Below are 63,385 nucleotides of genomic sequence, written 5' to 3'. Positions count from 1 at the left end.
TGAGAGACCTTTAATGTACGAACGGAAGGATCAAAGCTTGTGAAAGCATTTAGAACCATTCCACGTGTTGAAATTACAAACGTCGAGCAATTAAATCTGTTAAATATACAACGGGAGGACAAGTAGGTCGGTTTATTATCCAGAACAGTGTTGTAAAACTCGTTAGACATTAGTCGGACGGCAGGGTATCGGCTAGCGATTAATCAGGAGTAATTGGAATGTGATATTATATGTAATTTTTCAAAAATGTATACGTAATTTTATATTATATGTAGTTTTTTAATATAAGTATGCTATGCTTAAAAAAATTTGACAGATTTTGGTTGAACTTAATCACTTTTGACCGATTTATAAAGACTTTAAACGATTTGGGCCAATTTGGAGTCCAATTAGGTGAAATCGAATTGGTAGCATGCCGATTAGTGATTAATCGCTTATTAATTGGTGACTAATCATAATTTTACAACACTGATCCGGACAAAATCTGCATTTGAGAAATTGAGTTCGATTTACGTGTCGTCTGAGAAGACGAGTGAGAAGAAGAAGCGATTAATCACTTATCGGCAAATAAACTGGTCCGAGTCGAAAATCCTACTTTGCAATTACATGAGCTTTAACAGGCCGAGCCCGTTTAACTCTACACGGGTTTGTGAATCAAGCACACTATGGTTTAGTTCACTTGAACTTTCTCGATGATCAGTAAAGTATATCTCTCATTACGCATTACTGTTAGTTTTTTCTTTTTTAAATTAAATCCTATTTTCAGGGTTGGTACAATAAAGTATCATGCCATTTTGAATAATTACCAAAAGAAATCCAGTATTATGATGCGCTCGCTATACCTACCGTTCAATATAACAATACAACTGAAATAATGCGACCAATCATGCTCTCCTATGAGGTTATCCTAAGCTCACTTCTTTTGCCAAAGATTCCATGACCATATGTTGAAGAAATGAGGTCTACAAGTAATGGTAACTGCAATGTCACAAATGAAGCAATTGGAAGACATGTTAATGCAACAATTGGTATTAGGATCCATGACTTCTGTTGTCCAAACGTGATATATAGTGTTGCGCTAAAAGCAATCATCATGGATGTTACAGACATGAATAACATCACACGGCCGAGTATTAATCTGTTAGGTAACTTGTAGAGAAAATCCTCCTCAGCATAACGTGCTGTGAGAATTGATAGGAACAACAACAAGGCGGTGGTGGATGTGAACAATGAGATAGCATCCGAGGCAGCAAATATTATGAAGCTCGGTCTAGTTTCGTAAAGTGCTTTCCCAGTATCCCCGTTGTTTCCGCCTGGTACAGTAATGGCTGCTGCAAAAACGATTGTGATAATGAGTGCAGCCGTGATTGTGTATGAATCGGCTGTTTTTTTCATCCATTCTTCACCTTCTTGTCGTAAAGCCTTGTGCTCTTTTCTAAAGATCATAAATGGTGTTTCATCTTTTAAGTTCATAGCCTCTCTCTCACTCGGACGCACTAATTTGCTCACTTCCTATAAGTCAAAAGATGTTAATTAAAGCAAATAAGATAAACCAGTTTACTTAACAAAGAAAATAAGTAACATTTTCACCTTAAACCACTGTAACTCCCTCTGCATTTGTAATGTTGCACCAGTAACCATATTGAGTTTGTGTGTAGGTGCCAATTGTCCAGCCAAGTGCAAAAGGTTATTCTCGTCTTTATCCTTTAGCGTAGTGAGTAGATTCTTGTCATGAGTCACCTCGTGCACCAAAAAGTTGTATACATTTTCACAGCGATTCATTATTGAAATTTGAGGAAATCTATAACCATGACGGTTATTGACCCAAATTGATTGTGGTATGCTTGTGGTGATTTGCTCTATTACCTCCGGAGTATTATTTTTCACCGCATCAATAAATGCATCAGCATAATGTTCAAACTGATTAGATTTTAATTCACCAACTTCCTGACATATAAACTTCAATATCAAGAGAGCTGTATTGTGTTTTACTTTGTCGTCGTGGAGGTGCTTGATATGTGGCACTACAATCAGTTGATAGAAACCGACAATTTAATAGTGAATTTATTTTCAAAAACTAATTGCCAACAAAACTTTCTTTACCATGTAGCAGTGCAACTGTCCAAAATTTGGCGTAGACCCTCTCGATAACTACGCACAAAATGAGATTCAGTTCTATGATATATTTATTAAAAAGTAATTATAATAGGAGCCAAATTCAGTTTTCAGATATATCATTTTGGTAAATCATATTTATTGTAGATTTAGTTAAAGTTTTTCAGTCACAAACCTGGGTAGATGTAACTCCTGGTGCACTGGTTGATAAGATTAGCTATACATGTCTCTTGGTTCTCAATATCATTAATCTTATTTGTTAGCTCTACCCCGTTATTCTCTACCAGCACATCTTTAAATAAAAAAGAAATGCTAATTAGATTTTTAGTTATGAAGCCTTTTAATGAATTAGAACAACTGACGATACCGACGACAATAAACAAATCTTTGGTAGAAGTTGTATCCTTTGGCACTCGGATATGCATCCCGCTTTTGTGCAATACACCATAACGGAGCCTTAATAAACTTTGTTGCGGCCAGTTTTGGGTAGGCTTGAAGCAAGTCATGAGCAACATCTGCAAGTAGGATTTACAATACGATAATATATTCAGTAAGGAGATACTTTTAAGATCCCCGACGCTTATTTATATATTATCATAAGATATATAGCAAATTTTAAGAAACATAACCTCACCGAAAAATCCTGACCAGATTGTACCATTGAGAAGGAAAACACCCATTTCGCCCTCAAAAGGACTATAATATCCATCTTTCTGGCTAAGCCCAATATGTTGTTTGCACACTTCAAACAAATAAAGAAATGTGATTTTATTAGACTTCATTACGGCTAACTGGATAGGCAAGCAATTCTCAGAGTCGATAGCGAATAACAAATTTGGATTTTTCTCAACCAATTTCTTTGCAGCTATGGTGTTGTCAAGTGCTGCGGCGTAGTGCAAAGCATTTTGCTGTTTATCATTAACCAGAGATGGAAGTAACTCCGCATCTATCTGCTCGAGGAGCTTCTCAAGAAACCAAATGTTTTCTGGATTACCAATTGCAACATGAAGGGTTCTGTTCCCGTTGAAGTTGAGTTTATCGATCAATGCATCGCTTTCCTTGTCGAAAAATTCTTGAGCTTTCTCCCAATCCCCCATTTGAATAGCTCTACATAGTGGAACATACTTTCCGTCGTCTGTTGCCATATGAAAATATTACAGTTGCGGAAAATTCATTCAATAACTAAGAGTAAGAAGAAAAAGAATAGAAAGAAAGATTGAAACATGAACAGTTAATAATAAGGCCATACTTCTATTACTGGTGTCGGTATCATCACTTAGAGCAGGTGACATGGCAGTAGCCTGAGCAAGATCAAACAAGGTAGTTTCATAATCTGTCTTAAGCGTATCCCAAACCTCCTTAGCCGTTTGGAGACCGAGCACAGTGTCCATCATATCTTCAGTAATCGAACCAAAGATCCATCCTTTGGCTAGGGTGTCTGACCTTTTCCATTCCCTAAACCTGGCCTCAAAATCAGGCATGCGTGCCTTCATTTTAGAATCATCATATTCCTGGGGTTTGTTTAAAGTGCCATCGATGAAACCGAGCATATCATGGCTCTCCAGGAGGCACAACATCTGTTCATGCCATCTCACATAATTTGTCCAACCAGACAGTTTTATAGACAGAAAGCTGCTTGCATTCACGTGAGAAGGGTACGGATATTGTAGTGACCCTGAGGATTGTATAAGTATATTGATTTGTGAATTGTGATTCATATATATATATGGAAGAAAGATGATTAGCAGTCGTGCGTACCTTCGTTACTGGCTCTGCTGTTGCTACTGCTGGAAGTGCTTGAGGTAGCCATTAGAGTGTAAAGTTAATAAGAGAATGGATGATTGATGAATATTACTATGTGACTTAAATAGATGTGTGCTAGCTAGTGACCAAGTCATTATAACAAATGACCAAGTCAAGCAGGCCGTGCATAAGTACAACCTTAAAGTTACTTGCATCAAATTCTGTGGAGTTTAAAATTTTCATCAAATACATATAGAAATGTGTCAGTCACGTCGTAACAAAAATATGGATTGTAAACAAACATATTGACTATCCTATAGTAATATATAGTCACTTGCTATTCTTTGCCCTTTATTAGTTATTATTATATATATAAGAACAAGTGGAAGCAAGTTTACAACAAAATACTTGTACAGATATGCTATAATTTGGACTAAATATCAACAATATTGAATTGAAAAAAATAAAGAATCAAAATACTTTAAATTTTCTGTTGTTTTATTGATTAACCGACAACTTTAAGCCTTTAAATAACCCATGCACACACACACACAACATTTAAAACAATGAACCTCTTAGGGATGCCGGACCCATACTAATATACTATGCATTATTATAAGATATTAGTTATTGCATATATAGTTTTCAAATAACTTGCTTCAGTATTAACATGTAATATATGCTGATCGTCTAGCTTAATCTTCCGAGTATAGAGGGGTAGCAAACGTTGTTGTAGAAGCCACACGGATTCGAAATCTTCTTCTTGAGCTAAAAACTCCAACAAACAAAGGCACAGTTGTATTTTGTGACAACATCTCAGTCGTTTACTTATTCGGGATCCCGTGCAACATCACGTTGAATGGACATCCACTTTGTTCATGAAAAAGTTCGAATAAGCCACATTAGAGTGCTCCATGTCCCATCGCAAGAACGTTACGCAGACATTTTCACCAAGGGCTTAACGAAATACTTATTCTACATACAGATCCTACTTGAACGTTACAGCATATCCACGCTCAAGCAGATGGGGAATATTGAAGGAAACTATTGTCATATTATTTACATTAGTGTAGCCGTTATATGTTTTGATTTGGTTGTTATGGTGAGCCACATATTTAGGAGCCAGTGGCTATTTAGTCTTTAGGGCGATCCATAATCTTAGGAGATAATTGTGGACTCCATATCTTTTTATTCCTTTGTTTCACATGAGATCAATAAAATATTCACCAAAGTCCAACGTCTATCATGATTTTACGTTAAAGTGTGCGCTAAATTGTTAGCAACGATCTTTAGTTATCAAAAGCCAAAACCGAACCGTTGAAATTTAAAACCAAACTAAAGTGGACCGGTTTGACTAAATTGGTTTATGTATACAGAGATGAATTAGAAAAATGGCGAAGTTTGATGGATTGCAATCATGATTCAATGTTTTTTTATTGTCTAATACAAACTTTCATTTTTTTTTTCAAGACTATGTATGCTAGCGCGTATATAAAGAGCTGGTTCATATATATCGTCAACTTCATCTACTGCACCACCTACAAAAATACCGTCTTATTTTTGTTGAGTTATCTTGTTTGGGCTACAATAGTGGTATCAAAACCAACCTCAGAATGGTGGCTTGGAATGACCCAACAATGATCAACATGGTCACGACAAATGAGGTCGACGTTGGCCCTTAAGGAGGGTCGGTTGCTACGGACACAAACTAGTTCAATGTATATATGACCTGCCTAACAATGGTTGTATCGCTAACATAAGTAGGGTTTATATACCAAATATGTTCCCTCACCCATCATGAGACTAGTCTGCTTTTAAATTGAATTCTCTAGTTTATTTATGTTATAACACGAACGCAACATATCACGTATTTCTTGTGTCCCCGGCGGCCCATCTTGGCCAAGGCTTCTTCGGCGACGTGTGCCTTAGCGGCTGCATATTCGAACCTACCAGGATCTGGCGTCGTTGGCATAGGAAAATCAAAGTCAACAACAAGGATACACCGTCGTTTACACCATCGTCACTTTCGCCGTACGTACTGTCTCAACTTGGCACGTGGACGACGCATGCATCGAATCAGTTTCTAAACTTCCGTTAGTTAACAATTTCGTTGAAAGTATTGAGAAATCTCTAACTGTGTGCGAACCGAAAGCCTCAAAGTTTGTGAAGCATATAGAAACACTCTAGCTGATGAAATTGCGCACGATACATAGGTCGGTTTATTATCTGAGTCAATGTTTATGAAATCCCTAGGCTGGTTCGACTGTGGAATACCGACTAAGTATGATTATTTCAAATATTTCGACTGGTTTTTACCAAATTTGGACAAATTTTGAGCGACCCCTTATAGATTCTGACTGATCTTAACGATTTGGGCCGATTTGGAGCGGCTTTGACGATTTTGTTAGTCCAGTTAGGTGAAATCCAATCAATAGCATACTTATTAGCGATATAAATTGGTGTCTAATCACGATATTGGCAACAATGATTATTGTCAAAATATGCATTTGAGAAATTGGATTCGATCTACATATAACTATATATTTCATAATGTCTTCTTCTTCATCGTGCATGAACAACATTTTATGGTCAACTATATAACATTTTCATCTTCTCTTGAGTTGATAATGATAAAATATAAAACGTTGGGATAAGACTCGACTTGCCACTTCAGTAGTTGTTTGTACTATAGTTAAGTGATTATTTTGTATATGTTACAAATAAACATTGTAGTCTACCATGTTGATCGTGAAATTTTATAGAATTACAACAGTTTTTATAAGCTGTCCACTTACGGAAAGATAGAAGTACAAAACCATAAAAATATACGTAACTAGCTTTTAGCCCGCGTGTTACACAGATTACTTTTATTTTTTTAATACTTGTTTATTTTAATTATTGTTTATGTATAATTTTCATGTCGGATATGTTTAGGTATTAAACTTAAAGGTTACATGAACTTATAAAATATGTTATATTTATTAGCTGTCGTTAAAGTATATTTTGTTTTGTTTTTTGTTTATATATCAAATGGGTCCCATTGGTCTAGTAGTTAACGTGACCCAACATTTTGTTATTTAAGATGCGAATTCCCGTCTTAATATACATGAATGCATAAAAAATTTATATGGTTTGTGTTATTTTCATTTGTATTGAGTTGTTAAGGTTCGTTGGTGATGTAGAACGTATATGTTGTTTAATGGATTACCAAAAATAGGCTCTCATGTATCTGTCAATTAATGTAACCCAACATTTTGTTTTTTGTTGTTCAAAATATGTATTTTGTGCTTGATAGTTAATTGAGCTTTTAGTAAATTGATGTATTTGAATTTCTATAGACCAATTATAGTTCCACGTATATCTGAAATGGGTACGTCATGTGTTATTATTTCATTTTTGGGTGAATTATTAATTTATTATATATTTTCTAGTATGATGTTTAGTTTGTGATTTTCGTATTATTTTGTATGTATTTGTTGTATTTATAGATTTTGTAGTTTAGTTATTGTTGTGTATTAAAAGAACATAAAATTTGTTAATTAATTTTTATTCTTATCAAATATAATAGAAGTTATATTAGTTTATGTATTATATTAACGAAAATTTTATGATCATATGTAATAACTAAGTTTTAAAATTTATTTTTTATTAATAATGTATATGTTTTTAATATTTTATACATAAATTTTTGTATTATGAAGTTTTGTAGATTTATTTTCGTTTTTATACTCTAAAAATGGGTAATAATAGGAAGCCGGCATTTGAAAGTGACGCTATAATGATGATAAACCGTCTTGAGAAACTCTTTTCTCGCCTTCTTTATCAAATCGTTCATTTCATCTAACAGTTAGAAACTCTAAGTTAATATTCCCCTTAATTAGGACGAATATTGTTGTTAAGTGAAAGTTTTGTATGTTGTTGAAGGGATTGGTGTTTGTTCTTAGTTTATTTAATCAAGCATTGTGTCAATAACAATTTACAACCACTTTTAAAATAATATATTGATTTTAAATAATCTCAACTATAACATTTGGCCACTGGTGATCATAACTAACGAAATGACTAATGGCAGTCCCACATTTTATCAATTTTTTCTACCAATGAGCCCTGACTAACGAAATCTTAACGTTGTTAGTTTTCATGATGTGACATTCTTATTTGGCATGCTTATGTGACATATTGCACTGCCACCACCACCACCACGACCCGCCACCACGACCACCAGTTTCCTAAAAATATTAAAATATTTTATATATGTTTTATTGGGTGAATTTTGACTTTTGAAGTCAAGCCAACAAGTTTAAAAAGAAGATAAACTATTATATGAACTTGTCACTTAAGTTCTAGAGTTCACATGGTACTTTAATGAAGCAAATGATAATACAAGCTTTAACTTTGATGGCTACTTCTGACAAATATGAAGTTGATATTATGACTCATTTATAAACAGTCTATTACAAAGCATGATCACAAAGAAATTATGTATTACATGTTGTATCTTCTTTATCAGAAGAATTATATTTTGAGGATACAATTGAGCTAAAACATCATTCATCTTCTGTCAAGGTATTCATAAAATTCTTTCAAGGTTAGGTTGGACTGCGCGATCCTGTTAGCATGATTACAAAAACACAATGCAATAAATTTCAGACGACTTTTAACCCATGTGACCCATATGACCCTTTTAGGATTATGTTTTATTCTTTCTTCTAGTAATGTTAATTAGAGTTTGTAAATGTAGAAAGTTTTCTAAAAGTGTTTATATAAGTATATCTATAGTTACTACTCGAAAAATATATGCTATTTATTATAACTTCTAGATGTATTTCCAATCAGCTTACATGCTAAGTTAAGCCTATATAACCGAATATTAACGAACTGTTCGGCTGGAAGTTCATCTTCGTTTGTTTAAAAAACGAACAAACATGAACATGCATTTTGTTTTTTCATTTAGGTTCGTTTATTTACGTTGATGTATTTTCGTTCCTTTATGTTTTATAAACATCTAAGTAGTTATATATATATATAAAGGGCTCGAGAAAATGAATGAGTTAAATTTAAGTCACTAATTTAGATGTATTTTCTGGATTAATTGTGATGTATTAGACTTGTTTATTTCCATTGCAAACTGTTCATTTAGATTTTAAATGAACGAACATGAATGCACATGGACATGCCCTTATTTTTTATGAACGGACATGAACAAAGTAATGATAAGGTACCTTGGAATACCAAGAATTCCATTATGCCAATGGCCCAATGTTTCCCATTTTCTGAAAGATGAAGCTAAATATTTTGGTCTAAATGTAAGCAAAATATGTAACCTCCATTATAACCGAATAATCAAATACGCTTCTTGTTAACACTGGACCATTTATGATTTATGACCTACATCAATTGAAAAAGAAACCAACACCTTAAACTTTAACTTTCTGAACTTGTTGTATTGATGCATGAAGATATTTATTTCAGAATTGACCTTGTTTACAACATGCTTGATATATGATGATAAAATATCAGTAAGTTGTTACCCGCTACCCAAATCAACATCAGCAATGTTCTTGAAATAATATTTTTTAATCATGTCAAATGCTTCAACATTTGAGATTCTTTTGCAATAGAAAGTTGGTATTACATACAAGTGATTATTTTCTTTTTAGTTTTTTAATAAACAAATTATGGTAGTGATCATACTATTGTTGTAATAAAAATAATTATCAAAGGTAAAACAAAGTTGCATACATTTTCTTTTTTATCTAATTATAGAGATTTCATTCCCGTCTCACAAATCATGTCTTGTCTCACAAAAATGTATTCTTTGCTCATTTTTTACGAATTTCACCGAAGATAAAACACACGTTTGACACTACAATTATTAAAAGATTAATGTAAAAAAAGGTTTTAAACTACAAATTACCAACATACAAAGGCACACACATACCTAAGAGCACATCACAAAAACATATTATATATAGAGTAGAAACAACTGACCTTGAGTGTAGTACCAAGACACTCTTATAAGATTGTTACTTCAAAGAAATAACATGCAACTCAAGTTGCAAGAACAATTCTTCGTTGTAATATACGAAATTATATTATTTCTTTATTTACATGTCAAACTGCAGATAACACATTCGTTCAATTTAGATACTTAAACTTACAAATAAGTAAAACATGTAGTAATATTGAGTTGAAAGTGAAGTTTCAAACACCAACAATATCATTATCTAAAAAATATAATATTAAACAAAACCATATAAATCCAAATGTCAAACAAACAGATGTGAATAAGAAAACCAAAACGTTGCAAATTAAATAAACATCTAAATTAAAGTGAGTTATGATATGCAAATAAATCAGGAGATAAAACAATTTACAAAACCTTAAAATAAGTTATATCCAATCTACATAAAATAAATTATTTGACCATGATACCCAAAGTTTACTGGAAAACTCCACTGAAGTACTTAAGTAAATTAAAACTAATCAACATGAAATTATATTTTAAAAATAATTGTTTGATGATTAAAGTCAAACTCCACCAGAATTCTCTACTGAGTTGTTTAGCCCAAAACATTAAAGCTATCATATTCAATAATCTGGTACTTAACTTTGAAAGTAAAAAAAACCTAATTCACTTCTGCTTGAAGCCTTTGATTAAAATTAAACATAAATTTGTAGATCACAATTTTGAAGTTTATCATTAAAGCATTTAAATAAAATCAAGACGAATCTGGATGTGATCAAACCTATAGAAACAAATATTAATAGTTGTAAAACATAGTACTTATAGCAATCAGATCTTTTAACATCGATTAATAGCAGCGATGGCTTTATTCTAGATCAATTAGTGTTCCATTGTAACAAACCGCTCCAATCATATAATAATAATAATAATAATAATAATAATAATAATAATAATAATAATAATAATAATAATAATAATAATAATAATAACAAATGTACATGATTTAGAAGGGTGTAAAGTTCCAGCAACTTATCCAATAATGATTTTGTTTTCGGGATCATAAACCTAAAATGATCCCCAATAACTAACAAAGGCATAACGAAAAATAACCCTAATCAGAACACTAACGGAAATAACCTTTTGAAATTGAATACAATAATAATAATAATAATAATAATAATAATAATATATCATAAAACCTTAAAAAAATTAACGAAAAAACCTAATTAATAAAAAAACTATGAATCTTTAATAGTTAACAAAGGCCGATCTTAAATATAGAACAAAAGCCAATCAATTTTAGGTATACATATAGATTAGGGGCAATGATACAACTTTCTTATTGAATTCGATTTGAAATTAGCATAATAAGAAAAAGACGGCTACAAAACCTTATTGGGCCTATTCTTTTACTTAATCATCCCCGGTGTTATATTGCAAAATGATCCGACTTAATAGGTTTCTATGTAATTGTTTTAGTATTTATCAGTTAGATATGTTAAGAATTATGTTTATTATGCTTACAAAAAAGAAAAAGTTTGTATTAGAGTTGCAATGTTTATGTATGCAATGTTCAAAGTATTATGTATTGAGTGAAAAAAAAGGAAAAAGAAAAAAAAAAGAGAAAAAAGAAAAGAAAAAGAGAAGTTAGTGATTGATGTAAATGTCGTGCTCTAATCAAAAACAAGTATTTATGATGCTTAAATACCTATAACTAGTGTGGGTAAGTAAGGTCGTCTCCACAGGGAATCAGTGGAAAGTGCAAGTAAAGTTCATGATTACTAATTAATTAACTAATGTGGACCGACGATGTCAATCGGTTTATAAAAATATGATTATTATAACACACGATTACTTTTAAAGTTGTAAACAATTATGAGAGAAAGATTCACTTTAGGTTTAGGTAAAGTGATAACCGACTAATCACAGATTCTTTAAGATTAATTGCGCAGTAATTACTAAACCTAATAGTTGGGTTGTGAGGACAAACGATACCCTAACCGAATTGTTGACACAACTGAACTCCGGTTTACCCAATTACCAGTTTAAAATATGAAAATCAGTTATAAGCAATGACTAACGATTATTGGTTCAGTGACATAAGAGCTAACCCTACATGTGATGAACACAACCAGAAAAGTGATGCAAAGTTTGACAATCAAAATCATAAACTGTTTAAACAATCAATTCTTAATGTAAAACAAGATTAGAAACAATCAATCAAGTTCATACTCATTCAAAACATAGAATCTGATCAAAGTTAGTTTACACAAAACCCTAGCCTAAAGTGAATACAATGGTTTAGCCTGACATTGGCATCACGAAGGATTCGCTTATCTGATGAGAGGATGAAAGCATGCGATGAATGGACGAACCGGAGGCTTCGGGATGGTAGAAAATCGTCCTAGGGCTTGTACTTGGTTGAAGGAATGAAGGATTGGTCGAATGGGGGCTGAAAACTCAATATAATAGAGTTAGGTTTTAATTTCCCGTATGGAGGACTTTAGCGCGACGCTAAAGTCCAGGGGGTGAGACTTTAGCACGTCTCTAAAGTCTACTTTCCTGATGTGCGTCTTTAGAGTATCTCTAAACTCCCTTAACGCCACGCTAAGGGTGTTTGACAGAATTTTCTTCATTTTCTTCATTTATTTTGTCTCGGAAAGCTTGCCAATCATTATGAGTCTTCTACATCTTCGTTCCAAGTAATTTATCCCGATAAGCGTCCTTAACGTCAAGTATCCTGAAACACATAAACACGCTTGAAGTACCAAAGTTCATATAATCTTTAAACTAAAAGTAAACAAATAATATAATAATATACACGACTTTTGCCCGACCATCACATCCCCACACTTATCTTTTTCTTTCCCTCAAGCAAACTCTGATGCAACACATACACCTCGATCGATGATTCATAAATTACCACGATTAATACTAGTGAGGTATAAGGTCATACCCAATTCTTAAGAACTGACACTGTCAAGGTTGATAACCCACCAAATAATTTAATATTACAATTTAAAACTATAGAACCGCCCAAACGAGTGTACTTTGTTTCCGGTTAAGGCACACATGGTCATACCCCTCATAATTTAATATCTCTCCTCTCGGTTTAATATCTGGACTAGAAAAAGATGTGCTAGTATCACTCTGCTCTCAGTATCACTCATACGCAAATCCATAAAGCTGCTTTGACACAAATGCAAATCAAGAGGTCTTAAAAGGTTGTAACGAGGCTAGGTGTAAGGGTATGGAAGGGAATTTTTGAAGTAGCTCAGACGATCCGATCCGGCTTATTACAAAACCACTAAATAAACAATGACTTAATTTATTCCAACGACTAAACAACTAAACAAACTCACTGACTTTCATTTACAACCAATACTGACCAGAACATTGACTCTTTTGAGCTTTTCTTTGACTTTTTATTTTATTATTATTTTTTTTCTCTCTTTTTTTTTACATAAACGAACTAGTGAATACATAACTGAATATACACAGACATATTTTTGGCTTTTTCCTCAATTTTCTCTATTTTTTTCTTTTTTTTTTGATGCATAATAACGTAATGCTTAATACTGGAACAAATACAAATACAAAATCAAAAACAAATACAATTACAAATAAACCTAGTAAGCCAGATCGTCTCGTAACATAATGTCGGGGTTAACCAAATGAAAAATAAGTCCAATAAAGGTTTTCTAAGGGACCAACCCCCCGCCCCTAACTTTAACCATCCTCATATGTATAATGTATGAGGCCCCAACCCCCCAGTACCCACACTCTCGCTCATCCAGACGAGGCTTAACCTAATTGCCTCTATCACTTTTGAATTTTGCCAACTACGATCCCGTAATCCATGAACATCAATGAAAGCACTCAAATGACATGTGTGTACTATATATTATATGTGTATTATATATATTGGGTAAATTCACACACGTACCGAAGGAATAGGGCTGACGATATAAACATGTGTACCTGTCCCCATGACTCGTTATCCCCGCCTAAACGATCCCATTTTCAAAATTTCATTTTGAAAAACATTTGCATGGGAAGACTTTCGAGAAGCTTAATAAGTGACCATAACCAAAGACCTCTACTTGGCATTAATAATAGCAATAAATTATCTACAATTCCGGCTTTTGCGCACAATCAAGGCACTATAAGGCAAAAATTTTAATTTTTACCCCCATCCCCACACTTGAGGTTGACATTGTCCTCAATGTTTAAAATTTAGTATTTAAAAGAACATTAACGAGGACGGGGTTAAAATTTATTTCTTATTTTATTAATTTTAAAACCGGGCTTAATGTGATGGTCCTAAAATTTATACAACTATACAATTATACTTTAACAATAAAACTAATAAAACAAAAAGAATTATGAAAACAAAATCACCTGATAAGAAAAATAAGCCACTCAAATATACTCTTGCTTGCGCTCAACGAACCCGGCTCCTCAATTCACTCAACAGTATCTGCAAACTCTCACACGTGTAGAAGCACGCTTCTCACAACCATTAGGATATGTCTTTTAAACTGTTTGCAAAACCGTTAATTTTAATTACCAAGCTAAGTTATATAAATTTCATAATTAAATTTGTTAAACTAGTAAATTGTTAAAAGACCTAACTCACTTTCGTAGGAATCATGATTGCATTTAGCGTATGCAACAAGCCCTTTAAACCCCCCGGTAGCCTGGTTGGACGAGTGAGGTCTCGTGAGGGCTTATAGTGAACTGCACCCACAAAGTTCAAATACAATACAAAAATACAAATATACAGCAGCAGTTATAAAAGTTATGCATCTATTACCCAGCCGATTACCCCTTTATACATTTTTCCCTTAAGTATATTAAATTTAGTACAGACCGTCATGATATAAAAACAAAAATAATGGGAAAATAAAAGATAAACCCAAAATTAACCGGCTGTTACTGCTACTGCATCCATCATCAACTACTCCTCGTCACCGGCCTCGCCAGTGCCCGAACCTCCTGCCTCAGAATCACACCCAGCATAACCTGATCCACCCATGTCAGAAGACGGCCTCAGACAGTCTGGCATCAGTACCTACAAATGATCAAATAAAGAGCGAAAACAAGTCCGACTCTCCTCATGCATCGCCAGCTGCCTCTCAAACACATACTCTAAGGTCAACGACTGTGGCTGTGGTGGTAGACGGGTCGGCTGTGGTGCTCGTATGCGGGGCTGAGCGAGTGGTCTCTCAATCTGATATCTCTACGAACTACTTCCTGCCCCAGCTGATACACGTGCATCCACCAGACGTGGAGGATCCTCATACGTACACATACCTGCCTTCTTTGCATCAGCTACATTCACAACCTCTGTGTCCAAACCTGGAGTCAAATAAGCAGCAGAATATTTCTCAAACACCCCCAATGCGGCTGCAATCTGTGAGATAATATGCCCTAAAGGCAACCTAGCCGACACACTCTCATCACGACGTCCACCCCGACCCATGGATGATAATAAAAGTGTAGCCAAGTTAACGTCATGTTGGCCAATAATGCTATATAAACACATCAAGTCCAGATTGCTACACTTATCGTGACCCGACTGACGACCAACGAAAGTGGAAGTAATAACTATATGAATATACCTGTGAACGGGATCCCGAATGGCAGATGAAACCGCATTACTAGCATGCGGGCCCTCAGCAATAGTAGACCGAAAAGCAGCCAGATCAGTGGATGTAATCCAATACCTTCGGGTCCCCAAAGTATAACCCCGAACACTCTCCGTGAATGCACTCGTCTGCACCTCCTCCTCGGTATACAACCCAGTAAGTACCGCAAATCTCGGCACTGACATCTCAAATAACTGCCTCCCCAACGAAAACAAGACTACATGTTCGCTAAATAAATCACCTGTCTTGTGTCTAAATGTAGCATAAAATTCGTGAACCAATTTGACATATTGTGTCCTATCAAACCTCAATATTGTGGCCCAACGTGGCCCCAACAACGTCCTAACCCTCTCAGCCTGACCCAATGTGCCCAACAACTCCCAATTAAACGTACGATGACGCAACAGTGGCGCCTCCCAAATCCTATCATATATTTCCTTTTCCGTGGTATTCAAACTGAACCTCAATATAATATGCGGTGTATCCTCGTCCCCCTTAATCTCGTCAACCGACGCCTCCTCAATCGGTATCTCTTCCACCTCATAACAAATACGACGACTATATCGTTGAGCTACCGGGTCAAACACGGGCTGCCTACGGGGTCGCTTTCGCCTCGCGGGTCTCGAACCACTTTGTTCTTGTGACATATCTGGGAAATAATAATTCCAATAATCAGTTCGAGTCACCCGAAATCGTATTGACAACCGTATAGTGTTTCGGTCGCGATTGTCAATACGATAAAATAAGAACTACTATATATATATACACAAATAATTATAAAACTAGAAAAATAAATAAAACAAGATTGTCGGGAATGCAAATATAAAGCTTAGAAAACTCGGTTTATTCACCCGAATGGAGTTTAAGTACGGGTGATTCACCTTTTACTCGTGTAAGGTTTCAAAAATCAAAATAATTCCCGACAATCCAACGACACGACAACTAACTAAAACAAAAGTTTACAAAACTTTGTCCCGACACCCAAATATTTTCATTCAAAAATTTACCATCCCGGGCAATTTCCGACCTCAAAAGTTCGTCCCGACACATTCAAAAAAAATCCCCACACTTCAAAATAATCATATGCATTTAAGACCCAACAAACACCATTTTCCGACTTCCAACATCATACGAAAAAAAATATAGCCGCTTTGTAAACCTCGTCACTGACCCGACACTCAAATCCATATAAATCGGTTCTCACTTATCAACAAATTTTTCATTCAATACAATTCATACCCGACACCCATTTGACCCGAACATTCAAAGGAAGTATAAAATCTAACATAATAACTCGAACTCGTACCTGGGTCGGTTGAACACGAAATTATAAAAAAAATACAGTGGTGGTGATGTCGGTGCGGTGAACGGCAGTGGTTGGTGGTGTGTGACGGGAGGGTGGGGTGTAGTGGTGACGAGGGGGGTAGTGGTTGTGCGAGGTGGTGACCGGACGGCAACGGGGAGAAGATGAAGGACGGAGGAGGACAGTGGTGGTGCGGCGGGAAGGTGGCAGGAGATGTGGTGGACGGGGTGTGAAGATGGTGACGGGAAGTGTGGTGGTAGGAGTTAGTGTTCGGCGGAGGTAGGGAGGGTGGAGATGGTGGAGGACGGAGAGGGTTTGTGAGTTTGTGACGGGGTGTGGTTATGTGGAGGATGGCGGAGGTTTGCAGTGATGGTGGTGGTGAGACAGGCGGTGGAAGGAGGTGTGGTCGGCCGGAATTACGGTGGGGAAGTGGTGGTGTGGTTTGAAAGAGGTAAGGGAAGAAGATAAGGGTATAGGTGTGTTTTGGTGGTGGGTCCCACTTGTACCAGCCATTATAATTATAATATTTTTAATTTTTGTTTTTTTTATTGATAGACCTTAGCGCGGCGCTAAGGACTCACCCTGGTGACTTTAGCGCCGCGCTAAACACACTTTTCACAGAATGTTTGGCCGAATTTTTTATGTTAAAAAATTTTTCTATCTTTCAAAAATTTTTTCATTGTCTTGAATTCTTAAGCCATTTTTCAACATTTTAACTTAAAGTACTTACCTGGCACTCTGTTTACTTAATATTTTTCTTACCAGCACACCGTAGAACACCCTGTTTTTCGTCTTCCCCACGCTCGATCTTTGCAATATACTGAACATTCGAGACAAACGATTAGAAAAACAAGACTCATAATACAAAAATATACACTTACAGAGATAGGTTGCCTCCCGTTAGCACTGAATTTAGTGTCTACAGCTAGACACCTCTTGGCTCTTATTTAACTGAATACGTCGGTTCGCTGCAATGAAGCAAACCTCCGACTCGTGCACTTCTTTATTCAAGTCTGCATCTTCTAAATATGGCTTCAATCGATGTCCATTAACAACTTGTCTCAGATGATCATCAAAATCCTCGATTTCCACTTCACCATTTTTACCCACTCGTTTGACTTGATATGGTCCCATCCATTTGCTCTTCAACTTACCCGGGAATAATTTCAAACGTGAGTTGTACAACCACACTCTTTGACCTTCCTCGAACGTCTTTCTCCTCAGCTTAGCATTATGCACTCTTTTCATCTTGTCTTTATAAGCTGATGCACATTCATATGCTTCGTCTCTCAACTCCTCTAACTCACACAAGTTCAACTTCCTTTGCTTATCTGCACACTCATAATCTAGATTATTATTCTTAATTGCCCATAACGCACGATGGGCAAGTTCAACAGGTAAATGGCATCCCTTCCCATAAACTAATGTTGGTACATGATGTCAGTAGTTCAGTGTCAAGTGTCTGTAATCGAGTTTGTTAGATTTGTGTTTTTGTATGTAAGCGAAGTTAGCTCACAAGTTCGCTGATACAGGCGAACTTGTGAACTAAGTGAAGTTAGGGACAACTTCGCCTGAACATGCCAGGCGAAGTTGTCGCCTTTATAATCAGCTAGGTTACGGCAGTATTAAAAACAAGTGTAGTTTACGTGTTTACGAGTTCTGTAATCAGTGATTGATATCACGTGTTTCCGGTTGCAATATAACGAGTCTTTGTTTATTGTAACGTGTGTTCGATTGTGTTAACTCGTATCGTCTTCTACGCTCGTAACGTCTTACGTAGGGATTCCGCACCTACGTAGAACGGGATATTCCGTGTAGATCCGGCTGGGAACCTACAATTGGTATCAGAGAATTTGCTCGTGATTGTGGTTCGGGATTATCACGCGGGTGTAGAAATCGTTCCGTTCGACTATTCGCGGGACGTGTTTATCGAGTTTTTGTGTTATACTCACCTCCTACCATCATAAACAACCCATAACACCTTCACAAACCTCGTAAAATCCAGAATTCAAACCTGCAAAACCATCGTGTTCATCAGGCGAAGTTGTCGTCACTGTTCGTAGGGTTTCGGCGAAGATATAAGGTTAAGCGAAGTTATCCACAACTTCGCCTACCTTCTCAAGTTCGCTTATCTCAAGCGAAGTTACCCACAACTTCGCCTACCTCACAAGTTCGCTTACCTTAAGCGAAGTTATACACAACTTCGCCGAATCAGGCGAATTTAACAAGGAGAGCGAAGTTCAGAATCAGCGAAGTTCAGACTTAAGCGAAGTTATCCACAACTTCGCCTACAGTACTGTTAAAAATAAAATTTTTATTTTTCGGGTTTCATTGTGTTTTGTGAAAGATGTCTTCAATAAACATTACGGAACTGGTAAAGATGGAAGTGGAAGCGGGTTCAGCTACAAAGGCACCGAAGATGCTTAAGGGAACCGATTTTGTAGCGTGGAAAGATCGTTTTGAGCAATATGTCAAGTACCAAGATGCTAAAATGTGGGTGTGCATACAAGATGGTTACATTCCACCAACTGCTGAGTATGAGGGTCGTGATCAGATAAAGAAATACAAAGAGATGGAAGAAGAAGAAAAGAAAATGTATGAGGCTGAAAGCAAAGCTCATGCAGCGATAACAATGGCTCTTCCACAAGAGATTCTACACACCTTCAGAAAGTATAAAACTGCTAGAGAGCTATGGGAAGCACTTGAAAACCGTTTTGAGGGTAATGTGGGAATTCGCGCATCAAAGATTAAACTACTTAAAACCCAATTCTCGGTGTTCAAGTATCTGAAGAATGAATCACTTGATGATATCATCACGAGATATTATCATCTGATGACCGAACTCAGCAACTATTCAATTACTTACAAAGAAGATGAGATTGTTGAAAAGCTTCTTGATGCTCTCCCACCGAAATGGGAGATGTACACTGTGTTGATGAGAGAAGACAAAGAGTTTGCCGACTATGACTTGGAAACAGCAGTCAACAAACTAAGAACTTTTGAACTTAACATGGTTCGTAAAGAGACACCAACTGATCAGGTTCAGGATCCAGGAATGTATGGTGCAAAAGTAAACTCAAGTTCAAGTTCGAAGTCTGAATCGTCTGCTTACTACTCAAAAGGAGACTCAGGCGCTAACTCAACACATGAAGGTCATGTATCTCTCAACATGAATGGTGATGTGTGTTTTGTAGCTGGTGGATCAAATGCTTCTAAACCTCAAGCAACCAAGAGTAGTTTTTTCCCAAGTGTTTCGAACAACAACTACTCAAAGATGCCCATGAGTGTTAAATCTGCTGGACAGCAATTTGCTCTCTATGCATCTTTCATTGCTTCGTATGAAAATTACATTCAGGGTAAGATTGTTGATCCTGCAACATTGGATGAAGACTATGATCAGATCGATGCTGATGATCTGGAAGAGATGGATCTGCAGTGGCAGATGGCGATGATTGTGAGAATGGTTAAAGGGTTTATGAAGAAGACAGGTAGAAAGTTTGTTGGTGAGAGACCGGGTTTTGATAAGTCAAAGGTGCGATGTTATAACTGTCAGCAGAATGGCCACTTTGCGAAGGAGTGCACAAATGAACATGTCGAACGCAGTCAAAGCAGGTCTACACAACAGAATGGGGGTGGTAATGAGAATAGAGCCATGATTTCCAGACAAGACGGGGAGTATAACTGGAATCTGCATGTTGAAGAAGTGTTCGAACAGGCCAATTTGGCGAACATCGAAACTGCAGATACTGAGAAAGTGACTGGCTAAAGTGAAGCTTACATGGCAGAAGCTCAAAATAAAGCTTATATGGCAGATGTGAAAGACCAGCTCTCTGAGGTAAGTACCAAACTCCCTTGTACTAAGTGTGAAAATCTGTCTGAACAATTGACAACTATAACTGATCAGTTTGTTAGTTTGGATGCTCAATTTAAAACATTAAAATAAGATCATCATTTCACTAAAGCTAGAGAAAACAGTTATAAAGTGAAAATAAAAGCTAGTGAGAAAGATATTAGGAGTCTTAAAGCAAATCTAGCTGAAAAAATTAAAGTAATTGATCTTAGCTATGAAGTATTAGAAGAGAAAACCAAACTAATAGCTGAAAGGGATAAACAGATAGCTGATCACCAGGTGAAAGTGGTGGAACTAAACAGGAAACTTGAGCAATTCAGAAATTCCTCCGCTATACTTGATCACCTCGTTAGTGATCAAGGTTCCCCAGTTAAAAGGGGAGGAATTGGATATCATGAAGTTCCACCACCTTACAATCATAATTACACTTATGATCCTAGCAAAAGAAGAGGCAGTGTTACCAAAAGGTGGAGAGAAACATAAAACAACTGAAAAGAAATCTCCACTAAACCCGTATGTCCCACCATATGTGAGACAAACGGGCAGTAATGCAGCCTCAACATCTAAAACAACTATTGAAAAGAAAGTTGAACACATGAGTTGTTTCAGATGTAATCAATTAGGACACCTAATTGCTGATTGCCCTCTGAAGCAGAGATTCAGAGGTGTGAGGCCTTCGAAAACTGAGAACAGAACTAACCGTAATCACTATAATGGTAAAAATGAAAACTCATCAAAGTTCAGAAATTGGACTAATCCTGGTTTTCAAAGAAATCAATCTCAGTTTTTCCCTGTTAACAACCAAAGAATGAGTAATAATTCATTTAATTCAAGAAGGTTTGGATGGCCTCATAGTCAATCTACAAGAAGGTATCCTTTTAGGACTTACAGAAATTATTCCGATACTAACTTTGGACAGCCAAAGTACGGGATGTATCGACCCAAGACCAATAGGTCTTGGGTCCCCAGATTTTAATCATCTGTTTTAATCGTGCAGGAACAGTTGAACAGGGCTGCAAACAATCTATGGGTTGTGGATAGCGGCTGTTCCCGGCACATGACGGGTAACAAGAGTTTGTTACACGAATGGAAACCTGTTCAGGGAGGAAGAGTGAGTTTCGCTGGAGAGAGCGGTGGAAGGATCACAGGAATTGGGACGGTGACTAACGGAAAGATGACGTTAGAGAAAGTAAATTTGTTGAAGAACTGAAGCATAATCTGCTGAGTGTATCGCAGATCTGTGACAAAGATTACACCGTACACTTTACCAAGAATGAAGCGATCGTGCTGTATTCTGGTTTCAAGATACCAGAGGATTGGATAGTTATGAAGGCTCCAAGAGAAAAGAATACGTATATTATGGACATGAGATCAACTGAGATGGCAACAGAAGAATCGTGGCTTCTGTCGAAAGCAACTGAATCGGAGTCCGAATTATGGCATAGAAGAATGGGGCATATTCATCTTCGGAAAATGAACTACATTGTCAAGAATGGGCTTGTGCTGGGTGTTCCCTTGAAGAATTTCAACTTTGAAGACCAATGCTTATCGTGCAAAAAGGGAAAGCAACACAAGAAATCCCATCACACCAAGAAGGTTAATTCAATAGTCAGTACCCTAGACTTACTTCACATGGATCTCTTTGGTCCCGTGAATGCAAAAAGCCTAGGAGGAACATCTTATTGCTTGGTGATTACTGATGATTTCTCTCGATACTCTTGGGTATATTTCCTGAAGTCAAAGGATGAAACTGTTCAGATGGTAATAAATTTGATTACCAAGGTTGAGAATATTATGGGAAAAAGAGTTAAATACATCAGGAGTGACAATGGGACAGAGTTCAAGAACTATCAGATGGAGCTCTTCTGCTTACAGAAAGGAAACGAACACCAGTACAGCGCTCCATATACTCCGCAACAAAATGGAGTGGCTGAGAGGAAGAACAGAACGTTAATTGAAGGAGCCAGAACCATGCTGGCTGATTCGAAACTTCCTGTGGTGTTCTGGGCTGAAGCTGTTGCAACAGCCTGTTATATCCTTAATCGAGTGTTAACCGTTAAAAGATTAAATAAAACATGTTATGAACTTATGCAAGGGAGAAAGCCCAACTTGAGTGGTCTTGAACCATTCGGGTCCCCGTGTTCGATATTAAAGACAAATTCTAAATTTGGTGAAGTAGCCGACGAAGGAATTTTAGTCGGATACGTTGTTGGGACTCCCAACAGACGAGTCTTTAATACATCGACCAGCAAGGTTGAGGTGGTGTGTAATACTGATATCACAAGTTACAAATCACCAAAACCAAGCACGGGACCCGCTGGGGTTTTCGACTATGATAGACTTTTCAAATCTTTTAACATACCTTACTTGGATTGTGCAGAAGTAGATGAAAGAATTGCTTCGAAGATGATTTATGATGAGGAAGACAATTATGTGCAACGACCGAAGTATGATGAATGTCAGCCTTCCTCGTCAAATGCTGTCGACACCCCTGCTGCCTCTACAGAAGAGGAATTCTTCAATCCGTTTCACTCTCAACAACAATCACCCACTGATGAGCTATCTTCGAATCTAGAAGACAATCTGCAAGTCAGTGCGGTTCCGACTACGAGAGTTCACAAAAATCACCCATTGGAGAATGTGATAGGTGATCTGTCCGACGGTGTACAAACAAGACAAAGCTTGAATGAGCACACCTGTGTTTATACAAGCATTAAAGATTCAGGCATAATCAGCGAATGCTTGTACACCTGCTTCATCAGCCAGATTGAACCAAAGAACTATCAAATGGCTCTCAAGGACAACTCGTGGGTCGAAGCCATGCAAGAAGAATTAGCCCAGTTTAAGAAGATGGAGGTATGGAACTTGGTTGCAAAACCAAAGAACGTGCATGCGATTGGCACAAAATGGGTCTTCAAATGCAAGAGAGATGAGAAAGGGATTATTATCAGGAACAAGGCGAGGCTGGTTGTAAAAGGTTTTAATCAGCAAGAGGGGATTGATTACAATGAGGTGTTTGCTCCTGTGGCGAGATTGGAAGCCATCCGATTGTTTTTGGCATTTGCTGCACATAAGGAGATGAAGGTATTTCAGTTAGACGTGAAGAGTGCGTTCCTTAACGGCAAAGTCGATGAGGTTGTGTACGTTGAGCAACCTCCGGGTTTTCCTGACCCAGACTTTCCTGATCACGTATACAAGCTAAGTAAAGCACTGTATGGGCTACATCAGGCCCCTCGTGCCTGGTACTCAACACTATCCGACTACTTGCTTGAGAATGAGTTTGAACCGGGAAAGATTGATAGCACATTGTTCTTCAAGAGAAAAGGGAGCGACTTTCTACTGGTGCAAGTCTACGTGGACGACATCATCTTTGCTGCATCAAAAGTCGCCATGTGTCAAGAGTTTGAGGCCGTCATGAAGAAGAGATTTGAAATGAGTGCTATGGGTGAACTAACTTTCATTTTAGGACTGCAGGTTGATCAGAAGAAAGATGGGATGTTCATGATTTCTCAAACGCTTCAAGATGGAGGACAGCACTCCATTTGATACTCCAGTCTGCGTCAACCATAAATTGGGTGCTGATTCAGACAACGATGCAGACGTGGACCCAACCCAATATCGGGCAATAATAGGTTCTTTAATGTACTTAACTGCTTCTAGACCTGATATTATGTTTGCAGTTTATCTTTGTGCACGCTTTCAGGCAAACCCAAAGGAATCTCACTTGAAGGGTGCGAAGAGGATATTGCGCTATCTCAAAGGCAAACCTAAGCTGGGGTTGTGGTACACGAGAGGAGGAGACTTGGAGTTGGTCGCCTACACAGATTCTGATTATGGAGGGTGCAATCAGAGTCGGAAGTCAACAACAGGTGGTTGTCAGTTTCTTGGAGGCAGATTAGTGTCATGGCAATGCAAGAAGCAGACCTCAGTCGCCATTTCAACCTGTGAAGCAGAATATATGGCAGCATCCAACTGCTGCTCCCAGGTTCTTTGGATTCAACAGCAACTGCCCGATTATGGTCTGAATTTGACTCATACTCCTATTTGCATTGATAACACTGCTGCTATCTCAGTAACTAACAATCCCGTAAAACACAGTAAAACTAAACATATTGACATCCGTCATCATTTTATACGGGATTGTGCTGAGAAGAAACTAATTGTGCTCGAAAAGGTTGATACGTTAGATAATTTCGCTGACTTGTTCACTAAAGCGTTTGACAAAAATCGTTTTCAAAACCTTGTTGAGCTGAATGGGATGATCAATCCCGAGTAACCGTGTTTTGTGACTTTGTTTAAAAAAAAACGTCACTATCGCTTAGAATTTTATCGGTTGCCTCAGTTTGAAGGACATATCTTCGGATATGTTTGGTCCTCATTTCTACTTGTAGAATATGAGGATAGCCATTAACCAGATGACTGAAAGTGACCGGGGCGGTTTATGATGGGTTTTTATTCTTTCGCTGAAAATTAGTCGATCATACTTAGTTAGAAGGACACATACTTGTATGTGGTCGGTCCAGCTGATCCATTGGATCTTCAGGATAGCCGTTTACCAGAAAACTTCAATTTGATCGGGGCGATTGAAGTTAAAATTTTTGTGGGAAATGAAATTATTTTTCAAGTCTACTACTTCGTAAGAAGTTCCTTTACTATGTTTAATAGAAAATTGATCCAACCTTGGAAAGTGATAGATATACTGATTCTGTGTGCTTAACTAGTGAAGTTATTAGGCCTAAAAGACTTTAGAACAGTCATTGTATGTCATGGTAGCTTTTTATGGTGCGTAAAAGTATAAGTGATACTAACTAAATCTACTCGATTTTACGTGGAAACTTCTTAAGAGTTGTGCATGTCTCCATAAATATCTTTCCGTATGATAGGCAGAAAAGCGATTACCTAGTTATACACGAGCCCGTGAGTGTTCTGATTCCCGTGAAGATAGCGTGTCAAGATACTGCAGTGATCCAGATTCGGGACTTGCAGTAGTTTATCTGAAGTTGTGTAAATACTTAAAAAAAAACAAATGTGTGAGTTATTGAGACATTCTAGAGTTCATAATGTTAAGACTTCTCAATCAAGATGCAAAATAGAGAACGGGAAGAAGAGTCTAAAGATCGAAGAGTACTTACTATTTAATCAGACACTACGGGTCGAGGTCAACTCGGGGTGACTAGGGGAAAGCCAAATACGCTTTGAGAATAGATAGGAGGCATCATAATCTCTGAGTTGTTGCCCACTTAAGTTTTGTGCTTAATTGAACCTAACCCGTATCACAGAAACGATGAAAACCATTCTAAGTCATTTACCTGCTTACAACCTGTTTCTTTATGTCATAATACAGCTGAACACGGATCTGTGTGACAGTCACGTAATTAGTATGATTCCTGTTCGGATCTCTTCTAAAACATGGTAGTCCCTGTCGAGACTGAAATTTGATCCCGTGTACTTTAATTGTTAAAAATTTTCCTACTTATGTAGTTGTATGATTTTTTACCTGGTTACTTAGTCTTGATCGTATCATTTAATGCTTTAAAGGATGTTTTCTAACTTAATTGCAAATTGTTCAAATTATGGGGTTTGTTTTGAAAAATTTTAATATCAGCGAAGTTGTGCATAACTTCGCCTGCTAGGCGAAGTTATCCATAACTTCGCCGGTATAACTATGACCCTATATAAAGGAAATCAATGGTCAAACTTTATCATTTTCTCAAACTCAGCGAACTTACTCACTATCAACCCTAAGCGAACTTATCGATCGATTCACTGTGTTAATCTTTCTCGGTTCTAATTCGATTAAAGGTGTGTAGGTTTATAGTATCGTATAATCAATGTTATTGAGGTTAATCATCGGTCGTTTCGACTTGATTCTCGACCTCGTGTTTCGAAACCTTAAACACCCGATTTCAAACTTGTTATTACGTGGTCGTAATCTACTTGAACGTCTAAAACTTCATACAATCATGTGTAACGGAGTCCTCAATCTTCAAATTCATCATCTACACGTCCAATTGAAACCTTAACTATTACCGATTCGTATTCGGCGAAGTTACAGTTTAGGCGAAGTTATCCGTAACTTCGCCTGAGGTTTAACTTCGCCTGATAATTAATTTTGAAGCAGTTTATGAGGCGATGTTGTGGTTAGGCGAAGTTATCATTAACTTCGACTGGACCTTTTTACTTAACAGTTAACAGACGAAGTTCAAGTTGAGGCGAAGTTGTTCCCAACTTCGCCCCTCCTCTAACTTCGCCTATACAGAATAAATCACAACTTCGCTCATGGTAACAGGAGAACTTGTGATTTGCTTTGACGTTTATCTAACTTAGTCTGTTTGATGCAGATATGGCTGCTGTAGGTGGTGCAGGCGGTGATGACGGTGGTGATAACCAAAGACAGTTCTTCCCGGGTCATAACATGTACATAACATTAGACCCGGAGGCGAGCGGAGTTGATGATTTCCGCGAAATCATCACATTCTTACTACGCTCGTGTATATTCCACGCGATTACGACAACACTGCCAATATCCTTGCCAAAAATTGAGGATTTTTGGCAGACCGTGGAATATGACTGTAGGGTCGAGCCCCAGGTGATGCGAGCAACAGTCAACAATCACATTGTTCAGTTTTCATCTGAACAGATCCGGGCGGCTTTACGATTTGGAGATGAGACGAGGGATGACCCGACAGATTTTGTGGCTCCTTTCCGTGATGGAGCGTTTATGAGGATGGGATACTCTGGTCCCTTGGGAGATACTCAGAGAAGGAAGGGGTTTTTGCTTGACCAGTGGCGCTTTCTCATGCATGTCATGATAGTATGCATGTCAGGGAGAAAGGCGGGCACTGATGGCATGGGCGCGACCATGCAGTCGGCGATGACTGCTCTGACTTATAATAAGCGTTACAGCTTTAGTCAGATGGTCTTCTACGAGATAGATCGACAGAGAAGAGCGGTGGCGCGTGAGAGATTTATCATGTATCCAAGATTCCTCCAATGATCTTGAATCATGTTGCTCCAACGCTACCGCCCAATCAGATACGTTGAAAGTGTGAGCAAACGGATCTTCGCCCAATGCAGATCCTCCAGTGCGAGGAGCAAACTTGAGCTCCGTCCTCGGTATACTCCACTATTTGGGTACTTGATCAACCCGGAGTATGTGCCTGCTCGTGGGGACGAGTTTCGGGACCCGGCACCACAACAGGCAGGAGCACCTCAAGCTATACCTGCTGCTCCTGTTGTGTCACCGGAGGAGAACGTAGATCTTGACGCAGAGTTTGGCGGTCAAGGATTCTTTGACATGGAGAGGGTGGACCCTGAAGAAAATGTGCAATTCTCAGTTGAAAGAGTTTCCAGTGTGCATGTGACTAGGGCAGCTACAACGGTGGCTGACTCTGATTCAGAAGATGATGTGGCTCTAGCGAGACGAATTCAAGTTAACCAAGAACGGGTTCAAGGGAAAAGAAAGAGAACTGATGATGACAGCGAGTCAGACTATGAAGAAGAGGTACATCAGTTGATTCGGAGATCAAGAAGGGAACGGGCAGGTGCAGGATCGGGAGCTGGTGAGAGCTCGAGGGTGGTACGTTTCACCCCACCCGCACTGTCCGGTATGACAATGGTCCCTTCATCATTACAGGTTACAAGGCCAAGCGCCACGGATGTTCCCGTGGTGGCTACCTCATCTGCCTTTGGCCTCCCACCCACTACATTCCAACTATTGGCTCCGGTGATTGTATCGTTGCCACCTCCAACTCTTACTCCAACGGAGGTCGTGGCACGATTTATTGAGTCGACGGTTGTGGCCACTGCAGGGTTATCGGTGACGATACCACCTGCGGTTACGTCTATGTCTACTTCTGAGGTCCCGATTACATCGGAAATCCCTCCTCAGTATACTCAAGATATATCACATCTGATGTTTGATTTCGATGCAACCTTATCAAACTCTGAACGAATAGCAGCACTTGAACGGGTCGTGGCAGAACAATCAAGGGTGAATCTTATCCAGACCCAGGCTATTCAGCGCCTAATTGCAGAGAATTAGTTGCAGTCGTCCCTGCTGGTAGAACATGGCAAAATCATAGATGCTTTGAAGGAGTTCTTGGCATCTCAGGGGGAGACGAGTTGTAAAGGCGATGAGTTGAGGACGAAGAAGCGCAATGATAGAGACGATGATCCCAATGCATCGAAAGGTGCAGGTGGAGAGTTGCCAAGAACTGAACAAGCTCTTGGGACTTCCACAACTCAGGGGGAGTCGACAAGTGCAGCTGGTGGTGATGATGTGGTGGTAGTTGACGTTGAGGAGATGAATGATGAATTTGTAGGTGATGATGATGTATTACCGGTGGATGAGATAGAGAAGATTGGTGCAGAGATAGTGATTGATAATGATATTGAAGAGGGAGAGATTGTAGAAGAGAATGTGGAGCATGAGATACCAGAATTTGATAAGCCAGATATGGGTAAAGAGATTGGAAATGATGAGACGGAATGGGAAGAGCAGCCAAGATGGAAAGAAGGTTATGCTCAATGGTTTGTAAAAACGAAGAAACCGGCGGTCCCTACTATGTTTAAGAAGAGTTACAACATTAGAGGCTATGCTGAATCGAGAAAGGGGATTATATGCTGGATATATGATGAGCAGTTGAGGCTCTTTGTGATTAAGAGATGTGATGGTGTTCAGTACTTCAAAAGGCTGCTGAGATCGTTGAATACATTGCCTGAGTGTGAAGTGAAAGACTTAGCCAGATTGGGATTGATAAACAGAAGCGATGATAATATGGCTAGAGTCATCGGGAAGATAGTATGGAAGGAGAGTATAAAGGAAAAGAAGTTCGAGCTGTTGAAAACACAAAAGGGAAAACTTATCGAAGACAAAGATAGAGGATTGAGAGCAGATGGCAAGCCTTGGATGATTATGAAGTATAAACCGATCCGGTGTTTGAAAGAAGTGCCGATGAAACAAATGCCCAAGGATGTTCTCAAAGATCTAAAGTGGTGGTATGTAGATTGTGAAACAGCTGAAGCGGTAATGGAGGACGAAGATGAACAAGAGCTGCTGAGAGTCTATGATCCGATGCATCTAGTGAACTTGTCTCAAGCTGATCTGCAAGTGCTGAATGAGAAGAAGATATTTTATATTCCTACTTGGAAAGACGAAGCGAAGAAATATCAAAGAATTGTATCAGTTTGTGTACGTGAAGGAGTTCATGCTTAAAGATGAAGATACAAGATTGTTGAAGATTACAAGACACGTGTTTGAAGATAAAGATTGAAGCTACTGCCAAGGGGGAGTCTGTTGGTACATGATGTCAGTAGTTCAGTGTCAAGTGTCTGTAATCGAGTTTGTTAGATTTGTGTTTTTGTATGTAAGCGAAGTTAGCTCACAAGTTTGCTGATACAGGCGAACTTGAGAACTAAGCGAAGTTAGGGACAACTTTGCCTGAACATGCCAGGCGAAGTTGTCGCCTTTATAATAGCTAGGTTACGGCAGTATTAAAAACAAGTTTAGTTTACGTGTTTACGAGTTCTGTAATCAGTGATTGATATCACTTGTTTCCGGTTGCAATATAACGAGTCTTTGTTTATTGTAACGTGTGTTCGATTGTGTTAACTCGTATCGTCTTCTACGCTCGTAACGTCTTACGTAGGGATTCCGCACCTACGTAGAACGGGATATTCCATGTAGATCCGGCTGGGAACCTACAACTAACCGATAAGGGGTGGTTCCAATAGGTGTTTTAAAGTCGTACGGTAAGTCCATAATGCATCATTTAATTTATTTGACCAATCTTTGCGATCAGGCTTTACCGTCTTTTGCAAAATCTCTTTGATTTGCCTATTGGAAACCTCCACTTGGCCACTCGTTTGAGGATGATATGGAGTGGCGATGCGGTGGTTAACGCCATACCATTTAAGCAATTTGCCAAAGTTAAAATTTTTAAAGTGTGAACCCCCATCACTGATTATTACACGAGGAACACCAAATCGTGAAAATATGTTTGATTGGACAAACTTGCAAACAACGGTATGGTCGTTTGTCTTGGTGGCGATTTCTTCTACCCATTTAGAAACATAGTCAACCGCCACCAAGATATATAAATTCCCGTAAGAATTTGGGAACGGGCCCATAAAATCAATCCCCCAAACATCAAAGATGTCGACAACAAGGATTGGTTGCATGGACATCTCGTCTCTCTTTGAAATGCCACCCATTTGTTGGCATTTAACGCAATTTTTAACAAACTCAGCTGCGTCTTTAAAGAGGGAGGGCCAGTAGAATTCACAAGTCAAGACACGATGCCCCGTATTTTGTCCACTAAAATGTCCACCACATGGTGATGAATGAGCATGGTGTAGGACACTCTTGACTTCCTCCTCCGGAATGCACATTCTCATCACTTGATCGGCACCCACCCGAAACAGATCCGGGTCTTCCCAAACGTAGTACTTTACTTGTGATAAGAAGTGTTGCTTCTTCTTCTTGGGCCAAAATTCAGGAACTGTTTCTGCAACAAGAAAATTAATAATGTCAGCATACAGAGGTAACGTTGAAATAGAAAACAGTTGTTCTTCCGGAAATGACTCATTGATAGCCCTTGCATCTTCTTCATCCTCTCCAATCAATCTGGACAAATGGTCCGCGACCACATTCTCGCTCCCTTTCTTGTCCCTGATCTCCGCATCAAACTCTTGAAGTAGCAAAATCCATCTGATCAAGCGCGGCTTCGCATCCTTCTTCGCCATCAAAGATTTCACTGCACTATGATCAGAAAACAAAACAACTTTGCTTCCCCAAATATAAGATCGAAATTTATCCAATGCATATACTACCGCTAGTAACTCCATTTCCGTGGTGGTGTAATTAATTTGAGCATCGGAAAGAGTTTTGCTCACATAGTATATGGCAGCGGGCTTCTTATCCACCCGTTGACCCAAAACAGCCCCGACCACGTAGTCACTCGCGTCACACATAATTTCAAACGGAAGTGACCAATCGGGTGACATTAAGATTGGGGCTTCAACCAGTTTGTTTTTAAGCACATTAAAAGCGTTTAAGCAATCTTCATCAAAAACAAATGGTACATCTTTTAATAACAGATTACACAACGGTTTTGTAATGACACTAAAATTTTTTATAAACCGTCTGTAAAACCGAGCATGTCCCAAAAATGACCGGATTCCCTTAATATTAGTAGGAGGTGGCAAATTAGATATAACATTAACCTTAGCCCGGTCAACCTCAATATCCCTACTCGAGATGACATGCCCCAAAACCGTTCCATCTTGTACCATAAAATGGCTCTTTTCCCAACTTAAGACCAAATTCGTTTCCACACATCTTTTTAAAACTTTTGTTAATTCATTTAAACATGATTCAAAAGACGAGCCAAAAATAGAAAAATCATCCATAAAAATTTCAAGTGAATCCCCGACCATATCTGAAAAGATACTCATCATGCACCTTTGAAAGGTGGCCGGGGCATTACACAATCCGAAAGGCATTCGCCTAAATGCGAAAGTACCGTATGGACACGTGAAAGTGGTCTTATGTTGGTCATCGGGGTGAATAGCAATTTGATTGTATCCCGAATAGTCATCTAAAAAGCAATAAAATTTCTGACCTGATAGTTTTTCGATGATTTGGTCAATGAATGGTAGAGGAAAATGGTCTTTGGATGTCGCGGCATTCAACTTCCGGTAATCAACACAAATTCGCCACCCGGTTACTGGTCGGGTAGCAATTTCTTCACCTCTCTCATTACGGGTTATCTGAATACCCACTTTCTTCGGAACCGTTTGTTTTGGACTCACCCAGGTACTATCCGATATCGGGAAAATAATTCCCGCATCCAACCATTTCAAAACTTCTTTCTTCACAACTTCCCGAATGTTTGGATTTATCCGTCTTTGTGCATCATGTGCGGGTTTTACCTCGGGATCTGTGATAATCTTATGCATCACAATAGACGGACTAAATCCCCTCAAGTCTGCTATCGTCCACCCAAGTGCAGCCTTTTGTTCTTTCAGCACTACCATCAATGCCCTTTCTTGATCTTCTTCTAAATTTGAGGCGATGATGGCAGGTAACTTATCATTTTCTCCCAAAAACACATATTTGAGGTGTTTTGGGAGTTCCTTCAACTCGACTACCGGAGGACTCTCAAGTGAAGGTCTCAATTTGGAGTCAATAGTGTCCGGTAGTTTCTCCACCTGTTGAGACCATGGTGGTTTCCCAATACTTGCAGCATACACTTCAACTGCTCTTTCCTCTTCCTTTAACTGATGTGAATACTCTATTGCTGACCTGGAACAAATAACACACTCCTCTGTGGCATCTTCCTCATTTTCATGAGGATTCAGCCCGTCAATGATTTCAGTTGCGAAGCTAACATCACTCACCAGAGGGTTAGAGACGTTTGAAAAACATTTAACTGTAGATTTTTATTCCCGTAAGCCATGTCAACTACCCCGGTTCTACAGTTTTTTAAAGCATTTGCGGTTTCCAAAAAGAACCTACCGAGAATCACGTTCGGTTGCCGTTTTGGGTCAACTATGACATAGTCTAGAACCAGAAAGTCAACCGGGTGATAAAAGTCCTCGATCATGACAAATTACATCAGTAACAATTCCCCTAGGACGCTTAAGTGTCAAATCTGCCAACACCATGGTGGTGTCAGCTTTTCTAAGTGGACCAAAATCATATTGGTCATATAAGCTCCCCGGGAGAATACTCACCCCGACTCCAAGATCCAATAATGCCCTCGTCATTTTAAAATCGCCCACTTGAATGGGTATTATTGGCGTTCCCGGGTCTTGTAGCTTGGGTGGGAGGATTCCCGTCAAAACCGAACTCACATTAGCCGTTAAATCGACCTGTTTGGGCATCTTATAAGTTCGATTCTGAGTACACAAGTCCTTCAAATACTTAGCATATGTGGGGACTTGTTTAATAGCATCAATGAGGAGTAAATTAATTTTCACTTGTTTAAAGACCTCCCACATTTCCTTCTGTTGTGGGACCCTTTTTATCAGTGATGATGTTGCGGGATTCACCAATGCCCAAGGAAATGGAACGGTTTTACCCATGGGGCCCGTCTCCTTGGCATATGGTGTTTCTTTTTCCTTTACCGATTCGTTTAAATTTTTAGTTATTGAATTTTTCGGTTCATTTATTGGTCTAATCTCCACCTCATCATCACTGTTCCCATTTTCCCCTAAATCTTCCACCATTCCTTCAATAAAGAAGGATGGTGGATTTACCCCGTTATCATAAACCTTACCATTCCTAAGGGTACTTACCTGGTTAATGTGGGTATTCTTCCCACTTGAAGAACTATTGTTCTGATGGCTAGGATTCTTCTAAGTGTCACTCGGTAACTTGGATGGATTTCGGTTTAGGCTCGCCATTTCTTCAGCCAGTTGACTCACCTGTTTATCTCTCGCAGCATTTTCCTTCTCTTGAAGCTCCAACCTCTAATTCAATGCCTTATTCTGAGTCTCCTGATTTCTATTCTGGGTCTCCTGATCTGCCTTCATTTGTTTCAATAACTCCATCACATCCTTAAGTGACTCCTCTTTGTTACCCGAAGAATTTCCTTGCCCCTGCTGATAGCTTTTTTGATAACCCTTATTGTAACCGCCAGAATCTCTCTGATTGTACCCACTCTGACCGCTTCCCGAACTATTACCATACTGTTTCTGGTTCGACTGATAACATGTCTTCTGAAAACTACCTTGAAAGTTCGGGTTCTGTTGCGTGTTAGGATTTCCATAACTGAAGTTTGGATGATTCCTGAGGCCCGGATGATAAGTATTGAGTTCATATTATTGTATTTCCTTTCACCCTACACATAGTTGACCTCTTATTCTCCAGTTTCTTCATCTTGCACAACCCCACAACTCGCAACTTCGTGTCCTAATTCCCCACAACCTTCACATACCGGATATGTTTTACCCGACTTTCCGACTCCTTGTACACCTGCAACCAACAACCTATCCATCTTCTTTTCAAGTCTATCCATTCTATCATCTGATTCATGACTTTCAATTGCTTTGACCACTGATCTTTTTGAAATCCTGTTCGACTGTGCTTGTCTCTTCGAATTAGTCGCATGTCTCTCCAAATGTCCCCAATCCTCATTTTCATCATTTGCAAGAAAAGATCCATTCGTTGTGGCTTGGAGGTCACGAACATCATCATTTGAGAGACTATCATGGAATGCCTTTATCAATTCCCATAAGACAATCCCATGATGCGGACAAGTCCTCAACAATCGTTTAAACATTTGGAATGATTCATAAAAAGTCTCACCGGTGATCTGCTGAAAGTTTCAAATGTTGTTGCGGGCCTCTGTGGTTCTCTGGGAAGTATAATACTCGTCTAAAAGCTGTTGTGCCAAGTCTCCCCAAGTGAAAATACTAGCTGATGGCAACGATAGAAACCACCGTTTTGCTGCATCTTTCAAACTAAACTAGAAGACTACCATCTTTACCTCTTCCGCAGCAAAACCTTGACTCGAGATGAGTGCGCATATAGAGTTGAAATCACTCAAGTGTAAATATGGTTCTTCTGTAGCCTTTCCATGAAATGTCGGTAATCCCGTTAAACTGTTCTGCCTTACCGAAAAAGTTCTTCCCCATCTGACTGGAATGATGATTGGTAAAGGATTCGTAGCCACTTGTGGAATGAAGTGGCTTTGAACGCCTCTGACTGGCGGTGGAACAAACGCCCTTGGAACTCCATCATCAAAATCATAATACGGCTGTTCATGGTGTTGTTGTCGTCTCGGTGCTTGATCTCTCTGATTTTCTGGATGATTCTGCCTAATTTCTTGGTCATCACGGGGATCTTGTTGCTGATATCGACCCCCCTGTTCATCTCTACGCTCCTCCTCATCCTTAGAATCATAACCAAAATCGTCCCCTATGTGTCAATTTTCCACCTGTGCACGAGCACGATCAACCTCGGGTCTTTCCTCTCTCAAATCATCGTGTCTTTAACGGTTCACTGGGGCTGATCTGATCGACAAGTGGTCATCAATGTTTCTGGGATTACGGTTAACATTTCTTTGGTTGAACAGATTGCGGTTTCTGTTACGGTTAACATTCTGGTTTCATGGAACTGGCTGTTCTTGGTTATTTGGTTGGTACATATTCGGGTCCCCTCGGTTTCGGTTACTCATAGTCTCTCCTTTTGGTGTTATGATTTCGGGTATTTGGTTTAGTATGGGTTTCTGAGCTGCTCGGTTTCGTCTTGCTGTTTTCTCTATTTCGGGATCAAATTGGAGCGGTTCTTTCTCACGGGAATATCTCGTCTGCATCAACTTGTGAAGTTACTTGCACAGACACAAACACTAACACCCCGCGTAAAATCAACGAAGAAAAAATTAAAAACAAAAACTAAAAACTAAGCTAAACTAGCACTTTGCGCATTGACTCCCTGACAACGGCGCCATTTTGATGTATATGTCGTGCTCTAATCCAAAACAAGTATTTATGATGCTTAAATACCTATAACTAGTACGGGTAAGTAAGGTCGTCTCCACAAGGAATCAGTGGAAAGTGCAAGTAAAGTTCATGATTACTAATTAATTAACTAATGTGAACAGACGATGTCAAGCGGTTTATAAAGATGATTATTAAAACACACGATTACTTTTAAAGTTGTAAACAATTATGAGAGAAAGATTCACTTTAGGTTTAGGTAAAGTGATAACCGACTAATCACAGATTCTATAAGATTAATTGCGCAGTAATTACTAAACCTAACAGTTGGGTTGTGAGGACAAACGATACCCTAACCGAATTGTTGACACAACTGAACTCCGGTTTTCCCAATTACCAGTTTAAAATATGAAAATCAGTTATAAGCAATGACTAACGATTATTGGTTCAATGACATAAGAGCTAACCCTACATGTGATGAACACAACCAGAAAAGTGATGCAAAGTTTGACAATCAATATCATAAACTGTTTAAACAATCAATTCGGAATGTAAAACAAGATTAAAAAAAATCAATCAAGTTCATACTCATTCAAAACATAGAATCTGATCAAAGTTAGTTTACACAAAACCCTAGCCTAAAGTGAATACAATGGTTTAGCCTGACATTGGCATCATGAAGGATTCGCTTATCTCATGAGAGGATGAAAGCATGCGATGAATGGACGAACCAGAGGCTTCGGGATGGTAGAAAATCGTCCTAGGGCTTGTACATGGTTGAAGGAATGAAGGATAGGTCGAATAGGGGCTGAAAACTCAATATATTAGAGTTAGGTTTTAATTTCCCGTCTGGAGGACTTTAGCGCGACGCTAAAGTCTAGCGGGTGAGACTTTAGCGCGTCTCTAAAGTCTACTTTCCTGATGTGCGTCTTTAGAGGATCTCTAAACTCCCTTAGCGCCGCGCTAAGGGTGTCTGACAGAATTTTCTTCATTTTCTTCATTTATTTTGCTTCGGAAAGCTTGCCAATCATTATGAGTCTTCTACATCTTCGTTCCAAGCCCGTAATTCATCCCGATAAGCGTCCTTAACGTCAAGTATCCTAAAACACATAAACATGCTTGAAGTACCAACATTCATATAATCTTTAAACTAAAAGTAAACAAATAATTTAATAATATACACAACTTTTGTCCGACCATCAGTGATGTTTATAGTTGTTTATTTCATTATTTACTTAGTTTGTTTGTAATAAGTTGGGTCGGTTCATTTGAGCTACTTTCAATATTCCCTTCCATACCCTTACACTTGGCCCCATTACAACCCGTTTTAAGACCTCTTGATTTGTATTCATGTCAAAAGCATTTACATAGGTGGAGATTTGATGATTGTACAAGCGTATGCGAGGAGAATTGATTAAATGTTAAATGTATGGATGATCACCAAGGAAAGATTATTGTGTAAATGTGTGTTATGTATAGGTAAAAGCTGAAAGCATGTTAGGTTTGGTTAGAAATCTATGGTTTAAATGGAAAGTCAAGTGAACTAGTGCAACCAATAAAAATGAGGGAATAGGGTATGACTTGGGACCTTAACAGAACCGAAATTGTGGTAATATTGGTGGTTACAAGTTGAAAGTAATAAAACATTTGTGTTAAGATGTTACTTGGGGGCAAGCAATGGTTAAGTGTGGGGATGTGATGGGTGCATCGGAGGATGACCCGTAAGTGTGCTTAAATGATATAAAAATCTAAGCATTAAGTGTTAATTTCATGGGAAATAGATAACTACTTTTATGTGGTTATTTTCAGGTATGAGGAGATAGAGGATGAAATCACGAGAACGTGGGCGAAAACGGCGAAGAAAACGGAGTTGAAACGAGAAAGATATGAAGAAAACAAGAACTTGAGCAAGTGTTCCATCGTGGCCCACGGTCAACCCAGCTCAAAAACATCAGAATCCACCGTACCGTGGCTTCCCTGGTCACCGTAACTGGACCATGGGCCATGGTGTGAACCGTGGGCCACGGTCCGCGCCGTATCTGCCAATTTACCTTTGTTTTTATTCCGTTTTTTGGTGTCTTTTCACCTATCTTTTCATTCTAAACAACTTATGGACGGATTTTTGAGTGCAAGAACAAGACTTTGGTGATTGTAATCATTCGTTTGGATTTATGATTCGTACGATTAAACTAATTGATGTGATGATAAATCAAACTATGTGTGGCTAGTACTCTTTGTGTTCTCTCCCGAATTGTAAGGTTTTCAATTGATTACTTGTTATTCGTTTATGTTATTTGTGGGATAGTCTTTTGATCCTATGATTGGATTGCTATGGTGATTATGAGTTTGATTAGTAATTGTTAGTATAGTGTAAATCTGTGTTCTTGAATATCAGTTCTTGGTGCCATAGGCAATCGAGATTTATTAAAAGAGAATTAGGGTTAACTATATAAAACTGAATATTGAGTGACAACCTTGCGTTTTTATAATCCAAGTACTTAGTCCTATTTTATCACATTCAAACGCATTTTCACGAACTATGTTTATGTAGTTCATCCCAAAAGTGAACGTTAACTTTATCAATATTGAAAACCTGAAATCGGGGGAGAGCATTGTTTCTCGTATTGTTTAAAACTCGTTTATTGCTTTAGTTCTTTTTATTAATTAAAACCAAACAACCAAATCTTTGAACTTACTTTTTGCACTTAGTTTAATTTAGATAAATAACAAAACTACTTGGTAACACAATTTCCACAAACTCCTTGTGTTCGATACCCGCTTATCGCTATCTAATAGTTGTAATCGGTTTATTTTTGAGTGAGTCTTCGACCTCACGTCAAATTTTGGCATCACTAATATCTTCCAACATTTTCAATATCATAATTTTGGCATCGTTGTAGTATAGTGGTAAGTATTCCCGCCTGTCACGCGGGTGACCCGGGTTCGATCCCCGACAACGGCGCCAAAATTTGATGTGAGGTCGAAGACTCACTTAAAAATAAACCGACTACAACAATTAGATAGCGGTAAACGGGTATCGAACAAGGGAGTATGTGGAAAATGAGTTACTGAGTAGCTATAAAATTTATCTAAATTAAACTAAGTGCAAAAGTAAATTCAAAGAGTTGGTTGTTTGGTTTTGATTAACGAAAATAACTGAAATAATTAAACGAGTTTTAAACAATATGAGAAACAATGCTCTCTCCCGATTTCAGGTTCTCAATGTGGATAAAGTTAATGTTTATTTGTGGGATGAACTACACAAATATCGTTCATGAAAAAGCGTTTGGATGTGATAAAAGAGGACTAAGTACTTGGATTATAAAAATGCAAGGTTGTCTCTCAATAATCAATTATTATTGTTAACCCTAATTCTCTTCTACTAAAACTCGATTGCCTATGGCGCCAAGAACGGATAGTCGAGAACACGAATTTATACCATACAAACAATTACAAACAAACTCACAATCATCATAGCAACATAATCATAAGATCAAAATACTATCCCACAAATAACATAAACGATTGACAAATATCTAATTGAAAACCTTTCAATTCGGGAGAGAACATAAAGAGTACTAGCCACTCATCATCCGGTTCATCATAGCATAAATCAAAGTATGTAGATGAATCTCCAATTCAATTCAACGATTACAATCACCAAAATAAAGTACTTGCACTCCAATATTCGTCCTTAGGGTGTTCTAAGATGGAAGATAATGAAAAGACAAGAGAAAACGACCACAAATAATAAGAAAATTGGCAGTTATGAGTTGCGGACCTCCACCGTGAGCCACGGTGTCTTTGATGTCATCTGGACCATGGCCCACGGTCTCCACCGTGGGCCATGGTGAGTTTCACGGCCACCGTACCAGCCACCGTATGGTGGCTTCTGTTATGTTGAATGTTCTGGATCGTGGCCCACGGTCTCCACCGTGGGCCACGGTGGACTTCCACCATGCCTTCCCGTTTTCACTTCTTTTGACCCCTCGCGCGTCTCTGGCTCATTCGGTTTCTTCGATATACACCATAATCGCCCTGAAACCTCTTTTGAACCTACAATTCACCAACAACACCGTAGTTATCTAATTCCACAAAATAAACCAATTCAAAGCATGATTATTACGGCTTTAAATCAATTAAGGGTTGTCCCATGGACCACCCATCACATTCCCACACTTAATCGTTGCTTTCCCCCAAGCAACATCTCAACACCAACTTTCTATTACATTCAACTTGTATCCGCCAATCATACCACAAATCTGGTTCAGTAAAGGTCCCAAGTCATACCCTATTCCCTTGTTTTTATCGGTTGCACTAGTTCACTTGACTTTCCATTTAAACCATAGATTTCTAACCAAACCAAACATGCTTTCGGTTTTTACCTATACATAACACATTTACACAATAACCTTTCCTTGGTGATCATCCATACATTTAACATTCTTTCTGAATCCATCACAATCGAAGTTTTATATAATTTACTATAAAACGATTACAATAAAGTGGCAGGCAAACGGGCAACAAGCTGCGCCGCAACCCCCTTTTGAACAGCAAAGCCAATCCTGCTAAAAACGAAGCTTTGGGACCTAGAAGCTGAAGAGGTTCCGTGTACGACGCGCTGAACCCTACTCAAAAATTTCACAGCCTCTGGAGCCAGAAAACCAAATGTATCAAAGGCAAATGGTAGAAAGACATGTTGATTATCTAAACAAGCTTTCTTGTGTTTAACAACTTTGCCCGATTCAGCCTTCAACGCAGCCTGACCCACAACAAACCCACGGTCCCTGAGCCCAACAAGAGGAGACACTCCTGTAAGATCCACACAGGCGTGTTTCCCCCCTGCCCACCCGAACACAAGAATATCAGCTGGTCGTAAAGTAGACCTCCCTTCAATAGGATCCGTGAGAAAGTTAACAGGGGCCTCCTTTTTAGCAGAAATCCCTGCCCGTTTAAGAACATCACACAGAACATCCCTAACTAGATCTGTCTGTATTTAAAGCCAGGCAATTCTTTGCAATGCACCGCATGGTCACCAAAAGAATCCAAACAGACCTTGCGACAAATTGGGCAAGGTTCATCCGTCAGGAACATAGGGATCATTAACCGGTACTTAAGGATAGCCCGATACTCCAAACCCGACATATGTTGGCCTAATCCTTCAATGGGGATGGCCGTTATAAAATCCTGAGCCCGAGGAGCCCGAAGGCATTCAAACACCGCCTTTTGGCGAGGGGATAGATCAAACTTCACTTCTAAACTCTTGATGATTCCACTAAATAAGGCACTCGCCACAACATGTTGGGCTTTAGGGGGGGCGGTGTCCTTATTAGAGAACCCGCTAAGATCAAAATCTGGAAATGAAGTACGTAAACGATCCATCGCACACCCATAATCAGAGTCCAACCCATAAATATCACAACCCCGAAGAATATGGTCTTGCAAACACCACGACTGTGCTCTCGAAGCCACAAAAGCATATGTAGATACATCCTCGGCCGAACAGAGACCCAACCCCCCATAACGGATCGGAAGTGATGCCAACCTACATTGGAGATCCCCAAAGAACGGACCTCCACAAACCACGATGTCCTCAATCGCCCTTCGAAGACCATTGTCAAATATAGAAACAGCTTCCCCCACATACATAGGTTGGCATGTTCTCAAACCGAACAAAAGCTTGGCGACTCCCATACATGAGCGAAGCAAAAGAAGCTCGCATTGAGGATCCCGAAGTCTTGGGAGACAGCTCATCAGTTCCACAGCGCTAGATGCCCTTTTCATAGCCAAACTGCTGATAAACCCCGCATCCTGGCTTACAGCACCACCAAGGAGTTTCACGCCAAGCACCGGCCTTCCAATCCCGCAAGGGAACAACCCCTCCTGTGCCTTCACCCCATTGCATGTTGGCCAAAATAACTCTGTTTTCTTAACGTTTAATTCAAGACCCAAACGAGGCCCCTCAGACCTGATAATATCTAATGCTTTGGCTACCTCTCTAGTATCCCTGATAATCGTGCCATCATCCAAGTACCAAGCATGAAAGAGAAGCTTGCACCGATCTCTGATTTGGTGAACAAGTGGGTGCAAAGCTAAGGCAAAAAGGAGAGGCCCAAGAGGTTCCCCCTGTTGAACCCCAGTGGTGGATTTAATGAAAGTATCACCCACATATAACCTAGCCGACTACCCATATAAAAAATCCACCCAAAGAGAAATGGAAGGATATCGACTCCGAACCTCATGTAGAAGGGTCGTCCTATCTACTAAGTTGAAGGCATTGGAGAAATCAACAGTAAGCATAGCCAATGACCCATCCGAATGAAACTGATTTAGAAACCTGTTCGCGCTATGAAGCACGGCCTCTGCCCCACTGGGGACTCCCACCCCAAATTGAAAGTCACCGAGGTATTTAACCATCTCCTTCTCGACACCCCTCATAGCCACCTTAGAGACCAACCGCCTCCAAATGGCCCCAACGGCAATAGGTCTAATCCCATTGTCCGGTTTAAGCAACGGCGTAAGTGGGGCAGACGCAACAAACTCTGCCAACACCTTAGGACACCTTCCCCCCAAAAATAAATTAACCACCGCAGAGATAGCCTTGAGCAAACCATCCGCAATCGAAGACCCCTCTCCGCACAACGCATCTAAAATATGTTGGGCTCGCAAACCGTCCCGCCCACACGAAGTCCCTTTAGGGAAAGACTTAATGCACCCAAGCACACTATCAACGTCCACGACAAGGGGAGACTCAGAAAGCAAGGAAGCAGGCATAATCGGAGGTGCCATGATGGGATGCTTAGACAACAGATCGTTCAAAGTATCCTTACCGAAAGGTGCAACCCCTGAAGAGCATAATACCTTGACCGCAGCAGTGAAATGCCCGTCCGCAACTTTTCGCAAACATTGTTTAACATTGGCGCCCAACCCGGCGTTGTCAGACTCGGGTACAAACGCATCACCACCCGGGGTATCTCCTAGGGGTTGGTTAAAAAGCGATATAAGGAGCTCAAAGAAACCGTCACGGTCACCCCAAGCGGATAGCGACCGTTGAATAATTCGGCATTGCTCAGACTTTCTATTGCCAGACCTGCGTTGCTGACGATTAGAAGGTCTGAAAACTCGTAAGGTGCAACGTGGTAACAACAACAGTTTCACCCACGCTTCAACAGACTCTGGCATAGCCGCCACCTTACCCTGAGCACCCACTAAGGCTTGGGAAAAATCCATACGACAACTATGAGGAATGTTTTTAACAGTCGTAATAGGAAGAGTGAAGACACGCTCAAGGAGAGCTACATCCACCTCCACCCTTCCCACCGCAACAACTTCCCTCCCAACATGTGGCTTCGCAATCCCCACTATATATTCCTCCACATCTCTCGTGACACACTTGTACCAGACCGACCCGTCATCATGATGGCACCCCCGACGGAGAGCATGTGACTCCATACACGCTCCACACATCCACCTACGCGAGACCTTTAAAGCCTCACCAACCGAAATAAACAAATCCAAATTTGTCAAGATCGCCTCCCGTAAGGTCTCTTTCTTGTCATCCGATGACAAATGAAGCCGCTTAATATGTGCGGCCAATCGAACCCCCTTGGACCCCGGTAATCCATCCGGGCAACAGTGGAAGCCTCTAAACGGACACGGCCAAACAACCTCCTCAATAGCCCCGGTCATACCACCCCCGACCCACAAAACACCCCGGTAGCCAAGTACCACACCAAGAAAAATAATAATAAAACAAAACTCGAGTTGAGTTTGAGGAATGAACACCCGAACCAAAGAGGAAGGAGGAGAGCAACCACCCGTTGCCCTCACCTCCTCAAAACACTAAAAACAAAGATTATTTCATTGAGGCGTTTTGTCAAACACCTGGCGGGCAAACTATTTTCTTCAAAATTTTAGTTGATGATGATTCCTTTTTAAATGTACAAAGTGAAAATGGGATTTGGGTTATTTTAGTTGAATAAACTCTTCCTGTTAAAGATTTAACAGTCAATAGCTCAAGAGCTCTGTATATCATATAACATTTACGCACACAAGTTTCGCATGGATGCGATTGATGATATAGGGTTCGAATTTGGGGCAAATTCAGGAGAGAAATGATTGGGGGTGAAATGGAGAAGGATGTTGAATCAAAGGCAAATAATATTCAGGATGATGATAACAATAATAATAAAGCTAAGAGCTTCAAATTTAGGGCTCCACAGGAGAATTTTACCATTCAGGATTTTTGAATACAAATCACATTTAATCAATTCTCCTCGCATACGCTTGTACAATCATCAAATCTCCACCTATGTAAATACTTTTGACATGAATACAAATCAAGAGGTCTTAAAACGGGTTGTAATGGGGTCAAGTGTAAGGGTATGGAAGGGAATATTGAAAGTAGCTCAAGCGAACCGACCCGACTTATTACAAAAAAACTAAGTAAACAATGAAATAAACAACTACAAACATCACTAACTTCTCTTTTTCTTTTATTTTTTCTCTTTTTTTTCTTTTTCCTTTGTTTTTCACTCAATACATAATACTTTGAACATTGCATACATAAACATTGCAACTCTAATACAAACTTTTTTTTGTAAGCATAATAAACATAATGCTTAACATATCTAACTGATAAATACTAAAGCAATTACATAGAAACCTAATAAGTAGGATCATTTCGCAATATAACACCGGGGGTGATTAAATAAAAGAATAGACCCAATAAGATTTTCTAAAGGAACCAACCCCCCTCCCCTCTCATATCCAACCTCATATATGTAATGTATGAGGCCCAACCCCCCAAAACCTACACTCTCGCTCATCCAGACGAGACTTAACCTAAGTGCCTCTATCACTTTTGTACTCATGCCACGCTAAGATCTCGAAATGCACTAATTGTACAAGTTCTATCGGAGAATATCAACTTTTACACCAATCCTTACTTTCTCAATTTTCAAGTGTAAATGAACGTGTTATGCAAGTTATTACACCGAAAGCATGCTAACCTTGATTAGATCTCCTATTAAAAACAACTAGGCACATGTTATTTATGGAATTGACCATGAAAAGGGACCAAAACTTTACCCCGCCATCTTACCACTTTCCGATTCTTTTAAACACATATTTTTTTCCGAATTTTTTTTATCGACAATTTTCAAAACAAACAAAATTTTTCTCATCCCCAAACTTGGGTTAAATTGTCCCCAATGTATGATTTTGAGAAAATAAAAACAAGACACTACTAAGTAAAACTCCACTTCCTTCCATGAAAAACCCGGGTTGTTCCCAACACAGTGTCGAAGAGAAATCCATAAGAATTTCCCCACACTTGGTTTTTACTAAGATGGTAGCTGAAAGTACCACAAATAACAAACAAAATAGAAATTATAATTCAAAATAAAAATTAAAATATACAAAATGTACAATTACCACCTTTTTGAAACTTTTATAACATTCAAGGTGGCTGATTGGCCCACTCCCGTGCAGCTTTCTCGGTATAAGCACGCTCCATTTCAAGCAATTGTTGACAGTCTTCCGGCAAACCAGGGTCAGGCCCGAACATCCTCATCCTCCACCCTGGATCATTTAGGTTAGGTGGATGTCTCACTTTCGTCTTCCTTAGTCGGCCTCCTTTTTCTGCCACCTTCTCACTCTGTTGATGCTCAACTTCTTTCTTCTCAACTAACCTGTCAATCACAAAACACTCCACTTTCGTGTGATCCTTGCTCAAGGATACACACTTGTTAAAAAAATCTGCCTTCAGGCTTTCGTTGTCAACAAGAGTGTCAGTAGTATTTTAAAATAATAATCGTTTATCACGATTCCCAAGTTTAATTCCCAGTGTCCCTTTAGCACAATCAATCACTGCAAGTGAAGTGGCAAGGAAGGGTCGACCCAATATAACTGCGGGTTGCGTGTTAGTTACATTTTTAGTATAATCAAGCACTAAAAAGTCAACTAGGTAACAGAAACCTCCACATGTACCATCACATTATATATCATGCCTTGGGTAAGTGTATGGGTTTGATCCGCTAATACCGCGGTGGTGTTTACTTTCTGTAGTGGACCAAACTCATATTGATCATATAAACTACCAGGCATGATACTAACACAAGTTCCAAGATCTAGCAGTGCCCGATAAGTTTTAAATTCACCAATTTGGATTGATAAAAGGGGCACTCCTGGGTCTTGAAGTTTACTCGGGATAATATTATTATCAACCCTCTTATCCCTTATTTTGGTTAATTTGTCATTCAAACATTTATCACAAGAACAATTTTGACAAAAAGATGTTTCATTCGGTTGTAATTCATAGTTATTTTGAAAAACTGTTTCATAATTACCCACATTTTCAATCTCATCACTAATATCTTCCACCATCCTTTCAACAAACTGTGGTGTTGGATCACTTTGAACACTAGAAATTTCAAAATTAGGTAAAAGACTTACCGCATTGATATGCACGTTGTTCCCTTCTTTAAATTCGAGCTGTTTTTCTTCAAATTTGCCACATCGGTTGCAAGTTGACCCATTTGAGTGGTCAACGATTGGATGGCTTTGTCACGGACTTCATCCTTTTGCATGCGCACTTCATCAAGTTGATTTCTCCTTTGCATGTCTTGTTGCATCATCTTTAACATGTCCATAACTTCATTTCCACTTGATGAACTTTGACCCGTTGACCCTCTTTGACTGCCACCCCCTTGACCTTGAAACCCTTGATTATTCACGCCATGAAAATTACCTTGGTTATTATATTGTTGGCAAGGAACATAATTCGCCTTGATTTCCTTGAAAATTCGGGTTAGATTGAGTGGCCAGATTTCCATATCAAAAATTCGGATGATTTCTTAACCCGGGGTGGTAGGTGTTGGAATTCATGTTGTAATTCCTACCACCTCCCCCTTGAAGTGCATTTACCTCCTCCACCGGTGCTTGACCTACCACACACACCTCCGAAGCATGACCCAGCTCGTTATAATTTGTACAAACATCAATTACCTGACTAGTGGTTTGTGCATTTCCTTCTTCCACGGCTTGCACTTGCGGTCTACCAATCGCCGGTCTTGCTCTTCGTCCGGTTTGAGCCTTTCTCTCGATGTAACCGCCATTTGTTCCAAATACACCCAATCATCTTGTTCATAATTGGTACCAAATGTACCATTAGTGATCGACCGCAAATCCCGTTCATCCTCCATACTCAAACCTTCATGAAACGCATTCAACAATTCCCATAAAAAAATACCATGATGAGGACAATTTTTAATAATCATGTTAAACCTCTCAAATGCTTCATGAAACATTTCCCCCAATTGTTGTTGGAAGGTTCTCAAACTTCTTCTCGCATCGTTGGTCTTTTGGGTCGTGTAAAATTCTTCTAAAAATCTTTGTTGCATTTCGGCCCAAGTATTAATAGACGCGGAAGGCAAAGTGTAAAACCATCTCTTTGCCTTGTCTTCCAATGAAAACTGAAATAGAACCAACTTAACCTCATCCGATGTAAAACCTTGTCCCCCAATTGTGTTGCAAATGGAGTCATATGCCTCCAAGTGGAAGTAAGGTTCCTCCATTGCTAGACCCTTATACTTTGGAAGACTCTGAAAGGAATTGGTTCTTACTTCAGATGTCCTCCCTTGTTGATTGTGAAGGATAACCACCGGAGACGGATTATTAGTAATTATGGGTAGGAAATGGGCTTCAATCCCCCTACCATCTCTTTTGCATGCCTTCTTGGTACCCCCATTGGTACTCTTGGTTGACCCATTTTCCTATAAACGGGCCTTGGCTGCGCAAATTGTTGTTGAAACTGTGGTTGGGACATTTGCGGTTGGAATTGTTGATCTTGAGGTTGCCCTTGCGGTTGTTGATAATCGGTGGCGGTTGAACTTGATTAACAACAACCGGTGGTGGTTATTGAGCTTGTTGAACTGGTGGTTGAGCTTGTTGTTGAATAACCGGCGGTGGTTGTTGTCGATTAAGCTCTTGCAACGGTTCCGGTTGATGCCATTGACCATAACCAAAATTTCCCGGATTTACTCTTTTGCTTCCATCACCTCCGATGTAGTAACCTTCTACTTCATACCCTTCAAATTCACTGTTAAACCCATATCCGTATCCGTCACCTTGTGTTCTTGAATGTTGCATAAAAGGTTGGGGTTGATATTGGTAGCTTGATTGTTATTGTTGAAAGGGTGGTTGTTGATGTTGTTGAGATGATGATGATGCACCAAAGTTAGGAAAAAGGTTGGTAATAGGTGGCAATGTGGATGATGTTGCATAGGTGAATTGAGCACTGATGGGTTCAGTTGTGGGTGGTGGTTGGAGTTCACTTGATGCTGCAGGTATATTAGTAGTGATTGGTGGAGGTGGATTTGGTGGAGGTGTAGTCGGGATGGTTTGACCTGAAGTGGGAACTGGTGAATCCATGTTGCTGTTTGATGCAGTTGGAGAACCAAGAAGCTTGTTCTCTCTAAGTAAAACTCGGTTTATTCGAAGCGTTCTATCAATCTTGGGATCTATAACTAGCGGTGATGATCTGTTAGAGCTTCTAGTATGCATACACCTGTAAGTACCTGCACACTAACACAACCAACGTAAACCCGAAAATAACAAACAAAAACTACTTTAGCTAACACACGTTGCGCACTACTCCCCGGAAACGGCGCCACTGGGCTTGCGCGAGGGCGTTGTGGTGTTTTTGGTGGGGGCGGCTTGCGCTAGGCTGTCCGCGGCAACTTTAGCCTTCGCGACCCAGCTCGTGGCTGGGCTCGCACGAGGGTGTTGTGGTGTTTTTGGACAGCGTGGCTCGTCTACGCCTTCTGTGGCTGGGGTGGTGGGCCACAACGGGTAGTCTTATATAAAGCGGACATCCACGTTGTGGCTTGGTTTTGAAAAGCGCGCCAAAGGTTAGAGGCAACCTAAGAGTATCAACAACAGGGCGTCTGGAAAGCGTTCGGATATGATGTAGAGCTATGTTAGAAGAGAGAGGGGGAGAGGGAGATTAGGGGGCGGGGGAGAGGTGGCGTTGAGGTGGTGTGGACGATTTCACTTTTGGCTACTAAAGGCGACCAAAGTTAAAAAGTCGAGAATGAGACGTGATTTTTAGGAAAAAAAGCGTCCTGAGGCGAAGCTGAGGCGCACACCTTTCCTACACCGGCAGTTTGTATTCATCAAAATGTTGTACAATATGTTGTTTAGGTTTTACATGTAGGTAATTTATATATTAAATCATATATAATGCTTATTTACAAATAAATTTTAGGTATGGATGCTAAAAAATTATGAGTCATATAAATTTATTATATAAAAACTTTGCGCCTTGCACTTTAGGGGTGTTCTTCGGGTTCGTTTTTCGGGTTTCGGGTTTTTCGGGTCGGATTCTTCGGGTTCAAATTTTTAAATCTTGACCCGAAACCCAACCCAAATCTCTCACGGGTTTTTCGGGTTCGGGTTTTTTCGGGTTGGGTTAATCGGGTTTCGAGTATTCTAGAAAACAAAACAAAAAACAAAAAGTATTTAAAAACTACAATGCTAAAATTAAAACAACATATTATTTTTTGCTCGTAAATAAATAATCAAATGATAAACCAACATAACTTGATAAAGCAATTCAAAAGAAGAGTAAAACTAACTCGAACCATAATCGTCTTCAATCGGACATGATCTGGTTGTTCGATTACGGTTATTATTAGTAATGAACGAAAACATAAATTAACAATATACAATCGATCTATAATAGTTGAAATGACAACAATCGATTAGGACAAAATTTTGATAACGTTAGTGGCTAAGACTAAGCCTATTATACCTAAAAATATATTTAATTTCAAAACTAAAAGTTTATTCGGGTTATTCGGGTTGACCCGAAACTTATAAATCAAACCCGAGAACCAACCCGAATTACTTCGGTTCGGGTTCGGGTTCGGGTTTTTCGGGTCGGGTTAGTTCGGGTTCGGGTACGTGTTTTCTCGGGTTGGGTTTCGGGTTTCGAGTAAAAGTGACAGCCCTATTGCACTTCGCACTTCAGTTCCAGACCCCGTCACTTGTAAAACAAGCGTTGTGGAGGGAAAGTCCACATACTTGGTTTGTGGATCCAGACGAGAGAAATGGGTCTCCACGGTGCCCCCCACTTTTCACACACACACACACTTTTAGTAATTTTTAATAGTACTGGCTTCATATAATCCGAACTATGTCCGATTGCCAAATATAAGTCTCATCTATGGAAATGACAAAAAATAATCCCAACTATGCATGTGGGTGCAAAATTAATGGAAACTTAACCGACCGTTTGTTTTTAGTGGCGTGGTCGCTGAGTTTTCTAACCAGCTTACGGGGACGATGACAGGGCAATTGATGGAGGGAATATAACTTGTCGATCTTTAAGCTCTAAAACCCAAATTGAGCTTGCGAAATAACCCAATAAACACCAAATCGATGGAATTGAGCTCGTCCTCCACTTCGTCATCTCGTGGGAAGAAAAACCCTCCAAATCGGGTTTTCGGGCATGACGATTTCCCGTCTAATGAGGCAATTCCCCCCTTAATTGACCCTAAACCGTTCACATATCCTCATATTCTCTTGATGGCATGGGCATGGCCCGAGCTCGATTAGGCTCGAGCTTGGCTCGTTTCGAGCTCTATTTCAAAGCTCAAGCTCGGCTCGTGAGTTGTAATCCTTATTGTTTATGTTTTTCTATTTTTATATCTTTGTTTTCCTATATATCGTAATCTCGTTTAAGAAAAAGAATAAGAAATAATTATTATTTTGGGTCTATTTTCTCTTTTTCTCTTGTGTTCTTGGGAGATTAACGGTTGTCTCGAATAAACCATACTAATTGGTGATTTCATTGAGCCTTAGCCTGGATGACTTTGAAAGAACTATTGTGGGAGCATCCACGATTAACTCGTTTCAACCGTACCAATTTTATTTTATTTTTTATCAAAAATATATTTCTGCAGACAAAATATGCTTACCATAAACTTACTGATTTTCGTACTGACATGCATTTCATATATATCATATAATAATTAAATAAAAAAACAGCAATTCAAAGCTTATTCACGAGGCATCTTCTAAAATTCAATAAATATCTTGGTGGAAATGTTAGAAGGCATTATTTGATCTAAATTTCTAATAACAATATGGACTTAGGAAACAACCAGCATATGCTATATATAGCGACCAGCTGTAGCGAACAACCAAACCTGTATCAAATAAACATAATTTTAGTCTACCATCAACACATCAAATGTAAAATATGACATGAACACTTTTCATGTTTTAGATACTTTCAACTATCCACCCTACTGCCGGATCAGGTTCATATACGTGCGTGCGCACATAGTCCTTTCGTCTATTTTGAAATGTTTACAACCCATTATTGTGCTAATTATATGATTACAGATACTATACAGCACACTATAATCCATTTTGGATGACACAGTTTTGGAGGTTGTACGTATTAAAAGTACAGCATGAAGGATTCTCAACCCATTTGAAACCTATTTTTTTAGCTGATCGACAAGTGAGTCATAACTCATATCAGCACACATAGGTTCAACCAGCAACTTATAACATTATGCTAAGTGCTAACTAATTATAATCTTTTATGGCACCCAATTTGCCAATGATCACATGGAAAATGGCAACATCAGACGATGTTTTGGACACTTATTAAAACCATATTCACCCAACTATTTCAAGATGAGAAATGGCCAACTGAAGAAACACTAACCGAACCCCGGGCAGGTTACTGGTAACCTGGGGGTTGGAGAGATGTTTCCCACGAGGGGTTAGACCCTTGGAAGATGGTTCTTCTGATAACCTGCAAAACAGACACCGTGAGCTCGTCACTGAGAAGGGGGGGGTTCCTCCTTGTGACCACCCTCCGGCGTGAGAATCAGACTAGATTGCTCTTTAAATATAAAAGTATATTAAGAGATTGCTAGAGCAGATATCAGGTATATTATGATGATAATGTAATAAGATATGATAAGATCAGATGATCATACCATTTGTGGTATTTATAGCCGAAGGCAGGTTTCCAAGGGGTTTAGCCGGCCCAACACGCTACCAACTGTAACCTATGCACGTGCCCTGCCTGTGAGTGGTGGATAGGTAGCGTCTGACACAGAGCAGGCGTGTCGTGCACTCTTCCTCTTCTGCCAACTACAGGCTAGGCACGTGGTATGGCAGGAGTTGGTGGGTAGGCGGCGGCTATTGGTCACAGTGCTGTGGCGTGCTGTCTGCCATGCTGCTGTCAGTGAGCTGTCGCATCTCTGATCAGATCTTTTGCCCATACCTCGTCAGGTACAGTAAAAGATCCTTCAGTATACGGACTGGCTTATTTGGGCGGGAGTATTCCCCCTCCCGCCTCTGTGCGAGATTGCTCCCGGCTTGGCTCATTCCTTCAGGTGACACTGAACGATTGAGAGCTAAGTGCCTTGTGCGTGTAGCCATGCTGTGCGGGTGGCCTTCCCTCATGGCTTGTATCCGAGGCTGCGGGAACAGGCGGAGTCCTTCACCATGGGGGGCATTTCCTGCGGGACCAGCTTGCATACTGCGCGTAAGGACGTCACTTCTCTGAGCATGGTTGGTCCTGCGGATCCAGTTGGTCTCTGCGCAGACGTCCCTGTTTAAGGTGAGTCTTGCGGGTCCAACTGGGCTCTGCTGGGACCTACCTCTTCAAGTCCCCCCAGTCCAATGTTCTTCTCATGAGTGTTTAATGAAGTGAGGTGAACTTTTGGACTTGAGCAAAGGGTTTTGAAAAGGGTTTTGTAAGGTTTTCCATGGGGATTCTTTCCGCGGAAGTCCTTGTCACTTGCAGAAATGCCCGAGTTTCCTGCTTGGTCTTTGGGTATGATGCGGGTAAGTCTGTAACCTCCTCGCAAGTCAGGAGCATTGAGTCCCAGTTGTATGTATTTTCCATGAGGTTTTGGTAGTTTTGAACATAGTGATCAATTATGTTAAGACCACCAATTCCATCCTGGAGCTTCAAACAACGTAGTTCTCGATGTTCCCGCTATGCGGGGATGCTATTTCCGTTTCCGCAAGCATTGCCCAGAAGATCCTTCTTGGTTTCAATTCCCAGCGGAGCGCTAGGTATGTGAAGGGTTTTGCCTTAACACTGTACCTGCGCTCGTCTTACGGTTACTTTACTCTCAAGGTATTCCTGGCGTCAATTCCCTGCGGGTGCTAGGTATGTGAAGGGTTTTGCCTTTACACTGTACCCGCACCTGTCTTATAGTTACTTGGTTGCCGAGGTACTTGGCTTCAATTCCCTGCGGGTGCTAGGTATGTGAAGGGTTTTGCCTTAACACTGTACCCGCATCCGTCTTATGGTTACTTGTTCGCCAAGGTTTTCTTGGCTTCAATTCCCTGCGGGTGCTAGGTATGTGAAGGGTTTTGCCTTAACACTGTACCCGCATCCGTCTTATGGTTACTTGTTCGCCAAGGTTTTCTTGGCTTCAATTCCCTGCGGGTGCTAGGTATGTGAAGGGTTTTGCCTTAACACTGTACCCGCATCCGTCTTATGGTTACTTGTTCGCCAAGGTAAGGGGGTATTTTCCCGCTTCTTAAATTTTGAATTTTGAAATTCGAAAGGTTGGTGAAAAGATAAGTCCAAACCTTTGAAACGTCGTGCGACGGTTTCTTCTGACTGTGTCAGGACGTGCAGGAAGTTATGGTGACGTGACAGAACATGGTCATTCCAGTCGCTTTTTCAGGCGCGTGGGAGCGATTTTTCGGGCGCGTGGCCGCGAAATTACTGGCACACGTCCTTTCAATAGCTGTTGCCAGCTTGCTTTTTGCCACGTGTCATAGTTTCATTGCACATTTGATTTCTCTCTCCTCCGCATTAAATTCACCGCATTAATTGCGATTACTATATAAAGGGGAGAGGGTTATTTGCAATTCACACTTTCCACTTTCATCTCTTCTTCTCAAGTAATTTCCGGCGAATTTTTCTGTTTAGTAAAGCATTACCCTGAAATCTCTTCGTCTTTCTTCCACCATGTCTTCTCATGATGTTGATGACCAGAAGACTGCTGGCGAATGCCAGTGCTCTCTTCCTGTCGATCTGTACCAGTATATCATCAGGAAGTTCATGCTCGAGTCTCTCGAGCCTGAGTTTCCTGAACCCCACCATACTGTGTACGATGCCCCTAGTGGCAAGATCGGAGTTTATGCTGCATTCTTTGTCTACGGGAACCTTAGGTTTCCATTGACAAAGTTTGTGTACCGTGTCCTGGAGAGGCACGGTGTGCACCTGACAGAGGTGCACCCCATGGCCATTGCCAAGGTCCGGCACTTTGAGTGGGTGTGCCGGATACTGGGCCTTGAGCCCCTCGTTGATCGCCTGATGACCTTCTATACATGGAGGTGCATCCAAGGGTGGTACACTCTTACAACCCGTATCAAGGGTTTAAAGATTTGTACCACCGAGCGGAGTCTTCGCTCCTGGAGAAGAGAGTTTTTCTTCATATCCGCTCGTGCCATCCCCATTGCCATGAAGTTCAAGAATGGCCAGGCGCTTCCGAACCTTCCCGCCCTCAACTACGAGGAGGCGGAATGGTTCTCGAAGATTTCCCGGGTCCAGTCCCCGGTTTTCCGTTTTCCGGAGTCGGCGATGGTGATGCTGGGGATGAGCAGGGTGTGGAAGGCGGCGAATGCGGATAAGGTTCCGATCGTCCTTGAATATGGTTCGAACTCTGTCCCTTATGGTACGTCTTGTTTCATTTTGCTGACTTCGATTTTTACTAACTTTCTTGATTTCAGAGGGGAACGATCTTCAGTCGCTCCTGAACCCGCGGGAGGAAGATGGTCCTGCGCGGATGGGTACTCGTGCTCTGGACGAGAACGAGTTGCCCATCTTAGAGCAGACCGCGGGTCGGTTCGTGGAGGTTTACCCGCCAGGCCAAGAGATCCTGAGCCACCGACGGCCAGGTAAGCCTATCTTCTACCCTGAACCTCTCAATGCTGTGCCTGCTGCTAGAGTTCATGACATTTCTTCTTCTGAGGAATCCGCAGAAGGTCCTCCACTGGTGCGGAAGAAAAAGGCTGCCGTCGGGAAGGGCAAGGAGAAGGTGGCCTCTACGGCCGACCCGGTAGTCCTATCTGACTCGGAGTCAGATAATGCAGAGGTGGTGGGGAAGCCCGGTGGTGAGGAGACCACCGCTCCGAAGGCTGCAGGTGTTACCTCCGGGGAGGCAGCGACGACGACGGTTACCGGTGTCAAGAGGCCGGCTCCATCGGGTTCGCCCCCGCTCGTCCGTGCGTTCAAGCTCAAGAGACCCCGTAAGTACCCCCATAATTCTTGTCTAGATTTGTTTCGAATAAATTTTTCTAACACTTTTGCTTGTGCAGGTGTGGATGTTGACGCATTCCAGGGTGGAGTTGGAGCAAGTGTTCCCCCGCCAATGACGGTAGGCTTGGTCAGCCTTCCCGAGGCGTCGACCCAGGCGTCTGCTTCCGCTGGTTCCAGCCTTCCTGAGGCTGTTCCAGCTGAGAAGGTGTCTCCGCCGGCCGTGAGTGCAATTTTTACAGCATCTTTCACGGAGCCGGCGGTTACTGTTGCTGAGGAGGCGGTGCCAACAACGGCTACCACAGCGGCTGCCACTATACCTGCGCCACCGGCACCGACGGCCGGACCATCAGGTACACGCCGGGCTTTCCGCCGATCTATGCCACCTTCCCGTCTGCCTGACCTGTTGGATGGATTTCCTTTAGGTTCAGGTGATGGGTTTGGCGGCTATCGGCCTGTTATTGACCCTACAGGTACGTAGGGTTCTTTTTTTTCCCTTATATATTTTTATCATCTTTTCCTAACTGCCTTTGTTCCTTTTGCAGTGTCGGATTCCAATGAAGTGTATGTTCCAAGATGGAACATACGCCGAGGAACAACCCTTCGCACCCCTGTGGAGTGCGTGGACTGGGCTCGCCACGCTGCTCCTCCAGGTGCGTTGGGGGAAGCCATGGCTAGCTACCAAGAGGGTAGGCTAACCAATGAGCTTCGGGTTCTCCAGGCCCGGACGCAGCCCCGCGTCGAGCTGCTTTGTCGTGAAAACGACAAGTTAAAAGCAGCTCGCGCCAAAGATGTATCTGAAGCGCGGGCTCTTCGGGAGGAGAACCGGCAGTTGGCCGCTGCCGCAGCCGAGAAGGAGAAGGCATTCAAGGCCCTCGAGGTTGAAGTCCAGGCGCGACTCGAGGCCCGCTCCAAGGCTGCCCAAGCTGTGAATGAACAGCTTCGGCTGGCCAAGGAGACTGCGCGAAACTCAACTGAGAGGGCTGCCAAAGCTGAAGCTGTTGCTGAGCCACTTCGCGAAGAGAATGAGCAGCTTAAATGCAAATTAAAGGCTCTTCAGCATGCTCATGACGCCTTGGCAATGGAAGACGCCAAGAAGCTGCAAGAGATTCTTGACCAGAGGGGGGTGCTTGACCAAACCGAGCGGAAGCTTAAGGGCGTCGAAGAGGCTGCCGCAAAGGAAGTATTACTTGCCAATCTGAACCAAAGCGAAGCCGAACGCGCCCGTGACGAAGTGCAAGCTACCCTCCAATGGCTACTTCGAGAAGCGTTGCCTGAGGTATCTTTATCTTTTTCTTTACGCTTTCCGCTCGCAATTAAATGCTCTAACTTGTAATTTTCTTTTGTAGGTTGTGCGTCGGGTCCTTTCAGAGACCTCTTACGACGATGCAATGAGCGCAGCCCTCAACGCTTCTCATGAGGATGGGCAGAAGACTGGCTTCCTGCTTGGTCTAGGGTTTGCTGAGAGAGGCTTTCCGCCCTCCAACTTCCCTTTATTCAATGTTAATACTGAAGCTGCTTATGACCAAGCTGTGAACCAGTACGCTGCCTTCCCGCATCCAGTGGTGGAGAAGGTGAACGAAGCTGCTGCTGCTGATGATGGGCTAAACATCCTTAAGGCTTTCCTTGGGCAGTCACGCTCAGACGGTGCTGGTCCAAGCGGAGGTGGCCCTGAAGCCTGATCCTGAAGATCTCTTCCCACCGCTAGGATAGACTTAGCTTTGTATAGATTTCTTTTAGGCGGGTAGTTACCCGGCCACTGTTGTAATATATCATTGAAATATTAATCTTTTTGCGTATAAGATTGTTATTTCCTTCTTTGGGTTCCTTGCTTTATAAACTTATGACTTGCATACTTAGTTTAAATTAGCAATTTTCCAAGTGTTTAGAATAAGAACCTTTGAACGTGGTTGATAGTGGGTTAAAGTTTCGCTTCTTCCTTCGTGATTGTGCGGGTAGAACCGTCACTTGCACTTGGTGAGATGGCTAAACTTTAACTTTTATCTAACCTGCGTGTAGGTTTTTCTTACTTTTTGAGGATAAGTTAACCTTTGAACGTGGTTGATAATAGGTGTGAAGTTTTGCTTCCTCTTTCGTGATTGTGCGGGTAGAACCGTCACTTGCACTTAGTAGGATGGCAAAACTTTATCCTTATCTGACCTGCGTGTAGGTTTTTCTTACCTTTTGAGGATAAGTTAACCTTTGAACGTGGTTGATAATAGGTGTAAGTTTTGCTTCCTCTTTCGTGATTGTGCGGGTAGAGCCGTCACTTGCACTTAGTAGGATGGCAAAACTTTACCCTTATCTGACCTGCGTGTAGGTTTTTCTTACCCTTTTTAAGAATTTTGTTTTGAACCGTTCGACGCGCGGTTGTCGATAGGTTAGTGTTCATTTTCCTTTCATGATTCATGCGGATAGACCGGCACTTTCATTTAATGGGATAATTGAACTCCTCCTTCAACTGACCTGCGTGAAGGTTTGCCACGTTATTGGGTTCGTGCGGGTAAGACCGCCTTCCCACGCAACGACTTCACGTAATGTGAATGCCGTCACCAGTGTTGGATAGTTTTAACCGTTCGACGCGCGGTTGTTGATAGGTTATTATTCAGTTTCCTTAATGATTCATGCGGATAGACCGGCACTTTCATTTTTGGGTGCTGAACTTTTTCCCCTTCAACTGACCTGCGTGAAGGTTTGTCACGTTATTGGGTTCGTGCGGGTAGGACCGCCTTCCCATGCAATGACTTCACGTAATTATGCGGTGAAAACGGCATATTAGTGTCCAGAAAAGTATAAATGTAAAATCATCAGCTTCGATATTCTTAAAAGAGAATCATTTCCATTAGAAGTGGCTCTTGGCCTTTTCTTTACAAACTGGAATTGATTTACATGCAAACTGTGTAAATGAGCTCCCTTCCTTGTTGGGATGGGAGTGCCATCGAGCCGATACGCACCTGGTTCGGGATCTCGTTCTTTACGCAGCATGTAGTCTCGATTTTGAAGCTGGAATTGATTCGTGTTTTCCCCAGCTGGGGTTCTATACGCACCCGCCTGCTTAGCTTTTATTTCGCCACGAGGTGCGCGAGCGTCCCATCTCTGACGAATGTTTCGACCATGTCTTTTACGTCTATGCATTCTTCAGTGTTGTGGCCTTTTGTTCTGTGATAGTCACAGTACTTGCTCCGATCAGCATCGTGACGATGTCGGATTTCTGGAGGCTTTGGCCATGGGAGCTCTTCAGTAGCAAATATGTCAGTGACGCTTTTGGTAAGTGGCGTCCATCTGGGGTTCCGGTGCGGCTTTACATTATCCCTTTCACCCAATCGGTGTTGTAAGCCGGATGAGGTGTCAAAGTTTACCCTTGACTGCCAAATGCCTTGCTTCCGTTTTTTGTTCAATCGGGCGGTGAGGACGTTGTCCTCTCTCGTCCTCTGGGTGTAAAGGTTTGTGTTCTGCGGAAGGTCTCTACCCAGTTGCTTCTCCGTTTCCGCATAGCGTTTGGCTGTTGTCATGATGCCATCCCATGTGGATGGCATTCCGTCTTTACCCGTTAGGGTGCGGATAAGCTCTGGGTCTTGCGCGCCCTGGATGAAGGCTGCGCGAACAAGATCCTCGCTGATATTGCCCAAACTTAACTTCTTTGAGTTGAAGCGAGTGATGAAGTTTGGCAGAGATTCATCTTCTTCCCGTGTGCATTTGAGGATTGTCCATTGCTCCTCGGTATACTTTCGCTGCTGGCTGAAGTGTTGGCTAAACTTCTGCTGGAAGTCTGCCCAGTCGTAAATGTGGTTAACCGGTAAACGATCAAACCAAGCCCTAGCAGCCCCCACCAGCGTCATTTGGAACATGTAACACCACGTGGGTTCCGTCCAATTGCTAACGGTTGCCCCCGCTATGAACCTGTTCAAATGATCGTCTGGATCAGATAGGCCGTCATATGTGCCTATGTTAGGCATTTGTTTAGCACTTTTCGGGGCAATTGCTTCAGCAATGTCCCTTGCAAATTTGGACGTTCCTGCATTTGTAACGTTTGGTCTGAACGTTTTAGAGAAGTCTCGTGGACTTCCATCTATGCTTTTTGGTTTGAAGGCTTGTCCAAAATGCCTTTTTGGTTGGGTTTTCGTTTCTTTACGCTTCCCTTTTGCCTTATGACGAGGGTTCGCGTCGGAGTCGGATTCCTCCGAGTCATCCTCCCAGTATTCGAATTCGTCGGCCTGTTGCACGGAACGCAAGCGTTCGTTCAACTCAGCCTGGAATTCCTTTTGTCGTGCCTCCGCCCATGCCTTGACTTCGTCGAGAGTCTGGCGGGGGAGTCTTCGTTTTTCAAACTGGGTATCGGTGGATCCCAGTAGGCGGTCATTTACTGCACTTGCCCCTGCTTTAGTAAGTGGGGTAGTGTTCGTAAAATTTACTTCACTTGCTCCGGCTTCGGTAGCCGGAGTAGTGTTTGTAAAAACTGTGTTGCCGGTATTCCCCCCAATAGCTGGGGTTGTGGTTACCGGAATTTCTCTAACCATCTTTTGTATAAAGTTTTGAAAAAACTGGAGAAAATTGTAGTTCTAGCTTTATGCACGGATGGCGCCAATGAAGAAACACTAACCGAACCCCGGGCAGGTTACTGGTAACCTGGGGGTTGGAGAGATGTTTCCCACGAGGGGTTAGACCCTTGGAAGATGGTTCTTCTGATAACCTGCAAAACAGACACCGTGAGCTCGTCACTGAGAAGGGGGGGGTTCCTCCTTGTGACCACCCTCCGGCGTGAGAATCAGACTAGATTGCTCTTTAAATATAAAAGTATATTAAGAGATTGCTAGAGCAGATATCAGGTATATTATGATGATAATGTAATAAGATATGATAAGATCAGATGATCATACCATTTGTGGTATTTATAGCCGAAGGTAGGTTTCCAAGGGGTTTAGCCGGCCCAACACGCTACCAACTGTAACCTATGCACGTGCCCTGCCTGTGAGTGGTGGATAGGTAGCGTCTGACACAGAGCAGGCGTGTCGTGCACTCTTCCTCTTCTGCCAACTACAGGCTAGGCACGTGGTATGGCAGGAGTTGGTGGGTAGGCGGCGGCTATTGGTCACAGTGCTGTGGCGTGCTGTCTGCCATGCTGCTGTCAGTGAGCTGTCGCATCTCTGATCAGATCTTTTGCCCATACCTCGTCAGGTACAGTAAAAGATCCTTCAGTATACGGACTGGCTTATTTGGGCGGGAGTATTCCCCCTCCCGCCTCTGTGCGAGATTGCTCCCGGCTTGGCTCATTCCTTCAGGTGACACTGAACGATTGAGAGCTAAGTGCCTTGTGCGTGTAGCCATGCTGTGCGGGTGGCCTTCCCTCATGGCTTGTATCCGAGGCTGCGGGAACAGGCGGAGTCCTTCACCATGGGGGGCATTTCCTGCGGGACCAGCTTGCATACTGCGCGTAAGGACGTCACTTCTCTGAGCATGGTTGGTCCTGCGGATCCAGTTGGTCTCTGCGCAGACGTCCCTGTTTAAGGTGAGTCTTGCGGGTCCAACTGGGCTCTGCTGATCTTTTATGGCACCCAATTTGCCAATGATCACATGGAAAATGGCAACATCAGACGATGTTTTGGACACTTATTAAAACCATATTCACCCAACTATTTCAAGATGAGAAATGGCCAACTCCTTAACAATATATTGTAGCACCACACCAAAAAATGGCTGGTGAGAGTGGCTCTTAAGTTCTAGATATTTAGTTATGTCTTAATAAAGGCATCACTTATTTTAGATAGGATGTATAAAATAAACAAAATTAAGTACTTTATTAATCCACAAGTCATTCAAATTAATATCTTATTAGCAAACAAAGAAAAGGGAACCTAGCCACCCCTCTAGTTTCTTACATCTTTTGTAACTTCAAAATGAATAACTTGCTTTCTTCAAATTTCTATGCTACTTATTCACGAATTCAAGTTGCTCCTTATCAAATTTAAACTTTATTTTCTTTACTCTTGACAACCACATAGCACTAAACCATCATTTTACATGCATATCAAATGAGTTTTTATTTAGTGTGGAATGTTTCACACTACACTTACAAGTTCAGTTATAATCCCTTTGTGTTACTTGGTTCAAAGATTCAACTGTACCACCTTTTTCTAGTATTAATTAATTAAGCACACTATATATATAAGTATATTTGCAGAATACCTATTTCACTCAACTGAGAAAGAAAGTCAGCTCTTGTTCACATTTTACACTTTAAAACTTATTCTCTATTAATATGTTTATGCAGCTGAAAAGGCCAACAGCATGATGCTAGTTATGCATTAGAAAACTATTAACTATGAACATGAATATTGTCTATGAATGCATGAAAGGGTTATGAATTTCCAATACAGTAATACACCATCAGTACATAAAATCAAATTTCAGACCCTATAAAGCAAAGTTTCTACCAAAGAAGAGTTGAGCACCCTATAATGTATATTGCATATCTAACAATTCTACACAGCAAATATAGTAAGGCATACACATGAATGTATTCATTCGCTATCAAAGAAATGCATATCATTGAAATGGTAAAGAAATCATTGCAAGTACCTCATATTCGAGTGCACGAAGTATCAAAATCATCAGGCGCCACACCAGCAATCCAAGTACCAAGTGTCTTCTTGACATCCGAGTGATTAACATAAGCCAACTCATACATACTACACAAATTCACCACAATCGTCTCATTCAACGCGATCGTAGGAATCCTCTCCAAAGCACTCTCCATCACCTTAATAGAATCCGACAAATCACGCATATACATCAAACAAAGCGCCTTATTATTAATCGCTACCACATCCGAATTATCCCTATCGATACACTCCTGATACTCCCTCACCGCCGACGCATAATCCTTCTTAACCATGAACACCAACGCCTTATTCCTATTCACAAGATTCAACATCTCAACATCCCTTTTAATTTCCTTCACAATCCCCTCAATCACACCAAATGTCCCCTTAGCACCTTCCAAATCCCCAAACTGCATTTGAATATACCCTAGCTTCGACGTCAAAATCGCTCTAGCAACAGGAGCCGATTCTCGGGTGATCAAATCCTTAATCAACACCAAACACACACCAAACTCCTTAAAACTCAAATGATGACTTATTAACGAACTGATCACCAAACGCTCGCGTTTCTCCCATACTTTACTTGACGAATCAGGTAACTCTTTTAATAACTTCTCTTTGATAAACTGGAGTAATATATAAAACCTATCTAGTGTCTCCTGACGCTTACCCAACCTTGAAGGGAGCTCTGCATGCAACCAGCGGAGGACGAAAGGCGCCATGGAGCCGTGGCGGTTGGGGTAATGATGTGGGTACGTTTCGTACCGATATATATCTAGACCTTTTTCGACTAACTCCAGCTCGGCCACTGCTTCGGAGAACCGACGTAGTTTGGTGAGAGCTATGGCGTTGTATGAGAGGTAAATAAGGTGTTCGTGTGGTTTTGAAAGGAGAGATCTGGTACGTGCTTGTGAGACTTTGTCGAGGATGGATCGCCATGCGCCGCGGCAGGCGAGCTCCTGTAGGGAGGAGAGATCGTAGCAGAGGTCGTTGTACATTTTCACGGAGTCGGTATTCTCACCAGCGTTCGTGTTCGGATCTTCGGAATCCGGTACGGACATTGTTGAACGATGGGTATGAATTAGTGTAGGTGATCTTTTGCTGATCGGAGAGGAGGATGAAAGAGTGGCCGGTTACGTAAGTGGTCAGGTTTGATCGGTTGCCGTTTATGTCGAATCTTATAACTATTACAATACAATATAGTATTTAAATCTGACTGATTCAATATCAAACACAAATTATTCCAAACATAAAATAGTAAAAACCAAATTTGTTTTTATTATTAGGTTTATTTTTATAATTTTTAACTGTTATATTTTTTTTTGTATTTGCTTATTATTGATTATAAGACATTATAATATTTGTTGATTTACATTTTATTATTACTAGATTTTTTCTTA

The 63,385-nt window shown here is 40.6% G+C and overlaps 4 protein-coding genes and 1 non-coding gene across 5 annotated transcripts; 1 reads left to right on the top strand and 4 right to left on the bottom strand.

The window, feature by feature from the left end:
* Positions 1 to 876: 876 nt before the first annotated feature.
* LOC143564344 (uncharacterized) lies at positions 877 to 4,124 on the bottom strand. Its single transcript, XM_077051650.1, has 8 exons — positions 3,874 to 4,124; positions 3,374 to 3,790; positions 2,750 to 3,250; positions 2,487 to 2,630; positions 2,291 to 2,407; positions 2,104 to 2,175; positions 1,591 to 2,024; positions 877 to 1,512 (listed from the first exon to the last, which is right to left on the bottom strand). Exons 1-8 carry the CDS (start codon positions 3,923 to 3,925, stop codon positions 895 to 897), a joined length of 2,355 nt encoding a protein of 784 aa, XP_076907765.1. The 5' UTR covers positions 3,926 to 4,124; the 3' UTR covers positions 877 to 894.
* Positions 4,125 to 14,159: 10,035 nt separating this feature from the next.
* LOC143564343 (uncharacterized) lies at positions 14,160 to 16,490 on the bottom strand. The gene is made up of 2 exons (XM_077051649.1): positions 16,366 to 16,490; positions 14,160 to 16,314 (listed from the first exon to the last, which is right to left on the bottom strand). Exon 2 carries the CDS (start codon positions 16,122 to 16,124, stop codon positions 15,069 to 15,071), a length of 1,056 nt encoding a protein of 351 aa, XP_076907764.1. The 5' UTR covers positions 16,125 to 16,314; positions 16,366 to 16,490; the 3' UTR covers positions 14,160 to 15,068.
* Positions 16,491 to 33,209: 16,719 nt separating this feature from the next.
* LOC143564355 (uncharacterized) lies at positions 33,210 to 33,863 on the bottom strand. Its single transcript, XM_077051659.1, has one exon. The coding sequence runs from the start codon at positions 33,861 to 33,863 to the stop codon at positions 33,210 to 33,212; it is 654 nt and encodes a 217-aa protein (XP_076907774.1).
* Positions 33,864 to 38,967: 5,104 nt separating this feature from the next.
* On the top strand, positions 38,968 to 39,039 carry TRNAD-GUC (transfer RNA aspartic acid (anticodon GUC)). The gene has a single exon. It is a non-coding gene; the product is annotated as a tRNA-Asp (tRNA).
* Positions 39,040 to 61,884: 22,845 nt separating this feature from the next.
* LOC143564342 (uncharacterized) lies at positions 61,885 to 63,125 on the bottom strand. The gene has a single exon (XM_077051648.1). The coding sequence runs from the start codon at positions 63,044 to 63,046 to the stop codon at positions 61,964 to 61,966; it is 1,083 nt and encodes a 360-aa protein (XP_076907763.1). The 5' UTR covers positions 63,047 to 63,125; the 3' UTR covers positions 61,885 to 61,963.
* Between the last annotated feature and the right edge of the window lie 260 nt (positions 63,126 to 63,385).

Source organism: Bidens hawaiensis, unplaced genomic scaffold (assembly GCF_021521415.1).
Source record: "Bidens hawaiensis isolate Kalapana, Puna unplaced genomic scaffold, B.hawaiensis_p1.1 tig00021989_1, whole genome shotgun sequence".
NCBI classification, from domain to species: Eukaryota; Viridiplantae; Streptophyta; class Magnoliopsida; order Asterales; family Asteraceae; genus Bidens; species Bidens hawaiensis.
Note: the sequence above shows the minus strand (reverse complement) of the source record. Positions and strands in the feature narration are given on the sequence as shown.

Coding starts and splice junctions, on each gene's coding strand:
- LOC143564344 (XM_077051650.1), bottom strand. CDS start 3,925: ATGGCTACCTCAAGCACTTCCAGCAGTAGCAACAGCAGAGCCAGTAAC. Junction 3,791..3,873: donor CAGCAGAGCCAGTAACGAAG/GTACGCACGACT, acceptor TACAATCCTCAG/GGTCACTACAATATCCGTAC. Junction 2,025..2,103: donor GACAGTTGCACTGCTACATG/GTAAAGAAAGTT, acceptor AACTGATTGTAG/TGCCACATATCAAGCACCTC.
- LOC143564343 (XM_077051649.1), bottom strand. CDS start 16,124: ATGTCACAAGAACAAAGTGGTTCGAGACCCGCGAGGCGAAAGCGACCC.
- LOC143564355 (XM_077051659.1), bottom strand. CDS start 33,863: ATGGTGGAAGATTTAGGGGAAAATGGGAACAGTGATGATGAGGTGGAG.
- LOC143564342 (XM_077051648.1), bottom strand. CDS start 63,046: ATGTCCGTACCGGATTCCGAAGATCCGAACACGAACGCTGGTGAGAAT.